General features: G+C 50.4%; 3 protein-coding genes across 3 annotated transcripts in view; 2 read left to right on the top strand and 1 right to left on the bottom strand.

The window, feature by feature from the left end:
* Window positions 1–188, top strand: part of GNG8 (G protein subunit gamma 8) — a 930-nt gene extending 742 nt beyond the window's left edge. The window contains exon 2 of the mRNA XM_058530997.1: window positions 1–188. This exon is cut by the window's left edge and continues 15 nt beyond it. Within this exon, the coding sequence (XP_058386980.1) occupies window positions 1–114 (114 nt within the window). The 3' untranslated portion in view covers window positions 115–188.
* A 6,693-nt stretch (window positions 189–6,881) lies between these two features.
* PTGIR (prostaglandin I2 receptor) lies at window positions 6,882–9,036 on the top strand. Its single transcript, XM_058530996.1, has 2 exons — window positions 6,882–7,649; window positions 8,647–9,036. The coding sequence occupies exons 1-2, from the start codon at window positions 6,882–6,884 to the stop codon at window positions 9,031–9,033; spliced, it is 1,155 nt and encodes a 384-aa protein (XP_058386979.1). The 3' UTR covers window positions 9,034–9,036.
* Window positions 9,037–15,638: 6,602 nt separating this feature from the next.
* CALM3 (calmodulin 3) lies at window positions 15,639–24,959 on the bottom strand. The gene is made up of 6 exons (XM_058529672.1): window positions 24,835–24,959; window positions 20,472–20,502; window positions 17,988–18,131; window positions 17,746–17,852; window positions 17,393–17,528; window positions 15,639–17,272 (listed from the first exon to the last, which is right to left on the bottom strand). The coding sequence occupies exons 1-6, from the start codon at window positions 24,835–24,837 to the stop codon at window positions 17,244–17,246; spliced, it is 450 nt and encodes a 149-aa protein (XP_058385655.1). The 5' UTR covers window positions 24,838–24,959; the 3' UTR covers window positions 15,639–17,243.
* Between the last annotated feature and the right edge of the window lie 45,347 nt (window positions 24,960–70,306).

The following is a 70,306-nucleotide window of genomic DNA, read 5'->3' as shown; positions in this document are numbered from 1 at the left end:
GCCGAGCTCCTCTCGTTCTGCGAGACGCACGCCAAAGATGACCCGCTGGTGACGCCGGTGCCCGCCGCAGAGAACCCCTTCCGTGACAAGCGCCTCTTCTGCGTCCTGCTCTGAGCCTTCCCGACAGCTTACCTTCCCCTGCCACAGTATGAAACCAATAAACGTGGTGACTCTGGTGGTACCCGTGCTTTCGGGGGAAACTGAGGCATGCGCAGATTTGTGTTCCTTCTCATTCCTTCTGAGTGCGTGTGGGATGTGGAGGGGTGGGGGTGAGGATATGCTGGGTGTGTTGGCACCCAGGAGGTAATGGGGTGAAGACTGTGGACTCCAGCGCTGTCGGAACCCTCAGCTGGCCTCGCTCCTCTGCTCAGTCCTGGGCTGGAGACTCCTGGGAGCCCGGGTGCCGGTCCCACTTTTCTCATCCCCTGAATGACAGGACCCCCTTTTTTCCCATCTGGCTGCCGCCTGCTGCAGGGCTACCTCTGTCTTTAAGCACTGAACTCTGTTCATTTATTCCTTCTTCCAAGTACTCCCTGAGTACCTACTCTGTGACCCACCCTGTGCTGGGTGAAGCTAGGGATATGGCTGTGATGGGGACAGCCCTGCTGCTGTCCTCCTGGGGCTCAGAATCCAGTGGGAGAGACAGATCTGTCCCCAGATAGTGACACCCCGAGTGGGCAGGGCTGGGGTGGGGGAGCTCAGAGGGAGTGCCTGACTCAGCATAGAGGGCTTCCTGGAGGAGGGGACATCTAAGCTGGAACATGGTGGTAATAAAACTTGGGGACCCGGAGAAGAGAGAAGCTTGGCTAGAGGTAGAGACAAATTAATGGGTACATTTCTTCCTTCAACAATAATTTTCTTTGTCCTGGGGACACCGGGGTGACTGTGACAGCTCCGGTTACTGGCCCTATGTTTTCCACTTCACATATTGGTGGCCTACGGAACATAGATAGCCTGCAGTTATATTTTTTTGGTTCTCTTCTTTTGGCCTACATAATGTTTAAAAATGTTCTTGACTTGGTTGCCAGATTGAAAAATAGGAGTACATCATATAAAAGTCCCTATTTCTAGCTTCTCCCGAATTGGAAAGTCTGGTGACCTCAGACCTGCACAGCCCCACAGGGTGACCATAGGCTATGAGATGGGACCTGGACTTTCCAGCTCACCCAAGGCCCCACCGTACCGTATTGTCTCCCGGTTCAGGAGGCTGAGGGCCAGTTGTTATTTATCATGGAGCCCGTGTTGGGGGCTTCTTAGGGTGGAATGAGGAGAAAAGTGTCACGTCTGTTGAAAATGAGGAAATGCAGACTGGGTGAGCTGTGGGTTTGGTTAATTATTTTACCTGGTTGGCCTGAGGGCCTCTGAGTTCGCGACCCTGTCCCCTCTCCTCACCCCCACCTCCTCTTCTCTCAAGACTAACACCTCTGCTCCCCAGCTTGGGGCTGACTGAGGCTGGACCCCTGGGTTTGGATGGAGCCGGCTCACCAGGCCTCCCCTCCCCAGAGGGGGCTGTGCATGCGTCTGGCAAGTGCTCCATTATTCACATCGGATTAGGGTCCCCTGGGTCCCCACTCTGAGCTTCCTGTTGCATTGATCAGGAGCAGCTGTAATTACATCTCTCTCCTGCCTCCCACCTCTCAGCTGGCTCCGACCTAGTTGCATCATGTCTGGGGGAGCCCCGGGGGAGAGAGGGGGACAGAGAGAGCCAAGGATGAGCTGGGGGGCAGGGAGGCTGGGAGGGAAGTTGCCGGAAGGATTCTGGAATTTCTCAGGCCCAGCACCCTAGAACCTGAAATGCAAAGGAATCTAGAATTCCAGGACCTTGGAGGGCTGGAATTCTGGAGTCCTTCAATCCTGTGGGGCCAGGATTCTGGGGTCCTGCGGCCTTGTCCAGCTAGGACCCGGAGCTCGGCACTTAAATCCCGGACTGTGGGAGTGGGACCCTGTCAGCCCTGGGGTCTTGGGGCGGGGTAGCATAGATTCCTCCTCCTGCGCCTTCCTGGTCTTGAGGAATGGAATCCAAGGAGGAGCAAGCAGAGCTGGCTGACCTGATGTGGGGAAGGAAGGGCGGCCAGAGGACATGTCTGCCTGGAGGAGGAGGGAGAGGGAGGAGGGGGGCTGAGCGAGCCTGGACCTGGTCACGACTGAGGCTGGGAGGGAGGAGAGGCCAGAGGGACAGGGCAGGTCCCGAGTGACCAGCCTCCACGCATGCAAACCCAGATAACCTTGTTAGTGGGTATGACTCTGCAGCACAAGCTTCTGGTCGCCCGCTGCTCTTTCCTGCCACCCCCAGCCATGAGGTCTCTGGGGTCAGAGCCAGGCCAAGAGGCAGAGAGGTGAGCGCCCTCAGTGGTCCCCTCCCACTTTACCCCAAACCCTGAGGGCGTTGGCCGCCCCTCCAAGGCTGTCTCCCATCTGCACCCCACACGCTCAGAGCAGTGCTTGGCACGGCTGGGGGGCTGGGGGTCTGGGGGAGGGGTAGGCCAGAGCTAGAATGAGGATTCATCATGGTCCTCTCTTATCAAGAGTCTCATTTCACATTTCACTTAATTCTCCGATAGCCAAAGGGACTCTGCTTATCCCCATTTTGCAGACATGAGACACAGGCACGAGAGGTGACGCCTCCTGGCCAGTTGGGGCTTGAGTTTGCAGTGGGAGCCAGTGCATGAGTGGGCAGGAGGGCTGGATGTGTTCGGGGGGCTTGAAGGATGGACGTGAGGGTGTCCAAGGTGAGGGCCCCCGCCAGACAGAGGAAGGGCAGGGACGACCCAGTAGAGCCCCCTGGAGCAGGGGCGAGAAGCAGAGGCCGGCAGGTAGACCGGGCCCGTGGGGGTGGAGAGAAGGGTGTGGCAGAGAAAAACGGCCTTTAGCTGTAGGTGCTGGGACCTGCCGAGTAGGGGCAGGTCGGGGTGGCACATGGCAGCTTCCCGAAGCAGGGAGAGGGCACAGGCGGGCGGCGGGCTTGGCAGGCGTGAGCAGCTGGTGGCGCGCGTGTGGGGGACGAGATGGGGCCAGCTTCTTCCCAGGGCACGGCCGGGAGGATGGAAGCCAGACCGTCAGCAGAGGGTCGGGCCCAGGGCAGGCCGGGATCTTAGGTCAGCGGTCCAGATGCAGGCCTGGGCAGGTGGCTGGAGGCGCTGGCCGGCAGGCGTGGGTGAGGCCCATTAGGGCCCCATTTCCTGGCCGGCTTTGGCGTTTGCCCTCTTGAGGACACCGACCCAGATGGGAATCTGGGCTGGTGTGGAATGACTCAGCTGAGGGCCTGCCTGCCCAGGCTCCGGCTACCTTCCTCCCCCATCACTCGTCGAATGTCATTTGGGAGCAAGCCCCCTCTGGCCCTTCAGCATCCCCGGCCTTTGGAGCACAGTAAGTGGGTTAGGGTTTGTTGAATGAATAATAGGAAGAGCAGCAGCTCTTTGAGGGCTTGCTGGAGGCAGGCAGGGTGAACTGCGTCTCTCGTCTCCACACACGCTCCAAGGGTGAGGCAGCCGTTCGATGAAGAACATCACGGCTGAGATAGGGGAAGTCATTTTCCAGTGTCACACAGCATGTGGCTGTGAGTGGTGGAGGGGACGTTCCAACCCCACTGTCTTTCCCCTGCACCAGGCGGCCCCTCCACATGCAAACACACCTGAGTGGACACAGCCACAAAGCAACACGTGAGCCCACAGTAAACACACGTGCACAGACACACAAAAAGACACACAAATAGACCTTAGAGAAAATGATGCTCACCCACTGTCACCACACACATACACACTCATCTTGCTGATAAAGTGCTCACTTTCGACCCCCTGGTGTAGTGGTTAAGTTTGTGTGCTCCGCTTTGGCGGCCTAGGTTCATGGGTTTGGATCCCTGGCGCGGATATACACCACTTGTCAGCCATGCTGTGGTGGCATCCCACATACAAAAATAGAGGAAGATTGGCACAGATGTTAGCTCAGGGCCAATCTTCCTCAGCAAAAAAAAAAAAAAAAAGCTCACTTATGTCACACAGCCCCAGTCATCCCACACAGACCCATACATGAAGTTTGCACATCCACAGTCCCTAGCACACCCCCTCCCGGGTACCCATCCCCCTCCCCTCCCGGGTGCTGTGTGTCCATTTCCAGTTGTCTCTGGGCTGTCCTCCCTCTTCTGCCCACTGCTCCGGGGTCCCTCTGGGGAGGCCCGAGTCCTGTTCCTAGCAGTGGGGGAGGGACGAGAGCTGCTGACTTACCCATCCAGAGCAGTTCCTTCCCACAGCTCCCCCTACCCCTGGAGGCCACCCCCACGGGAGCCCAGCCGGGGTGACTTCTCACCCCAAGGCACCTGGACCGAAGAGGAACGCTTCGTGGGCTTTGCTGTGGGCTTGGCCTATGGGCCTGGCTGGGGCCACCGTTGGGCAGGTGGCTGGGGCCACTGTTGGGCCCCTGCAAGGTGAGTGGAGGTGTGTCTGGCACTGGCATGGACCCCAGGAGCCCTTAGTCCTCTCGATAGGAATGAGGGACTGTCACTGCCAGCCCTGCCTGCTCTGGAGCACAGAACTGATGCCAGGGTTGCAAAGGCTCTTGGCACCCACTGGGACAGGTGGGGAAACTGAGGCCTGGAGGGGGCAGGGGCTTGTCTGAGGTCTCACTGGTCATGGGAGCAGAGTGGACTTCCTGAATGCTCAAGGGTCCCTGGTGGGGACAGGAAGCCAGTGGGAGGGAGGCTCCGGGAACCAGAGCTCCCCCTACACCCTGCAACTCCCCGATGCTGAGACAGGATGCGAGCCTGCCAGGCATCATCCCTCATTAATATGATATAACTTCCTGAGTTCCCCCTGGTCCGCCTGGGGACTGGAGAGCATGGGGGTGGGGGGACCACGTGGCCAGGAGGCCCGAGACCCGCACACACAGGCACCCACACAGGCTGGAGCTGGGACATCCATCCTGCCGGAAGCTGGGGGTGCCAGCTGGGCATGGGTGATAGGGACACGGAGGGAAGGGGCAAGGGGTTGTGGTCACCAGGACCACACGGGGACGGAGAGGGGACGTCCGTGGCTGCTCACTCATCCAGCCCTTGGAGTCGGGAGTGTCCCTCTGGCCTAGGATGTGACACGACATCCCCACAGGCTCTCTTCTTGTTACAAGGAGGGCTCTGGGATGGGCCACTGGCCACGGTCGGCCACGAGGCCTGTGAAGCTGGTGTCACCCCATTATACAGAAGAGGAAACTGAGATAACCCATCCTCACCTGGGACCATCACACAGCAGCGAGGTGGTTGAATTGGGACAGGAACCCAAGTCAGATGGAGCGAGACCCTGAGTTTACTGTAATCTCTACATTTAAACCGCCTCCCTGAAAAATCAGGGGTGTCTGAGAGGGTCTCCGCGGTCTCTTCTGGCCCTTATGGCCAGTGAGGCTGCATGGGAAGCCGTGGGCTGAGTGGCAATGGGGACTGGTGACCACCGTGCTGGCGGCTGGGACACGCAGGCTGACCACGCTGGCCCGAGGGCAGCGGTGGCGGTGGGGGTGTGTTTGGGGCGGGGTGGGAGAGATCAATGTGATGGAGATGTTGGAGCCCTGGACAGCTGTCTGTAGCCAAAATATTATTCCTGGAGCTCAAGGTCACCAGAGCTTGGCCTAGGGCCTGAGAGGGCTGGGGTGAGAGGCAAGAGGGCCGGAGGGCACTTCCCTTTGATTCCCTGGAAGTTCTCGGGGCCTGTCCCCTGTCACCGAAGTCCCTCCTCCCCTGCGCCCCCTTCCCAGGCCCCGGCCAGTGAGCGTGGGAGCTGGGAGCCTGAGGACAGGCTCCAGGGACTGGCATGTTCCCTCTGGCCCGGTCACCTCCTTCCCCAGCCTTCTGGAAGGAGTGAATTGTGTTTAGGGAACAAAAATCTCGGTAGTGCCTGGAAAACACTACATCAGGGAGGAATTTCCTGGTCATTTCTCAATCCCTGGGTAATGTCCTAACCCTGGGGCTTGGAGCCCAGAATAGCTAGATCCCAGAGGCCACCCCCGCCAGCCTCGCAGACCGCTCAGCTGTGCCCCTCAGGTCCTATCCGGGCCCATACTGGTGAGCTCCAGACTCCAAGTGTAATGACTCAGTGATCCCGACCCAGGGCCACTGGGAGACTCTGGGGAAGGCAGAAGGGCAGAGACTGGTGTGAGGAGGAGACAGGTGGCTCCACGATGGGGACCGTGAGAGGACGCGGGGAGGGGAGGCAGAGGCCTGAGATGGATGTCCTGGGCAGGGGGAACGGAGTGAGCGCGCCAGGGAAGCCGGGAGGGAGCCCAGGGGGCCTCTGGAGAAGGCAGGGAGAGGGAAGGCGGGGCAGAGAGAGGAAATGAAAAAGCTGGGGCGAGCAGGCAAGATGAGTAGAGAGGGAGGAGGGGGAGAGTAGGGAGAAGCTGACACACGGAGACGGACACGGACGGGAGACCTGGGCGCGAGGGGACACAGGAGGGGTTGAGAGAGACTGCAGAGGTGCGGTGAGGAGGGCTGGGGAAGCAGAAAGCAGAGACGGGGCTAGAGGGCTGTGGGGGGAGAGAGAGGGAGGGAGAGGCAGGGGGGTGGACAAGGGAGGGGACAGAGACAGAGAGAGCGAGAGACAGAGACAGAGAAGGAAGGAACCAGGGAGGCGGAGAGAGAAGGACGAGACAGAGAGAGACAGATAGCGAGAGAGAAACAAACGGGAGAGAGAGAGAAGACAGAGGGGAGAGAAATACCATCAGACAGACAGACAGACGCACAGCAAGAACTGTGTGTCCGCGGGGAGACCCCCAGCTGCCGGGAGGACATGGGGACGCCGGTGGCGGGCATCTGAGCCGGCCGCAGGGGCAGACCAGGCTCGCCCTCACCCCCCACCTCCCACCCTTGGGACCCCTGCAGTCCAGGCCGGCAGACGGAGGCGAGGATGGCGGACTCGTGCCGGAACCTCACCTACGTGCGGGACTCGGTGGGCCCGGCCACCAGCACCCTGATGTTCGTGGCGGGCGTGGTGGGCAACGGGCTGGCACTGGGCATCCTGGGGACGCGGCGGCGGTCGCGGCCCTCGGCCTTCGCGGTGCTGGTCACCGGGCTGGCGGTCACCGATCTGCTGGGCACGTGCTTCCTGAGCCCGGCCGTGTTCGTGGCCTACGCGCGCAACAGCTCGCTGCTGGGCCTGGCCCGGGGCCGCCCTGCGCTCTGCGACGCCTTCGCCTTCGCCATGACCTTCTTCGGCCTGGCCTCCACGCTCATCCTCTGCGCCATGGCCGTGGAGCGCTGCCTGGCGCTCAGCCACCCCTACCTCTACGCCCAGCTGGACGCGCCGCGCTGCGCCCGCCTGGCGCTGCCCGCCGTCTACGCCTTCTGCGCCCTCTTCTGCTCGCTGCCCCTGCTGGGCCTCGGCCAGCACCAGCAGTACTGCCCCGGGAGCTGGTGCTTCATCCGCATGCGCTCCGCCGAGCCGGGCGGCTGCGCCTTCTCGCTGGCCTACGCCAGCCTCGTGGCCCTGCTGGTGGCCGCCATCGTCCTCTGCAACGGCTCCGTCACCCTCAGCCTCTGCCGCATGTACCGCCAGCAGAGGCGCCACCAGGGCTCGCTGGTCCCCGGGCCCCGCGGGGGCGAGGACGAGGTTGACCACCTGATTCTGCTGGCCCTCATGACGGGCATCATGGCCGTGTGCTCCCTGCCTCTCACGGTGAGTCCGCTCTGCAGCTGGGGTGGGTGGTGGGAAGGGGGGTGGCGCTCGGCTCTGCGCGCCATTGGTGGTGCCCATTTCACGGATGGGGAAACTGAGTCTCAAAGGGGTCAGAGGCTTTGTCCACGGTCAAGCAGCTCCTGACTTTCTGGAAAGTCTCTCTCCATTTGCTTCTACCTCGTTTGACTCGTCTTGACCCCTTGTCTCCCCCTTCCACATCTTTAGTCCCCCCAAGATCAAACACGCCCCCAACCTTCCCCTACCCCTGTAATGATAATACGATCCACCATCTGTTAAGCACTTCCTCTGTGTCCCCCCCATGCTCAGATAATCTTCACAATTACTTTACGCATTCATTCCATGAACGTGTAGCAAGAAAGAGACAAATCCCGGTCCTGTCACCAGACAAGCGGTGATGTCTCTTGCCCACGACCACACAGAGCCAGGTCTGGCCCCTGGGCTCCTGATTCTAGAGTCTCATTTCCTGGCAATGGAGTTCCCCACTTCCCCAAACAGCCCCATCCACCATCTGCCCTTGGAATCTCCGGGCCTCGCCCCTTTCCCGCAGGAGCTCCTGCCCAGCCTCTCCAGAATTGCAGCAGGGCAGACCCTGCTACTGTGGCACCGGGTCACCCCACCTACTCTCTGGGCCTCAGTTTCCCTTTCTGTAAAATGCAAGGGCTGGGCTAGATTTGAGGGTTGTCAAACCTTTTGGGGGTTGTGGATGACTCAGAGGCTAGAAGCCGTGGACAGACACAGGCACAGCCCCAGGGCCCACTCACATGGCCCCGTCTCTCCCTTTGCACCTCTGCTGGCTGTTTCCTGGGGCTTTCTCTCCCTCTGGTCCCCAGATGCATTTGTTACTTCGTTTCCATCTTATGTCCTTCCCATTCTGACAGCCCCCCCCAATTCCTGCAGGCAAGCGAGTGGGAGGAGGGGAACCAGGGTGATGTGTGTAGGGGGTGGGTGCTTCCTGACACCCTCGTCCTGCCCCCAGATCCGCGGCTTCACCCAGGCCATCGCCCCGGACAGCAGTGAGATGGGCGACCTCCTTGCCTTCCGTTTCAACGCCTTCAACCCCATCCTGGACCCCTGGGTCTTCATCCTTTTCCGCAAGGCCATCTTCCAGCGCCTCAAGCTCTGGTTCTGCTGTCTGTGCCCCAGGCCTGCCCACGGTGACTCGCAGATACCCCTCTCCCCGGTCTCAGGGAGGAAGGACCGAAGGGCCCCCACTGCTCTCGGGGAGAAGGAGGGGAGCTGGGTGCCTTTGTCAGCCTGGGGTGAGGGTCATGGGGCGCCCTTGCCTCCCGCACGGCGGTCCGGCGCCAGCACCGTGGGAACGCCGACCAAACTGGGGACCGCGGCCGCCTGCTCACTCTGCTGACATCTGCCCTGTGATCTCCCGCCTTGTCTTCCGGGAGCGGGAGCCAGATCATCAGGGGCATGGCCGGGGGTGGACAAGCAGAGAGATGACTCTTCTGCCCTCGCCTGCCGGAACCTTGACCCCCTGAGTTCAGGGGGCGACCTGCTGCTATTTCTTCTCCTTCTGGGTGGCCATCACAGGCTCCGGGAGGAGAGGGAGGGAGACAGGGAAGGTTGATCCTGGAGCACGAAAAGAACAGTTCTCTCAAAATAACCAGTGGCCTGGCCGGCCTGGTCTGGCCCTGGCTTGCCGCTCCATCTCACTGTCTAAATATTTAGAAGGCGGAACAGTTCCCAGCGGCTCCTGTGCACTGGGGTCTGCTCTGGTTAAGGTTCCCGCTCTGATCCTCATCCGTTCAGGGGACCCCAGCTGCCCATCCCAAATCCCCAGGGGCCCTGCCCTCTCCTAGGTCGCTCCAAGAGCCACCCTCTCTTGCTTCCTGCCTCCCCTCACTTCTGACTCTTCATCAGACCTGGGAGCCCCCAGGGGAGGCGGAGGAAGGGGAGACTCTGGCACTGTGGGCGACACTGCTGGACACGTCTTGGGGAAACTGCGACCGAGGCGTGGGAGATGTGGATCCCAGGGACCACTAAGAACGCAGAGCTAAGTCCTGTGTCTATCCCTGAATAAATAGCTGCCTCCTTCTAGAGCCTGAGCTCATCTCATAGGTCCTTGGAGCCCTCACAAAAATTTCATTCATTCATGCAACAAATAGTGGGGCTGACTCTGCCAGGTGTTGGGGACACAGACCAGTCTCTGCCCCACCCTGGACTCGGGGGTGGGGGTGCGATTTGCAGCCTTCCTCCTCTCCCCACTTCTCGTTGCCATCCCCTGCCTCAGAAAGGCCCAGAATCACTGGTGCTCGGGAATAAGCCGAGTGGCGTGAAAAGAAGTGGTGTGAAAAGTACCCCCCCCGCCCCCTCCCCCCCGCCAGCCCCAGTTCCCCAGAATCAAGGGTGTGGGGGAATGAGCCTAGTGGTGTGAAGGGAAGTGGTGCTTAGAGTGGTGGCAGGGTGAACAGGAAAGGTCCTACCAATCTCCCCCTGCTGGCCCCAGTTCCCCTTTCTCACTTGCTCCTGGGTTAAAACAATAAATCCCCACCTGGGGAGGGGTGGGGTAGGCGAGGCACGAGCCTCCTGTGAAAACAGTCGTCACTAACTTCAGTGAGTCCTCCTCCACGTGAGGTGCACCCTCTCCATCCAGCCTGCTATTATTAGAGCCTTTCCACAGAGGCTGGCATCCAGGCCCAGAGGGGGCAATCGCCAGCCCCCAGGCCACACAGCGGGGAGAAAGCACAGTCTGAGTGTGGAGCTGATCCATCTTTCTATCCCTGGAGGCCAGCTCGCTTGTCTGGCTGGTGACGGTCTCTCTGGACCTCGGCTTCCTTTTACGTAGAATGGCGATCATAATCTAGTATTTAGCTTACGGGGCTGGGCTGAGGAGTATAGGATTCGCTCTGAAAAGCAATTTGGCACAGGGCTTGGAATAAAGCCCACAATATCTGTTACTGTTATTGCCGTTGTTATTGTTGCTGTTGTTTCTGGCTCTCTGTGCAAACGTGGTTTGAAAAAAAGCAATGCTTTGCTCTGTGGTTTTGACTTTTGTTTTCAGTCTCTATGATTCAAATCACAGTAAAGAAGAAGAAGGGGCGTCTGGAAGAGTTAAAATAGGTCAAGATGACGGCTTCATGTGTAGGGGGTTTCCTTCTGGGGTGATGAAAATGTTCTGGAACTAAATAGTGTTGATGGTTGCTTAACATCTTGAAGGTACTAAATGTCTCTGAACTGAACACTTTCAAATGGTTAAAATGGTAAATTTTATGTTATGGGTATTTTACCACAATAATAAAAAAAAGCATGTAATACTGAAAAAAATTGAGTGTGTGTAGAAACTTTTATAGCAGTCTTGACCGAGTAATATATTGGTTGAATTTAATAATAAAAAAGTTGACTTGGGGCCGGCCCGGTGGCGTAGTGGTTAAGTTCACGCGTTCCGCTTGGGCAGCCCAGGGTCCACCGGTTCGGATCCTGGGCGCGGACTGCACTCACCGCTCATCAAGCCATGCGGAGGCGGCGTCCCACACAGAAGAACTAGAAGGACCTACAACTAGGATATACAACTATGTACTGCGGCTTTGGGGAGAAAAAAGAAAAAGAGGAAGACTGGCAACAGATGTTAGCTCAGGGCCAATCTTCCTAAAAAAAAAAAAAAAGTTGAGTTGTACAGAAACAGGTCAAGAAACTACAGGTGGGGTCTGGACTTTGTCACCAAACCTGGTCTGGCCTGGGTGGGAACCCAGCCCTGGAGGGCGGTGGGGAAGGGATGGGGTGGAGGGGCTGCAGAGGGGCATTTAGGGCTGGTGCCAAGGGAGAGGGGCCTGCCTGTCCAGGCAAGACCCCCAGGGGGCGCTCGCCTCCTCTCTCTGTGCCGTCCCCGCAGGTGGGTCAGTTCGGTCCATCTGGCCTCCTAGGGCTCACTAAATGCCAGGCAGGGCTGGGCGTTTGAACCCATAGCATCCTCACCCGAGGTGGGTGCTATTATCATCCCACTTTTCAGATGCAGGTTAAGGGGAGGAGAGATTAAGTGCTGAAGCTGGTTTTCTGCTGGCTCTTACCTACCAGGCCTAACATCTCAAGAACCCGCCCCCTCCTCTGCCTCCCACTGTTTATCTCAGACCCCCACCACCTCTGGCCTGGATGTCTACACTGGATGTCTACACTGCCTGCCAGGTCAGGGGTTTTCAGATAACTCCTGCCCCGTCCACCCGCAGCCCCTCTGGGATGATTTCGAGACTCCTCTCCTGGCTGGTGTCCTGACTCCTGATTCTCTGCGTATCTCTCTTCGAGCTGCCTTGATCCTGTTCGGAAGGTCCTGTCTGGACAGTCACCCCCCGCCTGAAAAGCTGCAGGGGCTCCCGCTGCCTGGAGCCCTGGGGCCGACTCCTACTCTCCGCTCAGCCCCAGCAGACAACCGGGGTTTCCCCAAACAGCCTGTGACCTCTGGACCTCCACCTCTTGGCTTCTTGAGCTGGCCCTTCCTAGAACAGCGTTTCCTCCTCTCCATTCGTCAAACAGCCGCGCCCTTTAAGGTCCTGCTTAGACTACCTGTCCTCCTTGGAGACTTCATCGCTCGTCTCTCAGGCCCCAGGATGGCACTCTGCAGCCCACCTCGCAGACATTTGTCTCTTCATTCAGCAGGCTCTTCCTGGGGGTTTTCTGTACGTATGTCAGGGCTTATCCTTGTGACGCTGGGGACACGCCAGTGACAGGGACAGCCCTGGCCCTGCTCTTCTGGGGGTCAGGGAGGGTGGAGTCTAGGGGGACATCTGGGAGGGCTTCTTGGAGGAGGGGATGGCTAAGCCTGGGGATTGGAGGAAAGTGAGCCAAGTAAAGCGGAACGTTTCTGTCGTGGTCGTGGTTTTGACTCAGGTCTCTAATACCTCCTTTCTTTGGCCTCTTGTTCATTCACGAATTCAACATAGAATCCCTTGAACCTCCTCCTTGGGCCCAAGGCTGCTCTGTGTCTGCTGGGGATACAGCAGCAACGGACACCCCCTTGGCCCTACCTTGCTCACGATCCATTGGGTGACAATTTAATAACCACAGAAATATGTATTACGATAAGCAGCAAAAATACAAAATTACAAACTGTAATACGTCCCAAGAGAGCACAGTGCAAGGATCTGAGAACATATATGAGGCCTGCCCTCATCTGGGTCGGGGGTCAAGAAGGGACATGCTAGGGACGGGTGTGACTTCCTCAAGGAGACTTCATTCATTTTTCACTTAATTTCTTTACTCATTGCTGTATTCCTAGCACCGAACCTGGCCCAGCGCTGGGATTCAGCACACACATTCACACCACGGCTGGTCCCGAGTTGCAGGGCTCTGGGAACGTTTGTAGTCATTGCCCCACCTGCTGGTCACACTGGGAGTGACACTTAGCGTGGCGGCCACTGTTGGGGAAGTGAGGGGAACCTGCGTTTCCCTTGTGTGGGCCCTGGTTGGCCCCCCCCCCGCCCCGGTGTGTCCCCTTCTCAGGACAGTTTTGACCTGGTCCAGCGGATCTGAGAGCCTGAACTGGGACTGATTCCCACTCGAAGCATCTCTGCTTTGCGCGGAGTCGGCTCCCCTCAGCGCCCGCCCCGCGTCCATTAGGAGCTCAGAGAGCCATCTCTGTCTTCGATTAATAAAGAATGGGAAAGGGAAGTCATGATTATTTAATACTGCAGCCTGTCTGAGAGTAAAAGTCTTTTAACACATACAGCTCAAGGGGGAACATAATGATAGGCAGCGGAGAAGTGCGGGCAGCCTGACGCGGTGGTTAAAAGCGTGGCTGTTTGGGATCCGAATGATCTGGGGTTTTGAGACCCAGCTTGGCCACTTCCGAGAAGTGTGGCGCGAGAGGCTGTACCTGCCCGGGCCTCCAATCCTTCACTGTCACATCTCGATGATAACGTATCTCATGCCCATATGCTCGCCGCAGAGTGCACACCATACTTGGGAGCTGAATTTCGTTATGGCTCCTCCGGCCTGGACAAGAATTAAATGAGATTTCTAGAAAGTGTTTGGAGCAACCCTCTGAGGTGGCTATTTTTATGACTCTCCTTCTACAGATCATTATTATCCTCCATTTTGCAGACTGGTAAACTGAGGCCCGGAAAATGAGGTCACTCAGGTGGACCCTGAGGCTTAGCGAGTGCACAGACTCCCCGCAGCGAGTGGTCACACTGGGCTGGGAGCCCAATCCTGTGGGTCACCAATGCCCGTCTTCCTCTCCACTATGAGGCCAGAATTTTCCACGGGTCTCCTGGCTGCTAAGAGGGTGGCTCCCATCTCAGATCCCATGACAGTGACCCCAGCCTTCACCTAGCCTTCCCACTGCTCTATCTCTGGCCTGCCTCAAGTCAGGTTTTTAAAAAGATGACTACTTAGAGGCCAGCCTGGTGGCATAGTGGTTAAGTTCACAGGCTCTACATCGGTGGTCTGGTGTTTGCGGGTTTGGATCCTGGGTGTGGACCTACACACCGCTCATCAAGCCATGCTGTGGCGGCATCCCACATACAAAATAGAGGAAGATGGGCATGGATGTTAGCTCAGGGCCAATCTTCCTCAGCAAAAAAAAAAAAAAAAACCAAACCCATTTACTCCAAAGTCGGGCAGCTGAGAGCATGGACTCCTTGGGGTCAGATCTGGCTTAAATTCCAGCTCTGCCACTTTCTACTTGATAACCTTGGAGTGGTATCTTCACTTCTCTGGGCCTCAGTTTCCTAGTCGGCAAAATGGGGATGAAGAGCATCCAGCCCAAATGGTTGAAGGATTCAATGAGCTCACGGAGGCAGGGCTTAGAAGAGAGCCTGGGGAGCAGGAGGCACCGGATGAAGAACGGCTCATGCTCGCTGGGCCCTCCCTGTTCTGCAGGCCTGGTTCCTGCGCACTCACCTGATCCTCGGCGAGCCTCGGGGGGCAGGTGCTGGAGCCGTGGTCTACCCAGACCTCGAGCTCTTATCCGTTATGCTCAACCATTTTCATCAAATGCCAAACCACAACCAGATGGAGGAAAAAGGGGGTCACGGAAGCTCGGCTCTGGAAAAACGGCCTGCTGCTCCCATCTTCCCCTCCCACAGTGCTGGGCCCCGGCCACGGGCTCGCACCAGGAAGATCCAGCCCAGGCCTATCTCCTGTCTGCCACAGGAAGGCCCCGAGGGTGGGCCCTGCCAGGCTTCTCCATCCTTCCAGGGCCAGGCCAAGACGAGCGGAAGGCAGGCTCGTTATTCCACTCAATTCTCGCTGCTCGACTCCTGCCCAGGCCCGTGGCTGTGTGAGCAGCTCGGAAGTTAGCCACCGTCTGTTGCCCCTCCCCTGCAGCACCACTGGACCGCAGGCCTTCGGTCTTGACACGCCCACTTCCATCGGGGAAGGTAAGGAGCCTAAGGTAGTTTGCAATTGTTTGGGCTTTTGGCTTCAAATCTCCCTAGGTCCTGTGCCCTGTCCTGGAGTTGACTGAGCTCCGAGCTCAGGACTGCACGGTACACTTAGGCTGCCTGCCTGACAGTGACCCATTCGGTGAATGCCACCCCTTCCCCGGACCACCCTGTGGAGCATCCCCAACCTGGCCTAGGCCCCCAGGTCTGACCCTGCCTTCTCGCTGTTCCCTCGGATGACACCCTTCCTTCCCCTGGGGCAGCAAGGTGACGGCTCATCTTTCAGGTCTCAGCTCAATTCTGCCTCCCCCCGCGCTGGGATGTTCTCGTGGCATCATGGACCTGCCTTGGGCCTTCTCAGTTCTCTTCTTACCGTCACCTGTGTGACCGATACAAGCCCTCCAAGGGTGGGGGTGGTCTCTCTCGCCCCTGTGTGCATCCTCCGAGCTGCTGCCAAGACCCATCCCGCCTTCATCAACCACGAAATCTGGGTGGGATGGGAACTCTGGCCCAGAGCCCCCACCTGGCTGCAGCGACGAGGACAAGTCTCTCGAGCAAGCACAGACAGGCTCTTCCAGGGCAGGGCTGCGGGACCCACGCAGGGAGCAGGCCCAGAAACCGAGACGAGAGGGGAAGCCCCCAGTCAGGTAGTCACTGTATTTTATTGGAAAACATTGATATATATTTTTCTTCACAGCTTGAACTGAACACAATATTGCCCGGTTTAAAAAACAAAACAAAACCAAAACCGAAACACTCCGAAAACGTCCACAGCCTCACGCCTACCTGCCCTTACCCTCAGCTCTTGGCGGGGTCTCCCACTACGCCCCTCCCTCAGAGGCTGGGTGCCAGAGGGTGATGAGGAGAGACTCTCAAAGCTGGCCAGGTCCCAGGAGAAGCCACTCGATCAACTTGGGTTGGCGGGGGGTGGGGCAGATGAAATGAACAGAAAAAGGAAAAAAATCCAGACGACCGAACTGCCCACGTTGACTTACTTGTCCCAGAGGCGAAAGTCAGAAGCAAGGCCGCGGATCATGCTCTCCGCGCGGGGGTGTGGGGGCAGGCAGGTGGGCGAGGGGAGAGGCAGGGAGAGGCGGGCAGAGACAGCACAGATGGTGGAAGCCAGCCAAGTCGCCACAGAGAAGCGGGAGAGGCCGGCTGCCGGCCCTCAGGGCAGCTAGCCGACAGGGTTGTTTTATTGCAGGTGTGTCCTCTCGAGAGCGTGGTGGGGCGCATCTTCCCTCTCCCCACCCTTCAACTAGCCCGGCGTGGTTTTGGACAAAATGCAAGTTTGAAGGGGCATAAAGGAAAAACAAAAGGACAACCAAGACATGACAAAGCAACCGTCCCCACATCCGTCCCCCCGAGGGGATCTCAATGTGGGTGGGCAGGTGCGTCGTGAGGGGGTGGCACGGGATGTTAGCACCAGGTATTCACAGACCAGCTCGCAAAGATGCTTCAGGAACGTGGGCACAGACAATTTGCAGAGTGGCCACTGGGCAGCCCCGCCCCTGCCAGCCCACCCTCAGGAAGCCAATCCGATGGTTTCAGAAGAGCAGCCACGGGATCCAGGGGGGTCCACTCTGGCCGTCCCTTAGCGTTGGCCTCCTCAAGCGGTACAAGAATGCCAGCTTCCAAGACTCCCGTGCCCCTCGATCCCGTCCTGGGCCACATCCAGTCAACACCACGACTCCTCAATCCCCCTCGGTGCTTCTGGAATGCCTCTCTTGGCACCCCTGCCCCCCAAGACTGCTGGGATTTGCACACGGGGTCACAGGGTTGGTTGCATGCAACACGAAAGGCATGCTCTTCTGGCCGGGTGAGGGCCTCGGCCCCTCCCTAGCAAGTCCCGGGCCGGGGCTGGCAGCCACCCCAGCACCCAGCATAAGATGGCAGACGAAAGGAAACAAACCGAGACGGAGGAGAGCCACCCGGGCTGGGGGAGGAGGGCAGAGGCTCCCGGGCAGGGGACGGGGGCTCGTCTTATGAATGCATCAGGCCTTGGAAGATGCGGATGGGAGGGGGGAGGGCGGAAGGAGGAGATGAGGGGCGCGGGAGGGGACTCGGGGAGGAAGGAGAAAGAGCAGTCATGCAGCTTAGGACACATCTTTTGTTGCTTTATCAGATTCTCAGTCAATCCGGTGGTAATTGCTAGAACCGGGGGACGCAGGGGAGTCAGAAGAGAGACAGTGCGCGCGCGAGAAGAGAGAGATGGAGAGAACGGGCATCGCCAGCTGCCCGGGGGCCTTCACTTCGCGGTCATCATCTGGACAAATTCTGTGAAGCGAAACAGAGAGGCAGGAGGTCAGCGGGTGGGCAGGGCCGAGCGGCGAGCGGCCCTCCCCGGCACGAGGGACCCGGGGGCTGGCTCCGGCGACGAGCCCGGCATCGCCTCACCTTCATAATTGACCTGGCCGTCGCCATCGATGTCAGCCTCTCTGATCATCTCGTCCACTTCCTCGTCGGTCAGCTTCTCCCCTAGGTTCGTCATCACGTGACGCAGCTCTGCGGCGCTGATGTAGCCGTTGCCGTCCTGGGTGCCGGGGGACAAAGGCTCTGAGCTGGAGGCGTTCACCCGGGGACAGCGGGCCAAGGGTGGCAAGGCTGGGGCTGTTGGTCACCCCCGCTCAGCAGGGGAAGGGGGCTTCCTCAGGTTGCGGAGCAGGCTGGCACTGGGACCCAGGCCCCCCCACCCCCCGCCGTCTCTGTCTCTGCCAGAGTCCGCGAGCCCCCGGGAAAGGACTGCTTACTTTGTCAAAGACACGGAAGGCCTCTCGGATCTCCTCCTCACTGTCCGTGTCCTTCATCTTCCGGGCCATCATGGTCAAGAACTCCGGGAAGTCAATGGTCCCGTTCCCTGGAGAGCGGGGAGGGAGTTGGGAGTGCTCCCGGCCTGGGCCCCGGGAGACCACCCCAGAGCCCTGGGGGAGGAGAGCCTGGTCCATCATTGCCCCGAGGAGGGCTCCCCGGGGTGAGCGGGGGTGGGGCTCACCATCTGCGTCCACCTCATTGATCATGTCCTGCAGCTCCGCTTCTGTAGGGTTTTGTCCTAGGGATCTCATCACTGTCCCCAACTCCTTCGTGGTGATGGTGCCATCTCCATCCTTGTCGAAGAGGGAGAAGGCCTCCTTGAACTCTGGGGGAAGAAAGCAAGGGAGGCAGAGGTCAAGGACCGCAAGGAAGTCCTGACCCGGGATGCGGGCCTCAGTGCACCTAGAGAAACCAGAGCAAGACTTCACCTCCAGTCCAAGCCCCCGCCTCCGTGCTCAGGGCAGACCTCCTTCCTCCTCAGTCAACACTCATGAGCCCCTGCTCTGTGCCAGGTAAAGCCACCCGTGCAGCCAGCCTACCCCCAGTGAGCACAGAGGGCAAAAATGGGCTGAGAGCTGTCAGATAATTCTACACTTCTTTTTGATCCCTGGCTTCGGCTTCTCTCTCAAAGCACGAGGACCAATGTCATGGAGTGGAAGAGGGCCAAGAGAACTTTCCATCTGAAGGATGCCGGCCAAGGTCAAGTGGCCGGGAAGTGTAGGGAACGGGAGGCTGCAGAACGCCTTCGGTTGCCACTGAGTGCCTTCCGACTGGCACAGCCAGCCCAGTTCCCCGAGCTCGTGCTACCGGCTTCCAGAAGAGCCGAGCGAGCGGCTGTGCGTGGAGCGTGGGGGTGGTCGGCAGCAGAGCGCGGCTGACGGACGGTGCGTGGGGCGGCCGGGGGGATGGAAGGAGAGGGGACGGCTGCCAAGCCAGGAGGATGAGGAGCTAGTGGTGCTGAGTGGGCAGGCCACAGCTGGGGCCGCGTCAGGAGTGGGGAGAAAGCACGTGGCTCCTGCCCTCCCACTGGGCCCATTTTTGCACCTGGTGCTCCCTACCCCCAAACCCTCCGAGAACAGATGCCTGGCAGCCTATTCCCAGGGGGTGTGGGCTGGGGCGAGGTAGTGGACAGTTTGCTAATGGGGACGGGGGGAGAGTGGAGTGTGTGTTTGTGTCACCCAAGGGCAGGGAGTTGGGGTGTGGGTGGCAGGTGCAGTGGGAGCCACACACAGCTGACAAGCTGTGCCCCGAGCCTCTGGGCCCTGGGGAGTTAGTAAGAGTCCCCTTGGGGATGCTGGCACCTCCCTGTGCTGAGGCCTTGTTGTTTGGGGGGGGAAGGGAGCAGGGCATGTGGGCACCCCGAGCTCATGACCACTGAACAACAGGGTGTTCTCTGGCTTGCCCCGGCGGGTCTCCAGAGCCACCTGGGACCAAAGTTAAGAAGCTGCAAGTGTGACTGTGTGTTGGGGGGGGAGGGGAGGAAAGGAGAGAAGGCAAAGCCTTCTCTGCAAAACTCCTGCCTCCTCCCACTTCAGCAGCCAGGCATTTAGTCCTTGTCACACAGCCCAGCGGACCTGACAGCAGAGCTGGGGATGGGTAGCTGCTGGGGCCCAGGGGCCCATTCTCCGCATCCTTCGTCCTGTCTACTGTGTGCTTGCCTGTGGCTTTGCAGATACAGTGGGAGCTGCTCTCTGTCCTCAGGCAGCCCACAGCCTGGGGAGATGGGGACACGGGCGCCCAATCAGTCACACAATAGGTCCTACAGCTGTGACCTTTCTGGGCTTTGGGGGGCTATAAAAATGAATCTGATGGGACCCAGGATTTCTTGTAGCTTACGGGGAGATATGTGATGGTTCCTATGTGCATTTAGTTAGCCAACACAAATTTAGGAAGCATCTACCATGTTCTAAGCACTGAAGACAAAGTGGGGACCACCAAAACCCAAGCCCCAACTCCAGGAACTCACATCTAGGGACAGGAGACACAGCGGGTAAAGATAGCACAAAATAATTTCAGATAGTGGGAGAGGCTACAGAGGAAATGAACAGGGTGACCTGATGGAGAGCAGAGCAAGGGTGTCTGTTTGGGAGGGAGTCAGAGAAGGCCTCTCCCAGGTGACACGTGAGCTGAGACCCGAAAGATGAGGGGAGCTGCTCTGCAAAGAGCTGGGGGAGCCGCTCGTCTGGCAGAGGAGAAAGCCAGGGCAGGCGCGCGCAGACGGAGCACAGAGCACAGGGGACGCAGAGGCGGGAGTGACGAGCCATCTCCTGGGCAGCTCTAAAGTGGGGCAGGAGCTCTGCAGCCCCACGGGGAGGCAGGGAGCTCACCTTCTGAGCCTAACTGGCAGCAGCTGAGACAGACAGCCGGCTTCACCCTGCAGCCACGGATTAAAAGGGCCTCGGAGGACCCAGGGCCAGGAGGGGAACACAGCCCTTGCCAGCTGGTGACAGTCCGCCTCAGGACCTGGGGTTTGGGGGTCCTGGGGCACTGGTGTGCTCTTATACACAGTTACCAACGTTCTGAGCACAGGCATGGTGTTGGGCGATGTAGGGGACACACAAGTTTATCTGTCAGATGTCACTCCCGGCCAGAGGGAGTAAGACTTCGCTGGGGACGCAGAGGCCCTCCCGAGGCAGGAGGAGGGGGGTGGGGTAGGCAGGCTCACCTGCGATCTGCTCCTCTGTGAGCTGGTCAGCCTGGAAAAGCAGAAGGAGAAAGTTAGTCACTGGGCTAGCCGGCCACCATGGAGCCCTCCTCCTTGCTCGGCCCAGCCCCCTCTGGTGAGGCTGGTTCCACATGGCACTCCATGCACCTGGGCAAGGGCGGTGCGTGCCAGAGGCAGCGTGTGAGGCAGAGCCAGGGCCTGGGATCAAGTCTGGTGCTTTGGGAAGCTGGAGACTTAGGTGGGCTGGAAACCCAGGCCTGCCTGATGCAGGGCCCGAGGAGGCTGCCCAGACCCCAGGGTCTCCAGTCTCATTCTGGTGCCTGGAGCCACAGTGGGCAGGGAGAAACGGCGCTCCGGCCCGAACCAGCTGCTCTGGCACAGCACGGTTCCGTCTCGGTGTCAGCCCTGCTGCTGGGAGCCCGGGAGGCTGAGTGAAGGGAGCAGTTGCCCTAGAGGCCTAATCAAGCAGCTCTAGAAGGCTCCATACTGTAACAGGCCAGTCCTCGGGCAGGGCAGAGGGAAGATGTCCAGGGCTCTTTGCTGGTTTCTGTGTCACCTCTTTGGAGGCGCTGGGTCCAAGCACGGTGGACCCAACTGGCCAAAATTTGAACTGGTGGCTCTGCGTTGCTCTGAGTGCCGGACAGAACCCTGGTCGGGTCACTCTGTCCTGTTTCTTTTGGGCAGGAGGGAACTAGAGCGGGCAGCAGCAGTGATGGCCCAGGTTGGAGGACTGAAGCCAGCCTCCCCAGCGGCACTGCGGTTTTTAACCCTTTCCAGCCCTAGCCACTCTGCGGACTGGCCAGTCGTGGCTGGCAGCCCTTGCTGCATGCGGGGTTTGGGGGTGGGGTGGAGGAGAGGCAACACCAGCTTCTCCTGCACGGGCGCGCTGGGAATCTGCCAGGTTTAGGGATCTGCTGGAGGAGGACCTGGGGGGGTGGGTATTGAATCCGAACATTTAGCTTTAGGCAACAAAAAGACGAATTTCCCCTGGTTTTCGGGAATGCCAGCAGGAAGGCACCACCGTCCCAGACATTGCGGGTCCAGAGGCCTGCTGCCCCTCCTTTACTTCCTTTCACAATTAGGGGACAGGGGCCCCAAGTCCACAGCAGGGTTCTAGCTAGTCGGAGAGCCCCCCCAAAGTGATGCAAACTCTTGGGTGTATTTGCATTATTCTGCCTAGCGGTTGAACAGCTTCCACTGGAAGCTGGCAACAGGCCCCCACCCCCACCCCGTCCCAAATATTAAGAACTGCTCGCATTAGAACTGGACTAAAATGTCCTTTTTTCTTTTTCTTTTTTTTAAATCTAAGGGAAGGAGAACTTGAGGTAAAGGCCCAAATAGGCAGAATGGGAGGGGAATTCAAGTGATGGTGACACAGGGGAGATGGCTAACAGAGGGGGAAGAAGGAAAAACACTACACGTGCACGTTCTGGAAAAGTCCAAAGTCTGAAGGGAAGGTGAGGAGGCCAAATGGAAACACATCTGCACTGCCTTCAAAACAGACTGCTGGGCCCCTAAATGACAACCTGGTGGCCCCGGGCCCAGGAGCCCCTCACTCCCCTGCCGCCCTTGGCTCCTGTGGCCAAAGAAGCCTGGGTGGATCCCCCAGGTCCTGATACCCGAGGAGGCTGCTCAGGGAAAGCGAGAAGAGGGGACGGGCTTCTGGTTACCAAAGCCAGGCAACGTGGGGGGGAGGGGGCAGAGGAGGACCGGAGGAGAGGCAAGCAGCCTGGGAGGAGGGCTGTTGTTGCACCTGCTTTCATCCTCTCCCCTGGCCTAGATGGAAAGGGCTAGACCAGTCAGGGACCTGCCACCCGGACGGCACCACTCTGCAGAAGCCCAACAGTCCCCACCGTCAGGCAGCCCCATCAGAGACTGAGGCTGGGCCAGGTTGCAGAATGCCCAGCAGGGGCTCTGCTACGCGCCACCAACAAGCTGGAGGGCGCAGACAAGGCTCCGCCACACTCTGTTCCGGGGCTGCTGCAAATAGGCGTGGCTCTGCCTGCAGGGCCTGTCAGACTCTCTCTCCCTGTTAGGAGACCCCCCTCCCCTGCTCGGTGAAGGCAAGGTCCCAGCTCCCAGCTATCCATCTCACAGCACGGCTGCCGCCCAGAAACCTGACCACCTGAGACGCAACCATCGCTGGGGACCCCTTCTTGGGACTTCTTCCCTTTCCAGATCTGAAGATTTTAAGCTTTCACCAAAAACTGTCTCCAAAATAACCCAGTTGGTCTCCTGCTTCCTTTTGCCTCGTCTAGGGCTCCAGCAAAGGGCTGGATAAGAAAAAAACAAATCTTGGGGTGGGGGAGGGAAGAGGGTATAATTTCTCGGCCTTGCCCCAACCCCCAGCTGATGCCAGACAGCAGTGTCAGATGAGATCAGAAACCAAGCCCAGGGCCCCTCACCAGGGCCGAGGAGGAGCCACAGAGCTCAGGCCAAAGTCCAAGGCCACTTACCAGTGACTTGTCCCACCCGTAGCTTGCAGCTTACATATGGAAAGATCAACTAAGGCCTATTTGGGAGGCGGGCGGCCTCCGGGCCCCTGCCAGTGCTCCGGGGCCCCTGCAGCAAGGTTCTGCTGGGGGAAAATGGGGTGGCCGCAAGCAGAGCCATCAGGTCTGTGTCAGCAAGTATGAGATCTGATACACGGCAGCGGCTGCCTGTTCTCCCCAGCCTTGCCAGGGAGGACGGCTGCGCACGGTTCCGAGGCTGAGCCTGGCGGGGCTGTGGGTGTTGTGGGTGGCAGGGAGGAGGAAAGAACGAGTCTGCTGGTTTTCTGTCAAAGGCCCGGCTGTGGGAATTAACAGAAGCGCTCAGTGAGGGCCCTGAATGGAACAAGTGGCCCTCGGGCCAATGAAGGGGTCCCTCCGGAGGTCCTCTCTGGTCAAACTCTGCAGCCCCCACCCTGAGGCCACAGGGACAGGCGTCCGATTGTCACCGACGCCACACTGTACTGCACTGTCATCTGGCACAAGTGAGGGGATGCAGAACAGTGAGCGAAGCTGGAGATGAGGAAACCAGCACTCCCGTTTGGAAAAAGCAGCTCTCCTGGTCTGAAAGGGGCAGCGAGGGGTGAGGGTCTGGGCTCCAAAAGCTGGCTCATTTGATGCACGCCAAACTTTGATCCCCCACCCCCATTTCATGCGGCTTCAGTGCGCAATAGGGGCCTGAACAACTCCGCCCACCTGCTCCCACTGCCCGGTGCCTGCAGCCCAGCCCCATTCTTCCCGGGGAAGGGGGACCGTATAGCCACTCCCTCTGGCCTCTGCAGCCCACTCCCCATCCAGCCTGAACAGTCTTTGTCCCGGCTTTTCCCTGGAGACTTCCAGAAAGCCACCCACATCCACTCCAACCCTAGGCCCACCTCGCCTGTCTCCTTCCACCTCACCTCCCCCCACCCAAGCCAAAGTCCTCTCCCACCCCTCACCTTCTCATGGACCCAAACACAACACTCCTCCTGACCCCCCAAAATAATCCAACCTCCCTTCCTAGTTCAACAGCCTTAACCCACCAGTAACCTCAGAACCTTTCCCGGCTGCCCCCCAAACCCACCCTGAGGCCCCCTGTTCCCCCACCACTGGCAAGCACCAGTCTCGCCACCCCCTTTGAACCACCTGCCTGACCCCAATCCTTTTCAGTCCCCACAGGCTTCAAGAGCATCTTCTACTCTCCGCTGCCACCCACCCCAGGCTGGTCCTCCCTGAAGCTTCCACCTCACCCTCCTCCTTCCTCTGCAATGCTGGTCGTTCGAGAAGACCCTCTCCACCCTCAAGGGTCTGATCTGCGGAAGTGACCCCCATCCCTGCTCTTCTCCTCTGGCCCCCAGGAGCACCCGTCCCCACGCAGGCCCAGCTACCCACGGCCCCCTCTCGGGGAGCTCCCCAGCCCCCGGCCGCCCTCCGATCCCCCTTCCCTGCATCCTCTCAGGACCCCAAGGCTCCATCAGGGTCCGAATCACCCCCTTCCTCAGCCCAGGTTTCTCGTCCCGCGCCCCTGGGGTGCAAACAGCCCACCCCAGAGACCAAATGCCCCATCCTGGGTCCGAAAGCCCTTTTGGGGTCCAAACGCCCCCTTTGCAAGTCCAGATGCTCCATCCCGGGTTCAAACTCATGCTTTGAGGGCTCAGGTGCCCATTTTGGGGTCTAAACACCCTATCTGGTGCTAAAAGTCGCTTCCGGAAGCCCCCAAACCCCCTTGTGGGATCCAAACGTCCCGCTCTGGGTTCGGATGCCCCCGACAGGGGGGCAGCGAGGGGTCCAGAGGCGCTGGCCGGGGCCCGATCGCCCCCACCCCGGGTCCACTCGCCGTCTCAGGGGTCCCGCCCCGGAGCCCCCAGGCTCGGCCGCCCCCCAGCCTCACTCACCATGGCGAGGCCCGGGGTGTCCGGAGCGCGGGGATGAGGTTCCTCCGGCGGCGGCAGCAGCTGCAGCAGCTCAAGCTCCGCCGCGCGTCCGCGCCTCCACACTCACTGCCCGCAGCGCGCGCCGCCGCCGCCGCCGCCGCCGCCGCCGCCGCCCGCCCCAACGGTCCCCCAACGGCCGCCGCGCGCGCCCCGCCTCGCCCGGCCCCGCCCCGCCCGGCCCGCGCGCCGCCGCACTGCGGCTCCCCCGGATCCCTCCGCGCCCCTCGCCGCGCCGCCGCGCCCGCGATCTCTCGCTCCCACCCCGCGCAGGTCCCGCGTTCGCCGCCGGCCGCGCGCGCGCGCGCGCCCCCGCCGCGGGACTACATTCCGTCGCCGCGTCCCGCCCCCTGCTCCCGCCGCACTTTCCTCCCCGGCGGAGGGGCACCGCTCGGCGGCGCGTGACGCGTCCTTGTGTGAGCCGCGCCGCTATTGGGCCCGGGCCCGGGCGGAAATGAGAGCGTGGCGTTGATTGGTCCGGCCTGCCCTGCAATGCGTCAAACTGGGGCGAGCCACTGCGTTGTGGCGGGGGGGCAGCCTGCAATGTGTGGCTGCGCGGAGCTGCGGGGTGTAACGAGGCGAAGGGGGAAGCCGAGAGGCAAAAGCATCGTCTTTGTGGCCAGAGAGTGGTAAAAGGGATGGCAGGAGAGGCAGAAAGACTTGCTCGGCTCTCCCCTCTAACAGATGGAAGATGGTGCAATCCAAAATGCTGGGGCCTGCAAGCCCCGCCCCAACTGGGCCTACGAGGGGGCGGGGTCTTCAAGGTTCTGCTGGTCCGGGCAGGTGTCTGCGCCGTGAGACATTCCAGAGGTGTACGGGACTCCCTATCTCTGCTTTGCTCCTGATCGGCTCTGGGTCCATGAAATTGGGGCCGTCCCAGGACAGCCTCTGGGAACAGGACATTCATTCAGTCATTCATTTAATAAGCATGAATTGGGTGCCTGCTGTATGCAGGGGACCTGTGCTTGGCTGGGCTGGGAAGACCTTACTTCCCAACCATTATCCTGTCATCTCCTAGACCACCTGACTCTTGCTCTCCTTGTTCCAAGGTTTCAGCCATAGGAGGAAAAGGAATTAACGCGAAGGTTAGCCGAGACAATTTGTTTACTGGAGCTCAGAAAAGCTCCTGTTTAGAATAAGAGCTGCATTTGCTTAAGTGTCCCTCCCCCCTCCCTGTGATTGGCTGAGGGATGAGCAGGTGAGTCAAGCTGGGCCAATCATTATGGTCCACCTGGAGCAGAATGTAGCCTGAGCCAATGAGAGTCCTTCCCTGGGTTTTTGGATCTGGAGCTTGAGGGGCAAGAAGTCTTTTCCTTTTGGGTGGTGAGGCTGTGAAGGAATAGTTCCAGAACTGTCCATGGCCATTTTGCCATCCCCTCACCCCCTCCACCTCGGGAAAGAAAGTGTCTAGAGGAGGGCGAGAATAAAACTGACATGAGGGAGAAGCAAAGAAGAGATGGAGTGAGAGAGTCCTGTTGGACCTCACTTCCCTGCTTCCAGTACCCTAGGGGCCAGCTGCATCCCATTAGGCCAGAATTTTGATTACATGAGCCATTAAAATTTCCCTTTTACCCCAAGCTGGTTTGAGTTGAATTTCTGTCACTTGCAACCAAAGAATTCCTGATGGATATGAGCTGGGCTAAACTCGGTCTTGGTCATCAGCACTGGCCCTGGAACAGAGAAGGCCAAGGACCCTGTCAACATTTGCCAAACAAATAAGGAAAATGAAGGCAGGCTCGTGCTCTCTGCCCCTTCTCTTTGTTTGATTCGCAATTTCTACCAGGCAGATCTTAACTTCTGAATTACTTAGGGCTATGAAATAATAAATATACTACTGCTAATGCTTTTGAGCACTTACTCTGTTCCAGGTACTGTTCCAAGCACTTTGCATGCATTAGCTGATTTAATTCTCACAACCTCCCTGTAGGTTTGTACTTCCATTTTCCGCCTGATGAAACTGTTTTATTGCCTAAGGAATTGGATGAGACCATGGAGTAGGAAGGCTTGACCAAGAACGGAGAAGTGAAGTAGCTTGCCCGTGGTCACACAGTACGAGGTAGAGTCAGGATTTGAACCCAAGCAATTTGACTGAAAACCCCACACTCCTCAGCACCATTACACTACCAATGGCAGAGACTGTATTTGTTTTCCATGATCCATTCTCCCTATCTTCCAGAGTAATAGAATTTTAGCTGGGCACATTACCACTCTGAATAAAAACTACATTTCCCAACCTTCCTTGCAGTTGGGGGTGGTTATTTGATTTAATTCTTGCCAAAAAGGATGTGAGCAGAAATGACATATGCAACTTAGGGGTATGTTTGTAAAGGGAGGAGACAAGCCCTCCGTCTCCTCTTTCTTGCTGGCGGAACAGCCATCACGGGCATTAGATGAGAGACCGATGGTGAACGTGCTCACTTGGGACCTTTATGATTTCCTTGGGCAGAGCTCATTTTTCAGTCCACAGTGCCAAACTTTTATTTAAGAATAAACTTCTATGTTGCTTAAGCCCCTGTTATTTTGGATCACTTTGTTATAGCAGCCAAACGTATACTTGCCCTGCATCTCCATATACTTGCCCTCTTTTTGGTTACCGCCTTTGTTTTAGTGGAAACTGACTCTGGTGCCTAGTTTAGTGAGGGGATGTGTGGTTCAGGCATAAACCAATCGGCATGTCCTACTTCCACACCTCTGACTGGTTCAGAGCCAGCTGCGGGACCCATTTTTTTTTTTTTGCATGTGTGGCATAATTTACATTCGATAAAATGCCACAGATCTTAAGTATTCAGTTCCACGAGTCTGACAATTATATACACCCTTGTAAACACCACCCAAGACAAGCTATAGAACATTTGCGTGATCCCAGAAGTTAGCTCCCTGAGGCCCTTTCCAGTCAATTCCTGTCCACCTCAAGCAACCACTGTTCAGGCTTCTGTCATTAGAGATTAGTTTTGCCTGTTCTAGAGTTTTATAGAAATGGAATCTTATAGCATGCGTTTTTTTGTCTTCAGCTTTATTTTGCTCAACCATTCCAGTGGGAGTTTGATTCTCTCACTGGAATATAAGCTCCATGACCTCTCACCTTCCTATCTGTTTTGTTCGCTGTTGTATCTCTGGTGCCTAAAACAGAGCCAGGAACATAGAAGGTGCTCAATAAATATTTTTTGAATGAATAAATAAATACGAGGAGATGGAATTCTCCTACAATGCTGGTGGGAGTATGTGTTGATGCAATCATTTTAGTGAGTGTATCATTTAGGATAGACTAGGTTATAGTGTAGTCACAACTACAGAAATCTCAGTTTACACAATTCAAGTTTATTTGTCACTCACACAAAGTCCACTGTGTGTCTCGGTCCCTCTGTAGGACAGTGTCCTCCATATCGTGACTTAGTGACCCAGGCTCTCTCATCTCTCTGAAGCTCTCTATGTTGCCACAGCGGGGGAAGAGAGAGATTGGAGAATCTCCCAGGAAATTTTCGTTGCCCTACTCTGGAAGTGACACATGTCACTTCTTACTTTTCATTGACCAGACCAGCCACGTGGTCCCACCTCACTGCTAGGGGATGGAGAAGAGTATTTCTCCACCTGACCCGGAAGAAGAAACAGGTAACAGAATTTGGTGGCCATACCATGGTCATGATCACAGAGAGCCATTTGACAATCTCTATAGGCAACTTGACCATGTACATTTGCTAAGACCTAGCAATTCTACTCTTAAATATATCCTTGATCGGTCGTTTTCAAACTCTGGAATGATGTTCACAATAAGAACTACGTTTTACATCATAACCCAGCCACATATGTGTATTCTTACAAAAATTTCAGAAGCAGAACTTAGTCTTACTGGGTGCAAGGCACTCGATTTTCTTTCTATTTCATTTCATGTTTCATAAATGATGCTCGCTCTGATCTCCTGATTCCACCAACCTCTAATGGGTTGCAACTCACAGTTTGAAAAATACTGCCCTAGACAGAACTCTTGTGAACGTATATGCACAGGAGCCACGCCCTTTTATCTTCTTGATTTGCAGAAATAATTTTTATCTTTCTTGATATTTACTTAACAAACCCATAAAGCATTTCCAACGTGCCCAGGACTGTTCTAGCACTTTAGAGCTCTGTTGGTAGCCACTAGCCGCACATAGCCATTGATCCCCTGAAATGGGGCTAGTGCTGCATATTGGAAATATGGTATTTTGGACATATTGGGTTAGATAAAATATATTATTAAAGTGACTTTCATGTGTTTTGTTTCACTTTTTTTTTACTGAGGTCATAATAGTTTACAACATTGTGAAATTTCAGTTGTACATTATTATTTGTCAGTCACCATATAAATGCGCCCCTTCACCACTTGTGCCCACTCTGCAACCCCTTCCCCCTGGTAACCACTAAACTGTTCTCTCTGCCTGTGTGTTAATTTATCTTCCACATATGAGTGAAATCGTATGTGTTTGTCTTTCTCTGTCTGGCTTATTTTGCTTAACATAATACCCTCAAGGTCCATCCATGTTGTTGCAAATGGGACAATTTTGTCTTTTTTTATGGCTGAGTAGTATTCCATTGTATATATATGCCACATCTTCTTTATCCACTCATCAGTCGATGGGCACTTGGGTTGCTTCCACTTCTTGGCTATAGTGAATAACGCTGCAATGAACATAGGGGTGCGTAAGTCTCTCTGAATTGTTGATTTCAAGCTTTTTGGATAAGTACCCAGTAGTGTGATAGCTGGGTCAAATGGTATTTCTATTTTTAATTTTTTGAGAAATTTCTGTAGTGTTTTCCATAGTGGCTGCATCAGTTTGCATTCCCACCAGCAGCGTATGAGAGTTCCCTTTTCTCCACATCCTCTCCAACATCTGTTATTTTTTATCTTGATGATTATAGCCATTCTCACGGGTGTAAGGTGATATCTTAGTGTAGTTTTGATTTGCATTTCCCTGATGATTAGTAATGCTGAACATCTTTTAATGTGCCTGTTGGCCATCTGTATATCTTCTTTGGAAAAATGTCTGTTTGTTTCACCTTTTTAAAGTGGCTACTAGAAGACAATATTACACATGTGGCTTGTATTATATTCCTGTTGTCAGCACTGTTCTAAATATATAAATTCACTTAATTCTCATATTCACCCTATGAGGCAGGTACTGTTATCATCTCCACTCCAAAGATGAAGAAACTGAGGCACAGAGAAGTTAAGTTCTTGCCTAAGGTCATACAGCTAGGAAGTGTTAGAGCATGCACCAGACAGATTGGTTTTAGATTTCATACTCGTAACTACTACATTGTACTTCCAATCAATGGTAGGTTTTTGTCTAAGATAAGCATTTAAAGCTATACATTTCCCTCTAAGCATTGCTTTAGCTGCATCCCTTAAATTTTGCTATGTTGCATTTTTTTCTATTGCGTTCAAAATATTTTCTAATATCTCTTGTGATTTTTTCTTTGATCTCTAGATTATTTATAAGTGTGCTTAATTTCCAAATATTTGGAGTTTTCCCATCTATCCTGCTATTGATTTCTAATTTAATTCCATTATGATCAGAGAACATATTCTTCAGTCCTTTGAAATTTATTGAGACTTGTTTTATGAGCCACTGTATGGTATATATTGATGACTATTCTGCGGACACTTGGAAAGAATATGGTTGTCGTGTGGAGTATTTTTTCCTTTTTTTTTTTTGAATTATCTTTTTTTTTAAACAGCATTTATTTATTTATTTATTTTTGTGAGGAAGATCAGCCCTGAGCTAACATCCATGCTAATCCTCCTCTTTTTGCTGAGGAAGACTGGCTCTGAGCCAACATCTATTGCCAATCCTCCTCCTTTTTTTCCCCCAAAGCCCCAGTAGATAGTTGTATGTCATAGTTGCACATCCTTCTAGTCGCCGTATGTGGGACGCAAGGCCGGAGAAGCGGTGCGTGGGTGCGCACCCAGGACCCGAACCTGGGCCGCCAGTAGCGGAGCACGCGCACTTAACCGCTAAGCCACGGGCCGGCCCTCCAGACTCTTTCGTCTTCTGCGCTGATATCCTGGATATTTGCTGTCTTCAGGCTCACTGCTTTACAGTTGCAAGGTGCCTGCCACAGCTCCAAGTATCACTTCCCAAGACAATAACCCAAGTCAGGATGGAAAGGAGTAGGGCTCTTCCATTTTTTTTTATCAGAGAGAATAAACGTTTCCCCAAAACCTCTTCAACTTTTATTGGCCCCAAATGGGTCACATGATCACCCTTACACCAATCCCTAGCAAACAGGAACAAGGTTTAGACCAATCAGGGTTCACCTTTTGGGGCAAGGCCCACCTTCCTTGAGGACATTGTTACCTGGTATCTGGACAAAACTGGGGTTGGGTTAGCAAGAGAGAAGGGTATTTGTTAGGGAAAAGGTCTGCCACGTGGAAAAGTCTAGATTTTTCTTAGAAAATTCCTGAGAAAAAAGAGGAGAGTTAGGTTGTCCACCATGTGAGAAAACATTCTTAATTCCCTTCTTTACTCGTTTCTATTCTTCCCTCAAAGTTTTTTTTTTTCCCAAAGTGGCTTCATAAAACCTCACTTTTCTCCCCCAAAATTCATCTCCTGCTGCTGATCCAACTCCAGCATTGCTGCGTGAGGTCCTCCAGGGCTGGGGGGCCCTGCCATCCTCCACATGTGGCTTCCATGTCTTCAGCCAAGTGGCTGCTACAGCTGTTGTCACTTCCCAGTGAGCAGGAAGGTGAAAATAGGGAAAGAAGGGCATTTACTGTTGTCGCTAAGAAGATACAGTAGTTAGGGTAAGTGACAGGAGCTGCTGTAACAAATAAGTTCCCAAGTCTCAGCGGCTTAACACAATGAAAGTATACATACTTCACTCACACAATGTCTAATTGTGGCATTTCCTTTTGGGGAGACGCCTCCAGGGACCCAGGATCCTTTTCTTTTATGGCTCTGCTATCCCTTGCACACTCAGCATTCTCTTCTGGATCCTCTGTCCAGCCAGAATTTGGAGGACGAGAGAACATGAAGGATCATGAGGGTGACTTGCCCTGCATGTAGCTCGCGTAATTTTTATTGCATTTCATTGGCCAGAACCCAGCCCCATGGGCAGACCCAACTGCAAGAGAGGCTGGGAAACGCATCTAGCTGTTTGCCCACGAAGAACAGGAAACAAGATTTAATGAACACCAGATATTCTCCGCCACAGGCGATGGCCCAGACATCACAAGTATCACTTCTGCTCACATCCCATTGACCTAAATACTGTTCATGGCCACTCCTAGCTGCAAGGGAGGCCGATATTGCCAACCTGATATTTTATAGATATTTTTATTATGATGGTCCTAACTTTAAGGATTAATTTGGGAAGAATTGGCACTCCTCATTCTAAATTTCCTCATATGACTCATTAATTTTGGGTGGGTTTCTTCCTAGATATTTTAAAGTTTTTGTTGACAATGTGAATGGGATCCAATTTTCCACAACATTTTCTAGGGGCCTGGTGTGTATTAAAGTTATGACTTTTTATAAGTGATCTTGAATCCAGCCTCCTATTGAAGTTTGTTCTCATAGTATATCTGTTTGTTCTCTAGGACTATTTTTTTTGACATTTTTTTTCTGTGAAATTTTTGTTGTACATTATTGTTTGTCAGTCACCATATAAGTGCATCCCTCCAACCCTTGTGCCCACCCCCCGTCCCCCTTGCCCCTGGTAACCACCAAACAGTTCTATCTGTCCGTGTGTTGGTTTATCTTCCACATGTGAGTGAAATCATATGGTGTTTGTCTTTCTTTTTCTGGCTTATTTCGCTTAACATCATACCTTCTGGGTCCATCCATGTTGTTGCAAATGGGACGATTTTGTCTTTTTTATGGCTGAGTAGTATTCCATTGTGTATATATACCACATCTTCTTTATCCAGTCATCAGCCGAGGGACACTTGGGTTGCTTCCATGTCTTGGCTATAGTGAATAATGCTGCGATGAACATAGGGTTGCATAAGCCTCTTTGGATTGTTGGTTTCAGGTTCGTTGGGTAGATACCCAGTAGTGGTGTAGCTGGATCATAGGGTATTTCTATTTTTAATTTTTTGAGGAATCTCCATACTGTTTTCCATAGAGGCTGCACCAGTTTGCATTCCCACCAGCAGTGGCTTAGGGTTCCCGTTTCTCTACAGCCTCCCCAGTATTTGTTATTTTTTGTCTTGGTGATTATAGCCATCCTAACGGGTATGAGATGATATGTTAGTGTGGTTTTGATTTGCATTTCCCTGATGATTAGTGATGTTGAGCATCTTTTCATGTGCCTATTGGCCATCTGTATATCTTCTTTGGAGAAGTGTCTGTTCATTTTCTAGGGTTATTTCTAAGCAGATACAGATATACTTTTTGCTCAGGGCTGTTGCTATTCAATTTGTTGTTCTTTGTGCCATCAAAGTGTTAGTGACACAGCATTTCTTAAAGACTGTTCTGTTTTTGTCTCCGGGATTTTCTTCCAAGCCATTGTCACCCATTGCTCAAATTTTCATATGCCTGGACAGCCGATGACACCTACATGCTGACTGCTGCCTGGCTGACAGTAGTTGAGGATGAAGCCTGCACTCAGATATGTTAAAATGAGCAGTTGAGAATTGATTAGACATGGCATTATTATTTCTATATATGTTTATATATAATTTTCCTGAATTATCTGAGAATAAGTTGCAGCCCTCAGGCCCACTCCACCTCTAAATACTTAAATGTGAATTTCCTAAGAACGAAAATATTCACCTAAGAAATCACAGTATATTATCAAAATTAGGAAATTTAGCATTGATACAATTATCTAATCTAAGGAATTTATTCAAAGTTCGCCAATTGTTCCCATCATGTCCTTTGAAGCAAAAAAAAAAAAAAAAAAGGTTTTTTCCTTTTTTTATCCAGTCAGGATCAGAGATTCCATTTAGCTGTCATATTTCTTTAGTTTGGAACAGTTCCTCAGTCTTTCTTTGTGTTTTATGACATTGAGATTTTTGAAAATTTCATGTCAGTTATTTGGTAGGATGTCCGTCAATTTGGGTTTGGCTGACATTTTCTCATGACTAGATTCAGGTTATACTTTTTTTTTCTTTTAAAGGAATATCATAGAAGTCACTCTGTGTCCTCAATGCATCTTATCAGGAGGCAGAAGATGTCAGTTTGTCCCATTACTGGCGATGGTGAGGTTTCTCATTGTAAAGTTACTCTTTCTCCTTTTGTGATTAATAAGTAATCTGTGGCGAGATACTCCAACACTGTGTGAATATCAGTTCTCACCAAACCTCACCCACTAGCTTTAGATTACTTCCTTTTTCACAGATTGCCACTCCAGAACTATCCAGTCTGAACAATGGGGTCCTCAAATTACAGACCTCTTCAAAGGCAGGGTTGTCATTAATGCCTTTCTGTCTTTAGGTAAGTTAGTTGTAACCCTCATCATATCTCTTCACCCCAGAAATGGGGGACAGCTTAATCTCCGTCCCTCACTGGCCCTCTCCCAGCACAGAAATGGCAGGGACCATATTCAGCAAAGATGCTTCCGGGGCCCCCATTCATGTCTGTAACCAGTAGATTGCAGTGCCTGGGACCACTTGCACAGATTTCTGCCACCTTCTTTTCCTTCCTGGAAAGGGCGTCACAGACACTAGCTCTCTGGAGGGGTGGCTTTGTACTCTCTGAGCTCATGGCTTGTTCCAACTTGGGCTAGGGGTCGTTCTGGGTTACAGTGATGTAGTTTATTCCATTCACATTGTGCCAGCCCCAGCTTGTGGGCAGTTCTGATAGGGACAGGGACTGTGAGCCTGGATGACCCAGTTGTAGCAGCTCGTGCCCCCACAGGGGCAGGCAGCAGCTCTGGCACCAATGGAAATAGATGCTAGCCGCTGAGGGCTTTAGGCACCTGCCAGCAACACCAATACTGGTTCTTGCTTCGGATCCTGCTGTGGTCCACACACCTGGCACCTAAGGCTTCACCTGACCCCCACTGGGTATTCTTTTGATGCCCATTTTACAGATGAAGAAACTGAGGTTGCAATGGACCAAGGATATACAGATAGTGGCAAAGCCGGGATTTGGACACTGGCCTGCGGGGCTCTTGGGGGCTGGAATCTTGACCTTGGTGCTCTTCTGTCTCCAGAATTACCCACCGAGTTAGCTGGAGGTCTTTGCTAAGTCATTCAATAAAAGGCAGGTGCAGTCCATGGATCCTTAAATATCCCCCAAAGAGATACCCTCTCCCCAAATGACACTTTTTGTCCTCAAAACAATTCTTGGATTCTTGGATTCTTAGAGCTGCAAGGTCAGGGCTGTGCAGGGTCTTCAGCCTCCCATCTTCCCCCAGTAAGACATCCCCTCCTCCCAGAGAGTCGGCAAGGAGAGACCGAGTGGGGGATTTCACTCTACGTTTTGGGGCTGCCTTTAAGAGCATGGCAGATTTTATTTCCCAAAGGAGGCCACAGCAATATCTTCCATCCCACATGCCCTTCTAGAGCCTTGCCACTCCTGTTTCGAGAGGTGGAGTCTGGTCCCCTTTCCTGGAAGCTGAGTGGACTGTGGTGACTGCCTGATAAAGTGGAAGTGATGCTAATGAGACAGGAACCAGCCTAACGAGACAGGGCCATGTGCAAGGCCCCTGGCCTAACAAGATAAGGCCCCTAGCCAATCAGCAAGCTAGGAGAATCAGATGGAGACCAAGATCCACATTCTGCAGTTTGGGGACTCTCCCGGGCTTACACATGCGCCCTAGCACCCAGGAGTTGTCTGAAGGTGACCCTAGCCCCATTAGCATAGTAAAAATCACACCGACGGGTGGAGAGCTAGCACGCTAATGATACACGCAACGCATGTGTGGCATGTTGAACAACAGCGCAGGCGCAAGAAAAACCCCACCTCTACCTGCCATGACAAGGCACCCCTCCCCAGCCTTTGCCCAATATAATCCCCACGATCCCGCTCCCGAACGAGCAGATCACCTGTCCGCACCGGCTCCTTTGTGCCTCTCCTGTGTACAAGCTAATAAACTTTTACTTTTTTACTCCCGTTTGTTGTCTCTCTTGATTTCTGTCCTGGGAGACGACAAGGGCCCAGTGCACCAGTAACACTATGTGATTCCAAAGCTAGCTCATAAAAATGCCACGTACCTCTGCATTGTTCTTGTGGGACGCTGGCTCTGGGAATCCAGCCACCATGCTATAAGGAAGTTCAAACAGCCAGAGGAAAGGGCCACGTGGAGAGGAAATGAGGCTTTAAGCCTTCTGTTCCAGCCATGCTCCCAGCAGACAGCTCACACGAGGGCACCATCTTGAAAGCAGATTCTGCTGCTATCCAGCTGACAGCATGTGGAGCCGGGCTCTGTCACTGCATTCTCCAAATTGCAGAATTGTGAGAAAAATAAATAATTGTTGGGGGCTGGCTTCGTGGCCTAGTGGTTAAGTTTGGTGTGCTCCTCCTTGGCAGCCCAGGTTCAGTTCCCGGGCATGGACCTACACCACTCATCAGCAGCCGTGCTGTTCTGGTGACCCACATACAAAATAGAGGAAAATGGGCACAGATGTTAGCTCAGGGCCAATCTTCCTCAGCAAAAAAAAAAAAAAAAATTGCTGTTTTAAACCAGCAGATTTGGGGGGTGATTTGTTATGCAGCAGCAGATAACTGAAACAACAAAAAACCCAAGCAGCTAATCAGAAAATGACACAGCTGTTGTCCGGGCCCAGAAAGCACTTTCTGCACTGAGTCAGGCCCATGCTCCTATCCTGTCTCTCTTCCTACATAGTGTAGTGCAGAAGAGTGGAAGCTCTGGAGCCAGGCAGACATGAATTTATAACCCTGGTTCTAATACTTCCCAGTTGTGTGACGTTGAGCAATTTAATGGGCCTCTCTGAACCTCAGGCTCTTCTTCTGTGAAACAGGCACAACAATAATTTTTCTCCCTAAATTTGTCAGGAGGATTTAGCGAGGCTATGTATCTACAGTGCTTAGCCTAGAACATAGCACATAACAAGAGCTCAGTAACTATTAGCCACGATTTACCATGACTGTCATATAGCTGGATGTTGAAATCCTCTTGCTGACAAATCCAATCGATAGTGGATATCCTCTCTTGAGGGTAGATTAGGAGCCCTCTGGGCCCCACCACACTTCATCTGTGCCGAATTTCTCTGCCTAGATTTAGAGAGACCTGGCTTTAAAGAACTCATGGGTCCTCCTTGTATGACCTTGGGCAAGAGACTTAACCTCTCTGTTCTTGCAGTTCTCATCTGCAGAATGGGGGGAGGTGATAATTCCATGCTTAGGAGGTTGCAGCCAGGATGGAGAGCGTAGAGGGCATAGCACAAGGCCTGGCACACAGTAGGTGTCGATAGTGTGTACTGAGAGAGGGAGGGGATATTCCCCCACCCTCTGCAGAATCTCCGTGGATCTCTGTCCTCGTTCTGCCCTGCACTGCAAGCCTGGCCAGGTGGGTGGTGGGGAGCGGTCCGCGGAGGACAGGAGGGGAGGGGGGTCTCCTAGCGGGGCCAGCCCTGTTGTTCTGTCATCTCCCAGCAGCGGGCGCTCTGCTGAAGTTAACCTTACAGCTCACGGCTCTCGCGGTGACCACAGCCACCACCGTTTGCGCAGATCTGCCTGCGCACGGGGCTGAGCGCTTTGGTTCATTTAAATAAGACAGGACTCTCAATGTCTTTGTTAAAAATAAGAAATCTAGCAGAGTCACAGGCTTTTATTGCCAATCTGCTTGTGGGAGAAAAGTGCAACCATCCTCTCCTGATTGAGAGAGAAAACCTACAAGCATATATTCCTTTTAATAATAGAGAGATGATGTTATCACCATGGCAACAGATGATCAAGGATGACAGCCAATCAGAATCGCAGGCTTCTCTGGGAGGTTATTTTTCTCAAGATATGGCAACAATTTCTAGGAGAATCTCACAAAACTCTTTTGTTCAAATCACCCTTCCAAGGACGGTTTTAAATGAACAGACCAGGTTGGTGACAGGAACTCAAGCCTCCAGATTGCACCGGAAAACAAGACGGGTGTTCTTGAGAATGTTCTGTTTGTTATCTTATTGGGACAGATTCTTTAGATGGGCTTTATTATGCAAAACAGTATCTCTCTGTGTGTAGCTGCAAGGAAGCAAGGAAGAGAGAACATCTTCATCTCTTTTTTACATTAAAAATTTATTTTTATTAAAATTTTTTTTTATCACTTTCTGACACTCCCTTTGTTAATAGCTGGGGCCTTGTATTTTAAAGAGCTGGCTCTGAATTTCCTTGATTGGCTTCACCGGCCAAAAGGCAGGCCTGGGGAGCTCGATTTTATTGGCGGAGTGTTGAGCATTTTCTTTCATCAGTTTATAGACACCCAGGCAGCCATTCCTTACTGTCCTCACAGTTCTTCTGAGCAGCTGCGCTTAGCGTGGCCACAGGCAGAGATGCCCGATAAAGTGAGATGCCATAGAGTGTGGGCTCTGGAGCCAGACTGCTTGGGTGTGAATCCCAGGCTGTGTGATGTTGGGCAAGTTACTTAACTTTTCTGCGCCTAGTTTGTTTATCTGTAAAATGGACATGAAATAGTATCTACTTGTGAGGATTTTAAAACGTGTTCATAGATTCTTTACAGTCTTCCCCTTGGAAGGTGTATTCTAATATTCCCATCCCTTTGAATGTGGGCCGGCCCCTATTGTCTTGCTTCCCATGAATAAAATGCAGTGGACGTGGTGCTGAGTGGCTTCTGAGGCTAGATTAGAAAAGGTGGCACAGCCACTGCCTGGATCTCTCTCTCTTGGGATTTGTGCCTTGGGAGCCTTGAACCACCATGCTGGAGAGACCTCATGGGGACAGGAGAGAGGCCAAGGAATCTCTGGCATGAGACATGTGGATTAAGAAAGCTTTGGGGCCAGCCCCGTGGCCTAGTGGTTAAGTTTGGCACACTCCACTTTGGCGGCCCAGGTTCAGTTCCTGGGCGCGGACCTACACCACTCGTCTATCAATGGCCATGCTGTGGCAGCGACCCATATACAAAAACAAGAGGAAGATTGGCGCAGATGTTAGCTCAGGGCCAATCTTCCTCAGCAAAAAACAAACAAACAAACCAAAAAACAAAAAACCCCCACAGAAACACACACACACACAAAAACACAAGAAAGCTTCAAGATGATCCCAGACCCAGCCACCATCTGCCTGCAACCTCACAGGAGACCCTGAGCCAGAACTGCCTGGATGAGCTTCTCCTGAATTCCTGCCCCACAGACCCTGCGAAGGGTGATAAATGCTTGTTGTCTTCAGCCTCTAAGTCTTGGGCTGGTTTGTTATGCAGCAAGAGATAACTTATACACCACCTCAGGATTGTGGTCAATGAAATCACGTATATTAACTGTCTGGCACATAGAACATGGACTGAAAAAATGAATTACTATTATCCCCACTTTCTGCTTGCTTGAGTGTTATGGACTGAAGGTTTGTGTCCCCCTCAAATTCATATGTAGAAGCCTTAACCCCAACGTGATGGTATTTGGAGGTGGGGGCCTTTGGGAGGTAATTAGGTTTAGGTCTTGAGAGTGGGGCCCCCGTGATGGGACTAGTGTCCTTATAAGAAGAGGAAGAGAGACCAGAGCTTTCTCTCTCTCTCTTTGCCATGTGAGGACACAGTGAGAAGGTGGCTGCCTGCAAGCCAGGAAGAGGGCCCTCACCCAGAACCGAATCTGCCAGCACCTTGATCTTGGACTTCCCAGCCTCCAGAGCTGTGAGAAATAAGTCTGTTCTTTAAGCACCCAGTCTACGGTGTTCTGTCTTTGAAGCCTGAGCAGACTAAGACATTGAGCTCCCTTCTTCTGCCCATAGGCTCAGCGGCCCACAGAATAATACACACTTCTCCTCCGCCCCACCCCCCACACACTCTGCAACAAGGGTCTTTTTGTCCCAGATCAGCCTAAGTGAGCAGGGATTGAAACTAAGTCCTGTCTTTCTAGAATTCTTCTTTGGTTTTGGCATTGGCATAACAACCACCCTTCATCTTGGTCCCTCTCCAGCCGTGCTCTGCCTGGAAGAGAGATGCGAGTTGAACTCTGCAGAGCCGAGGCTTCTCGAGAGGAGCTACCCTAGGTGTTTCAAACGGAGGGAGTTTAACGCAGGGGATTTGTTACAAAGGAGTTGGAGGGGCTGGGAGAGCAGGAGTGAGAAGAGGACGGAGGGGGAAAAAAGAGGCAGGGATTCCCAGGGGCCGGGAGCTGCTGAAACAATTGTGCTACTGGTGAAACCATGTTTTACAGCCGCAGCCACAACTCTGCTCCAGCTGGGTGCCTCCCACTGGGAGAACAGCCCTTGTAGTTGCCAGATCCTCCTGTTTTAGTGACATCCCCTAATTTTAAAATTAAAAAAAAAAATTAAAAACACTGTATGGGCAAAGGAAACTCATCTGTGGGCCATCTCTGGGCCACGATGCTGAAGTGCGTGGCGCCTTCGTCAGAAGGGGAAGCCTCCGGAAGGGGCTGCCCTGGGGCTTCCTCTAACCGGAAACCGGAAGGTCACTGGAAAACCCTGGATCTGACTGGATTTGAGGAGGAAACTCCCAGGCTGTGAAGTATTCCTCTCCCCTACAGCATTGTGGTTGCTGAAGCTCCCTGAAGGGGTATAGTTGGTTAGAGTTCAAATAATAATAACAACAAGAACGGCAGCCCCTGCTGATATAGAACTTGCTAGGTGCCAGGCTCTACACTGAGATTAAAAATGAAGCTGCTGTTAAGACAGAAAGTAGATCAGTGGTTGCCTAGGACTTCGGGAGAATATTGGGAGTGAGTGGAGAGCCACTGCTAATTTCACAGTGTTTCTTTTTTTTTTTATCGTGAGAAGGTATCTATAACACAACACATATAATATAACCCGAGTAACGTAAAAGAACATAAAATTTATCATTTTAACCATTTTAAAGTATACAGTTAATTGTCATTAAGTACATTCACAATATTGGGCAACCATCACTACTATCTAATTCTAGAACATGCTCATCACCCCAAACGAAAACCCCAAACCCACTAAGCAGTCACATCCCCTCTCCACTTCCCCCAGCCCTTGGCAACTGCCAATCTACTTTCTGTCTCTATGGATTTGCCTATCCAGGACATTTCATGTAAGTGGAATCATATTTTATGGGCCTTTTGTGTCTGGATTCTTTCACTCAGCATAATGTTTTCAAGGTTCATCCATTTGTAGCACGTGCCAGAACTTCATTCCTTTTCATGGCTGAGTAATATTCCATGGTATAGATATGCCACGCTTTGTTTATCCACTTATTTGTTGATGGATATTTGGGTTGTTTCTACCTTTTGGCTATTGTGAATAATGCTGCTATGAGCACTGATGTACATGTTTTTGTTTAAACATCTCAATATTTCTGTTTTGGGGGTGATGAAAATGTTCTAACATTTATTGTGGGGGTCAGCCCGGTGGTGTAGTGGTTAAGTTTGTGCACTCCACTTTGGTGGCCTGGGGTTTGTGGGTTCGGATCCTCGGGGTCTATGCACCACTCATGGAGCCATGCTGTGGCGGTGGCCCGTAGACAAAAAAAGTAGAGGAAGATGGGCACAGATGTTAGCTCAGGGCCAATCTTCCTCAGCAAAAAAATAAATAAAAAAACCTGTGGCAATGGTTACTCAACTCCGGGAACATACTCAAAGCCATTGAATAGTACACTTTAAAAGGGTGGATTTTATGGTATGTGAAGTAACTATCAATAAAACTGTTACAAAAAAACCGCAGATTGCTTTAATTTAATTTTCCTTTTACTTATATATAAACTTATGCTAGGAGGGAAGGCACACGGATTCTTTTCATAACTCTAGGAGTTTCTCCCCTATTTCTGTACCAGGCGAGTTAATTATAACTGGACTAGTGATGATATCATCAGGGATCAAATATTACAAGCTTGAGGAATAAATTCTATTTCCTGTCAAAAACACACAATAATTAAACACACCTCCCAGCAGCAGACATGTAAGGCAAATTTTGTGGTCACCTTGGCCTTAAGGTTAAAGATGAAATTCCAGCAGAGTTGAACACAGACTATTTTGGTGAAAGGTATCTCTTATTGGCAAACTGTTGGCTAAGACAGTAGCCAGGAAACACTATTGTGTCGCAAAAATGAAATCACTTGTATAGACCCAACTTTCATTCGTTCATTCCTTCCAGAAATACTTTTGCAACTCCTGTGTGCCAGGCATAGTGCTAGGCCAGACTTTCTCAACCCCAGCTCTACTGACAGTTGGGGCCTGTGTTAGTTTCCTATGGTTGCTGTGACAGAAGACCACAAATTTACTGGCTTGAAACAACAACACTTTTTATTCCCTTACAGTTCTAAAGGTCCAAAGGCCAAAATGGGTCTTCATGACCTAAAATCAAGATGTCAGCAGGGCTGTGTTCCTTTATTGGGGGGGGGGGCTCTAGTGGAGAATCTGTTGCCTTTTTCAGTTTCTAGAAGCCACAGGCTTTCCTTGGCTCGTGGCCCCTTCCTCCATCTTCAAAGCCAGCAACATCAGCATCCTTCTCACGCTGCCATCTCTGTGGGTCTCTTTTCCTATTCTGTCTTCCACTTTTAAAGATCTGTGTTATCATATTGGGTCCACCCAGATAATCCAGGATAAACTCCCGATTTTAAGGTCAGTTGATAAGGCAGCCGTAATTTCTTCTGCAGCCTTAATTCTCCTTCGCTGTATAATCTAACACATCCATAGGTTCTGGGGATTAGGACGCGGACATCTTTGGGGGCCATTATTCTGTCTACCACAGGTGGGATCATTCTTTGTTGTGTGTGCGCGTGTGTCGAGGGGGTTGTGCTGTGCACTGTAGGATTTTTAGCATCATCCCTGGCCTCTACCCGCTAGATGACAGTAGTTGTGACAACCTGTCTGGACCCTAGTTGTGACAGCCAAAACCATCTCATTGTCAAATGTCTCTTGGGGCGCATAACCCCCCCCCCCATTGAGAGCTGCTGTCTAGGCCCCAGGAATCCAGAGATGAGCAAAACAGACAAGTTCTTGCTCTTGTGGATTTTCTGTTTTTACCATTGAACCAGCACCTTTATCGGATCTCAGTGGGAAACACAGTGTCCCCAATCTCTTCATTCAAGTTTACCTTTTATACATCCGGAACTTGCAACCTATGGTTTCCACATAATTGCTACTAAGATGGAAAGAGACCTGGGGCTCCAGGGACAGGGCTGGGTGGGAAAGCTGCATGGGGAAGCCATCAGCACAGAGGTGACCTTGGGACCTTCCCTGAGAAGTGGGAGCTTCCCGCTGACTACTTGAGTGACAGGCGTCAGACCTGGGGCTTTGTCCTTGTGCTTCTGTCATCTCTCTGATTGCTTCTTACCAGCCTCCTTTGGGACCTCCTCCTCCGTGGTCTGTGCGTGGTGCTCAGGCCCTCTGGCGTCTCCACCCTTTCGCCCTGACCTCGTTCATTCCCACGCCTCTATCTCTAATTACTTTCCCTCCCCGCCTACTTGTTTGCCCTCAGCCCAGCTGTGTTAGTTTCCTGTGGCTGCTGTAACAAATGACCACAAACTTAGTGGCTTAAAACAACACATATTATCTTGCAGTTCTGGAGCATAGGACTCTGAAAAGGGTCACACGGGGCTAAAATAAGGCGTCGGCAGGGCCAGGCTCGTTCTGGAAGCTCTAGGGGAGAAGGCACTTCCTAACCTTTTCCAGCTTCTAGAGGCTGCCTGCCTTCCTTGGCTCGTGGTCTCTTCTCCATCTGCAAAGCCAACAGCGTAGCATCTTCAAATCTCTCGCTCTCTGACCTCTACTTCCATTGTCACATCTCCTCTCTCTCTCTGCCATCCCTCTTTTCCTTATTGTAGTAGTTTTCCAGGGCTGCTGAAACAAAGTCCCGCAAACAGGGTGGCTTGAAATAACAGAAATTTATAGTCTTATGGTTCTAGAGGCTAGAAGTATAAAATTAAGGTGTTGGCAGGGCCGTGTTCCCTCTGACCCTGTAGGGGAATCCTTCCTGGCCTCTTCCAGCTTCTGGTGGTGGCCTCGGCTTTCCTTGGCTTCTGGCTGCGTCACTGCGCTCTCTGCCTCTATGCTAACATGGTGTTTTCCCTCATATCTTCACCTCGTCTTCTTATCCAGACATCATCATATTGAATTAAGAACCCACCCAACTGCAGTAGGACCTCATTACATTTTAAATTATAATTTAACTAATTACATCTACAACAACCCTATTTCCAAATAAAGTCACATTCTGAGGTCCCAGGGGATAGGACTTTCACATATCTTTTTGGGAAACCCAATTCAAACCATCACACTTGTAAAGACCATTGTGATTATAACAGGCCCACCCAGATAATCCAGAATAATCTCTCAATCTCTACAGCCTTGATTTAATCACGGGTGCACATTCTCTTTTGCATGGAGCATAAGATATTCACAGGTTCCGGGGATCAGGATGTGGATGTATTTGGGGGGGCATTATTCTGCAGACCACACCCCTTCTCTCTGAGCGCCAGGCTTGGATAACCACAGGCCCCCTGGAGGCCCCTCCTTGGATGTTCAAGGAGTTCTTTTTAGTATAAGTATGTCCCAAATGTTGCATGGGACATACTTATACTAAAAAAAGTATTTACTGTTTTTCTGAAATTCAAATTTAACTGGGCGTCCTGGGTTTCCTGTGGCAACACAACCATGGAGTCAAAACTATTAAGAGTAAAACTTCCCAGGGGCTGGCCCGGTGGTGTAGTGGTTAAGTTTATGTGCTCTGCTTCAGTGACCCGGGGTTTGCAGGTTCGAATCCTGGGTGCGGACATACGCACCACTCATGAAGCCATGCTGTGGCAGGTGTCCCACATACAAAATAGACAAAGATGGGCACAGATGTTAGCTCAGGGCCAATCTTCCTCACCAAAAAAAAAAAAAAACTTTCCACTTTGTCACATACTCTGTTATTTGCCATCCTTTCCCACCAGATGGAGCCACGGTCACATTTATAACCACCCTAACTTGACTACTTGTGATAGGCAACTGCTAAGATGGCCTCCAACTATCCCTCATGTTCCAATGTATTCATGCCCTTCTGGGATCTACTCCCCTTTGCCTGTAGGTTGCACTGGCTTCTAGCAAATAAAATATGGCAAAAGGGATGGAATGTTGCTTCCGGGATTAGGTTGCCCACTGCCCACTGCCATGTCAGTGAGTTTGGAAGTGGGGATCGTCCACCTTGAGGTGGCTGCAGCCCGAGCAGCCCCTTGCCCGCAGCCTTGGGAGGGACCCAGAGCCACAGGCACCAGCTGGGACCCCCAGTTCTTGCCCACTGGAAATGGAGAGGTAACACGTGTTGGTTGTTCTCAGCCGCTAAGCTATGAGGTGATTCGTTATGTGGCAGTAGATAACCCATACACTTGTTTAGGGTCCTCCTCCCCTACACTGGGCTGTGTTGTCTGTGGGGCAGGGAGGGTCATAATGTCATCTCCCTGTCCTCGGACACAGCCCAGCAAGGGCCCGCTTGTGCTGGGGGTTCAAAAGTTTGTGGAATAAATGCAGGATTGAATGAACACGAGTTATTAGTTCACGGTGCCCACTTTTAAAGACACAGACACTCAAGAGCACATGGGAAAATAATTTATCGGCAAAATAAAATCTCTTCTCTGGTTCTGCATATATAGAGCTTTCCCTCTTCCTGGCAAAAGTTGTCATCACAACACTCTGTTTCCTAGGAGACCACTGAGCTGATTTCAGTCTAGTTGAGCAGAGGATAGGGATATGTCCTGTTTCCCTTCAGTCAGGGAAACAGGACATAAGAGTGAGACCCATATATCATCAGGGGTCCTCCAGGGACACCGAGCCGGGAGGATATATACACACACATATGTGCATAGGTACACAAACATGTATGTGTGTATGTGTGCCTACGTGTGCGTGTGTGTTTACTTATTTATTTATTGCAAAGAATTGGCTTATGCCCTTTGGATGGCTGGCCAGATAAGTCCAAAAACCCAGAGGGTCAGCTGGAAACCCTCAGGCAGGAGCAGATGTTGGACTTCAAAGACAAAATTTCTTCTTCCTCAGGGAAACTTCAGTTCTGCTTCTCTTTTGTTGTTAGTGCCATGGAATCTATTCCGATTCCTAGCGTCCCTGAGGACAGCAGAGCAGACGCCTGCCCGGTCTTTTAGTGCCATCCTCTTACTTCCCTGCCCTCTATCAGACAATGCTCCACTGCTATTCAGAGGGTTTTCATGGCAAATTTTTTTTCAGAGGTGTGTGGCCAGGTCCTTCTTCCTAGTCTATCTTAGTCTGGAAGCTCCACTGAAACCTGTCCACCATGGCTGACCCTGCTGGTATTTGACCTACCAGTGGCATAGCTTTCAGCATCACAGCAACATGCAGCTGCCACAGTATAACAACCAACCGATGAGTGGAGTGGTGCCTTGACCAGGAAATGAACCCAGGCCACCGTGGTGAGAGCCCTGAATCTTAATCGCAAGACCACTGCTGCTTCTCTTAGGGCCTGTCCAATGATGGAATCAGGTCTCCCCAGATTATCTAGGAAAATCTCCTTTACTTAGAGTCAATAGATTTTATCAGTAATTACCTTAGAGATAACATGATCTCAGGGGCTCTGTGCAGGGAAAATAATCAAGACTTAAAAAATAAGGTTAAAAGATGATTTCCAATGTGATGCTAGGGAATTTGTAATGTGTACCTTTGAGGGTCTCTCTGGAAATGGAACTTTTTAAAAATTTACTCTTCACAATTGATACAGGCCCAGGTGTTTTATAATTGTGTAATGTTAGGTTAAGCTGCAGAAAAATAAGATTTGAAAATTTTTTCTTGTCAAATAGGAAGAACCCCATAGTTAGAGTTGAATTGCCCTGTAGGACATTAACCACTTCTGTATCTTCCTCAGCAATCTTATTTCACCATCATTTCCCACTGGCTCTATAATCTCAGTCTCTCATATCCCCTCTGAACAGCTTGTCGTCCTTCTGGGTCCTTCATGAACAAGTTCAATAAAATTTGAAATGCACTCATGACCTATTTGAATGAGAAATACACTTTTTAAAAATTTGAGGATTATGCTTACAAAAGCCGTGGAGGCAGATGAGTTCATCCGGGGAGAGGGTAGAAAACAGTATCAGGGGTCAAGGACCGAACCTGGAGAACAGCTCCATCAGGTGAGGAAAGGGGGAGATGGAGCTCAAGAAGGTGAGAAAAGAGGATCATCAGGAGGACCGGGGGTAGTACAGGGAGAGATACTAGAGGCTGAAAGGAAGGTAGTCATGGAGAAGGAGGGTTTTCATACATTAAACAATCCAACAGACATTGATCAAGTGCCTAGAAACTAGGGAAACAGCGAAAAAAGAGTAAAATCCCTTCCCCCATGGAGTTACAGTCAATGGATTATGACAATCCCTCACTCAGTGCCCACTGCCCAGGGATCTCCACTCAACTCATTGCCATCCGTCACCCGTCACCCCCTGAAAACCACCAGTACCTTACCTGACTCCTCCTGGCTCCTGGAGGAGACTGAATTTGCTCAGAGAATGGGGAAAACAGGAGGCAGAAGCCTATTAGAGGAGAGAAAGAAGTGGGAACCTGAAGTCGAGGCAGGGTGAGGATGAAGGAAGGGACAGAGAGGGTTAAGTTAAGGACAGATAGGGTCTGAGAATAGGGTTGGTGATGGTGATGAACTGGGGATGGAGGAGAAAGAGAGGGATAGGATGCTCAGATGGGGTAGGGGTCGGAAATGCAGTTGGGTTGGCAAGGGGTTTAGGCTTGGGGTTGAGGATGGAGTCGGGAGAGTGGGTGAAGCTGGGTTGGGGGTGTTTGAATGGGACCGGAGGTGGAGATGAGGTTGAGGTAGAGATGAGTTTAGCTGGGGGTAGGGGCTGGGCCTGGGATGGGAAAAGTTGGAGCTTGGACCACCATGCCAAGGAGGAGCAGGACTATGGCCACGGGGCTGGAAGCAGGGATCGTGTAGGGCCAGGACTTCTTGGGAGTCCGCCTGAGGTGGACTCAGACCACCATGCCTTTATATGGGAAAAGGGACTGTGACATATTTAGCCAAACCCTAAAACTCAATGACTGGTGTCTTCATGAGGGAAAAGAGAAGATTTGGACACACATGTATTCAGGACTCCTTTATACTCTTAAAATTATTGAGGGCCTCAAAAAGCTTTTGTTTATATGCATTATATTTACATTATATTTATTTATATTTGTATTTATGCAAATATTTTTAAATATACTTATTCATCTTATATTTACCATAATAAAAATTAAAGCGAGAAATTTGAGAAATATGTTTATTAATTCTCCTAAACATAACAATGATAAATCTATTACATATTAACATAAATAATATACTTGTATGAAAACATAACTGTATCTTCTGAGAAGAAAATATCTGTGAGAGAGAAGTGGTGCTGTTTTACATTTTTTCAAAATGTCTGGCTTCATAGAAGAAAGCTAGATTCTCATTTCTGCTTCTGCATTCAGTCTGTTATGTAGAAGGAGAGTAGAAAGGACAAGTAACATCTTAGTATTATTAGGAAATTGTTTTCATGTCACAGACTACTCACTGGAAAGAGCCTTGAGATCCCCCCAGGGTTCCCCAGAGCACACTTTGTGAATCACTCTCCTCCATGGCAATCCTTGGACAGTAGTGACTTCTCACACTCAGTCACATCTGTTGGCTTTCTCCATGGGGTCATTCATTGGACAGGAATCCGGAACTCACACAGAATCAAATTCATCAGCATTTTGCCTTAGGGATTTTGTTTTTGAGATGTGGATTAAAAAGTCCTTCCCAGGAGAAGTTAAACTCTCGCTGTTTGCAGATGACATGATTCTACATATAGAAAACCCTAAAGAATCTGTCGGAAAACTGTTAGAAATAATCAACAACTACGGCAAAGTTGCAGGGTACAAAATCAACTTACAAAAATCAGATGCATTTCTATACTCTAATAATGAACTAAGAGAAAAGAGAGCTGAATAACTCAATCCCATTTACAATTGCAACATAAAGAATAAAATATTTAGGAATAAACTTAACCAAGGAGGCAAAAGACCTATACAATGAAAAGTATAAAATCTTATTGAAAGAAATCGATGATGACATAAAGAAATGGAAAGATATTCCATGCACATGGATTGGAATAATAAACATAGTTAAAATGTCCATACTACCTAAAGCAATCTACAGATTCAATGCAATCCTAATCAGAATCCCAAGGACGGTCTTCACAGAAATAGAACAAAGAATACTAGCATTCATATGGGGCAACAAAAGACCCCGAATAGCTAAAGCAATCCTGAGAGAAAAGAATAAAGCTGGAGGTATCACAATCCCTGACATCAAAATATGCTACAAAGCGATAGTAATCAAAACAGCATGGTACTGGCACAACAACAGACACACAGATCCGTGGAACAGAATTGAAAGCCCAGAAGTAAAACCACACATTTACAGATAGCTAATCTTTGACAAAGAAGCTAAGAGTATACAGTGGAGAAAGGAAAGTCTCTTCAGTAAATGTTGTTGGGAAAACTGGACAGTCACTTGCAAAAGAATGAAAGTAGACCATTATCTCACACCATACACAAAAATTAACTCAAAATGGATTAAAGACTAGGAGGTAAGACCTGAAACTATAAAACTCCTAGAAGAAAGTATAGGCAGTACACTCTTTGACATCAGTTTTAGAAAGATCTTTTCAAATACCATGTCTACTTGGGCAAGGGAAACGAAAGAAAAAATAACAAATGGGACTACGTCAGACTAAAGAGCTTCTGCAAGACAAAGGAAACCAGGATCAAAACGAAAAGACAACCCACTCACTGGGAGAAAATATTTGCAAATCATATATCCAACAAGAGGTTAATCTCCAAAATATACAAAGAACTCACACAACTCAACAAGGAAAAAACAAATAACCTGATCAAAAAATGGGCAGAGGACATAATATATAAAGAACTCACACAACTGAACAACAAAAAAACAAACAACCCGATCAAAAAATGGGCAGAGGAAATGAACAGACACTTCTCCAAGGAAGATATACAGATGGCCAATAGGCACATGAAAAGATGCTCAACATCACTAATCATCAGGGAAATGCAAATCAAAACAACACTAAGATACCACCTCACGCCCGTTAGAATGGCTATCATCACCAAGACAAAAAACAACAAATGTTGGAGAGGATGTGGAGAAACAGGAACCCTCATACACAGCTGGTGGGAATGCAAATTGGTGCAGCCTCTATGGAAAACGGTATGGAGATTCCTCAAAGAATTAAAAATAGAGATGCCCTATGATCCAGCCATCCCACTACTGGGAATCTATCCAACGCACCTGAAATCAACAATCCAAAGAGGCTTATGCACCCCTATGTTCATTGCAGCATTATTCACCATAGGCAAGAAGTGGAAGCAACCTAAGTGTCCCTCGACTGACGACTGGATTAAGAAAATGTGGTATATATATACAATGGAATACTACTCAGCCATAAAAAAAGACAAAATCGTCCCATTTGCAACAACATGGATGGGCCTGGAGCGTATTATGTTAAGTGAAATAAGCCAGAAAGAGAAAGACAAACACTGTATGATCTCACTCATATGTGGAATATAAACCAACACATGGACAGAGAAAACTGGACTGTGGTTACCAGGGCAGTGGGGGTGGGGGGTGGGCACAAGGGGTGAAGGGAGTCATATATGTGGTGATGGACAAACAAAAATGTACAACCCAAAATTTCACAATGTTAGAAACCATTAAAACATCAATAAAAAAAAATGGGCAGAGGATATGACCAGACATTTTTCTGAAGAAGATATACAGATGGCCAACAGGCACATGGAAAGATGTTCCACATGACTAATCATCAGGGAAATGCAAATCAAAACTACGCTAAGATACCACCTTACACCCGTGAGAATGGCTATAATCACCAAGACAAAAAATAACAAATGTTGGAGAGGATGTGGAGAAAAGGGAACCCTCATACACTGCTGGTGGGAGTGCAAACTGGTGCAGCCTCTACAGAAAACAGTATGGAGAGTACTTGAAAAATTAAAAACAGAAACACCATACGACCCAGCTATCCCACTACGGGGTATTTATCCAAAGAACTTGAAATCAACAATCCAAAGAGACTTATGCTCCCCTATGTTCATTGCAGCATTATTCACAATAGCCAAGACGTGGAAGCAACCCAAGTGCCCATTGACAGAGAATTGGATCAAGAAGATGTGGTATATATATATACAGTGGAATACTACTCAGCCAGAAAAAAAGACAAGATCGTCCCATTTGCAACAACGTGGATGGACCTTGAGGGTATTATGTTAAGTGAAATAAGCCAGACGGAGAAAGACAAACACCGGATGATTTCACTCCTAGATAAACACACGGACAAAGAGAACAGATTAGTGGTTATCAGAGGGGAGGGGGTGGGGGGAAGGTGAAAGGGGTAAAGGGGCACATATATATGGTGACTGACAAATAATAAGGTACAACTGAAATTTCACAATGTTATAAACTATTGTGACTTCAATAAAAAAAATTAAAAAAAAAAGTCCTTCCCATTTCAAAGGCAAAAAGATTTTCTGATACTTTCCTTCTATTCCCTTCATAGTTTTGCCTATCACATCTTGGTCTTTAATCCATTAGGAGTCCCCTCTGACGGTGTCAAAGAGGGAGCCACCACGTCTCTTGTCCCTTACAAGAGGCCAGTGTCCCAGTCTAGATGGGGACGCCCCTTCCACGGTGTATACCACCCCCACATACACAGGAATCTGTCTCTGAGTGTGTTTTTCTGCATCAACTGAAATAAAAACAGGATTTTTCTCCTTGACTCTACTAATGTAGGGAATCATCTTGACAGATTTTCTGATGTGGGGCCATCCTGACATTCCCTGTCATAAACCCAGCTTGATCATAATATGGTTTTTCTGGTTGATAAACCATTAGTTTCCATTGCCTAATGCTTTCTTTTGGATATTTGCATCTCTGGTGTGATGGCTAATTTGATGTTCCACCGTGGCTAAGTGGTGGCCCAGTTGTTTGATCAAGCACCAGTCTAGATGTTGCAGGGAAGATGTTTTGTAGACGTGATTAACATTGAAATCGGTTGCCCTTGAGTAAAGCAGAGAACCCTCATAATGTGGGTGGGCCTCATTCAATCCATTGAGGGCCTTAAGAGCAAAGACTGAGGTTTCTAGAAGGTGAAGAAATTTTCCTTCTTTATTCTGTATTATTTGAATTTTTACAATGAGCCGGTATGGCTTTAGTAATATTTAATAAAGAAATAATGATGAAGCAAGAAAATAAGTGAGAATATCATAGGTGGTTGTTAGCATGACTTCTATCAGAAGGGAAGAATGCATATTAGCCAATAGGGGAGGAGGTGGAATGAAGAGGCTACATTTCCAGCTTTCTTAGCTCTGAGCAACAGGGGTGGGTGCTCACAGCCCAGGCTGCCGAAGCTGATGTGCAGATTGAGAGTGGGTAGTTCAGTAATGCGGGGACACCGTGGAGTGAAGGCTGGGGCCCTGAGGACATGCCAGGAGCCCTCGCAAGAGATCACGATGACCTCTCTGAGGCCCACCAGAGAGATCCTTGGGGACATCTGAGGGCACAGGTCAGAGGACAGGAATCTCAATTTGTTCTAAAACCAGGACCCATGACTACTTCTAACAATAAAATATGGCAAAAGGACTAGGATGCTGCTTCCGGGATTAGGTTACAGAAACACTCTGGCTTCTGTCTCGCCGGCCCTCTCTCCCTCCCTCGCTCGCTCTGTGGAGGCCAGCTGCCATGTTGTGAGCTGCCCCGTGGAGAGGCCACAAGGCCTGGACTGATGCCTCCCACCCCCAGCCGGCTAGCGCCTGATCCTGCCCACTGCCCGCGAGTGAGTTTGGAAGCGGATCTTCCACCTTGAGGTGACTGCAGCCCCAGCAGCCCCTTGACTGCAGCCTTGGGAGGGGCCCAGAGCCACAGGCACCAGCTGGGACCCCCGATTCCCGACCGTTGGAAATGGAGAGGTAACACATGCTGGTTGTCCTCAGCCGCTGAGCTGTGGGGTGATTTGTTATGTGGCAGTAGATAACCCACACACTTGCTTAGGGTCCTCCTCCCCCACACTGGACTGTGTCGTCTGTGAGGCAGGGAGAGGTCATAATGTCATCTCCATGTCCTCGGACACAGCACAGCAAGGGCCCGCTTATTCTGGGGGTTCAAAAATTCTGTGGAATAAATGAGGGATTGAGTGAACACAAGTTCTTAGTTCTCAGTGTCCACTTTTTACAGACAGAGACACTCAAGAGCACGTGGGAAAATAATTTAAAGGCAAAATAAAATCTCTCCTCTCGTTCTGCATATATAGAGCTCCCCTCTTCCTAGAAAAAGTTGTCATCACAACACTCTGTTTCTTAGGAGACAACTGAGCTGATTTCAATCTAGTTGAGCAGAGTGTAGGTGAGGCTTCAGTCAGGGAAACCGGACACCAGAGTGAGACCCAGATATCATAGGGGTCCTCCAAGGACACAGAGCTGGGAGGATATACACACACACACACACGCATATGTACACAAACACGTATGTATATATGTGTGTGTGCGTATATATGTATGTATTTATTTATTGCAAAGAATTGGAGTATGCTCCTTGAGGGGGCTCGCCAGACAAGTCCAAACTCCATAGGACAGACTGGAAACTCTCAGGCAGGATCAGATGTTACACTTCCGAGTCAAAATTTCTTCTTCCTTACGGAAACCTCAGTTGTGCATCTCTTTTGTTGTTAGTGCCGTCAAGTCGATTTTGACTGCTAGTGACCTTGTGGACAGCAGAGCAGAACCCTACAGGGTCTTTCTGCGCCATCTTCTCACCTTCTGGCGCTCCATCAGACAACGCTCCTCTAGTATTCAGAGGGTTTTCATGACCAATTTTTTTCAGAAGTGGGTGACCAGGTCCTTCTTCCTAGTCTGTCTTAGTCTGGAAACTGCGCTGAAACCTGTCCACCATGGGTGACCCTGCTGGTATTAGAAATCCTGGTGGCATAGCTTTCAGCATCACAATAACACGTGGCCACCACAGTATGACAACAGACGAGTGGTGTGGTTCCCCAACTGGGGAACAAACCCAGACCACGGTGGTGACCAAGCCAAATCTTAACCACTAGACCACCACTGCATCTCTTAGGGCCTTACAAATGATGGAGTCAGGTTTCCCCAGATTATCTAGGAAAATCTCCTTTACTTAGAGTCAGTAGATTTTATCAGTAATTACCTTTAGAGATAACATGATCTCAGGGGCTCTGTGCAGGGAAATTAACCAAGACTTAAAAAACAAGATTAACAGATGATTTCAATGTCATGCTAGAGAATTTATAATGTGCCTTTTTGAGGATCTCTCTGGAAATGGAACTTATTTTTTAACTGACTCTTCACAATTAATATAGGTCTGCAGGTGTTTTCTAACTCTGTAAAGTTGAGTTAAGCTGTAGAACAATAAGAAGATTTTCTTTAAATTTCCTGTCTAATAGAGAAGGTAATCCCATCAGTTAGAGTTGAATTGCCCTGTAGGACCTTAACTACTTCTGTATCTTCCTCAGCAATCTTTTTTCACCATCATTTCCTATTGGCTCTATAATCTCAGTCTCTCATATCCCTTCTGAATCAGCTTGTCATCCTTCTGGGTCCTTCAGGAACAAGTTCAATAAAGTTTGAAATGCACTCGTGACCTACTTGCATGAAAACTATGTCTTTTACCAATTTGAGGAGTATGCTTACAAAAGCCATGGAGGCAGATGAGTTTGTCTAGGGAAGAAGGTAGAAAATAATATCAGGAGGTCAAGGGCCGAACATGGAGAAGAGCTCCATCAGGTGAGGAAAGTAGGAGATGGAGCTCAGAAGCTGAGAAAAGAGGATCATCAGGAGGACCAGGGGCAGCTGTGATGCAGAAGTGCAGGGGGAGATACCAGAGGCCAAAAGAAGGTGGCCGTAGAGAAGGAGGGCTTTATACACTAAACAATCCAACAGACTTTTATCAAGCACCAGAAACTAGAGAAACAGTGAATAAGGAACAAAATCCCTTCCCCCATGGAGTTACAGTCAATGGATTATGACAATCCCTCAGTCAGAGCCCACTGCCCCAGGATCTCCACTCGACTCATTGCCATCCATCACCCGTCACCCCCTGAAAACCGCCAGTACCTTACCTGACTCCTCCTGGCTCCTGGAGTTGACCTGAATTTGCTCAGAGAATGGGGGAAACAGGAGGCAGAAGCCTATTAGAGGAGAGAAAGGAGTGAGGACCTGAAGTCTGGGGCAGGGTGACGAGGAAGGAAGGGCAAGTTAAGGACAGATAGGATCTGAGAATTGGATTAGTGATGGTGATGAACTTGGGATGGAGGAGAAAGAGAGGGATAGGATGCTCATACGGGGTAGGGGTTGGAGATGGGTTGGTTTAGCAGTGGGGTTAGGTGTGGAGTTGGATATGGAGTTGGGAGAATGGATGGAGCCGAGTTGGTCAGGTGAGATGAGATTGGAGTTGAGACAGGTTAGAGATGGGTTTAGGCTGGGGGTAGGGGCTGGGCCTGCGACAGGGGAGATTGGAGCTTGGACCACCATACCAAGGAGGAGCAGGACACTGGCCATGGAGCTGGAAGCAGGGATCGTGCGGGGCCAGGACGTCTTGGGAGTCTGGCTGAGGTAGGCTCATATCAGCACCCTTTTATACTGAATGAAAGACTGATATATTTAGCTACACACTAAAACCACAAACCCGGTGAGTCATTCCAGTTAAACCCAGGAGCTCAAATTCCTCCTCATTTGACAGAGTTTTGCACAAACCAAGCAGCCCCGGGGGATTGGAAAGAGTGAGGGCAGCAATCGTGGTTAGAGTGTCTTTAACCTTGGGGTATAGAGGGTTGAGTAGTGTTCCCCCAACATTCACGTCCACCTGGAACCTCCGAATGTGACCTTGTTTGGATAGAAGATGTTTGAAGATATAATTAGTTAAGGATCCCAAGATGAAATCATTCCAGATTTAGGGTAGGACAGGACCCAATTACTGGTGTCTTTACGAGAGAAAGGAAAAGGAGATTTGGACACACATGTATTCTGGGTCCCTTTATACTCTTAAAAATTACTGAAGACAACAAAGAGCTTTTGTTTATATGCATTATATTTATGTTGTATTTATTTATATGGATAGAAATATTTTATTCACATATTAATTCATCTCATATTTACCATAATAAAAATTAAACTGGGAAATTTGAGAAATATGTTTATTAATTCTCCTATATGTAACAATGGTAAATCCATTACATATTAAAATAAATAATATACTTGCATGAAAACATAACTACATCTTCTGAGAAAAAAAACCTGTGAGAGAGGAGTGGTATTGCTTACATTTTTGCAAAATGTCTAGCTTCATACATGATAGCTAGATTCTCATATCAGCTTCTGCATTCAGTCTGTTATGTAGAAGGAGAGTGGAAAAGACAAGAAACATCTTAGTATTATTAGGAAATTGTTTTCACATCACAGACCACTGGAAAGAGTCTTGAGAACCTCCCAGGGTTCCCCGGAGCACACTTTGGGAACCACTCTCCTCCATGACAATCCTTGGGCAGCAGTGACCTCTCACACTCAGTCATGTCGGTTGACTTTCTCCATGAGGTCATTCATTGGACAGAAATCCCGAGCTCACACAGAATCAAATTCAACAGCATTTTGCCTTATGGGTTACGTCTTTGAGCTGTGGATTGAAAAGCCCATCCCATCTCAAAGGCAAAAAGGTTTTCTCATACTTTTTCTTCTGTTCCCTTCACAGTTTTGTCTATCACACTTGGGTCCTCAGTCCATTAGGAGTCACCTCTGATGGTGTCAAGGAGGGAGCCACCATGTTTCTTGTCCCTTACAAGAGGCCTGTGTCCCAGTCTAGATTGGGACGCCCCCTCCATGGTGTATATGTTCTCCACACACACATGGATCTATCCCTGAGTGTGTTTTTCTGCATCAACTGAACTAACACCATGATTTTTCTCCTTGACGCTACTAACGTGGAGAATCACGTTGACAGATTTTTCTGACGTGCGGCCATTCTGGCATTCCCTGTCATAAACCCAACTTGATCATAGTATGGTTTTTCTGGATGATAAACCCTTAGCTTCCATTGCCTGGTGCTTTCTTTTGGATGCTTGCATCTCTGGTGTGATGGCTAATTTGATGTGTCATCATGGCTAAATGATGATGTCCAATGGTTTGGTCAAACACCAGTCAAGATGTTGCTGGGAAGATATTTTCTAGATGTGATTAACACTGAAATCAGTTAACTTTGAGTAACACAGAGAACCCTCCATAATATGAGTGGGTCTCATTCAATCTGGTGAGGGCCTAAGAGCAAAGACTGAGGTCTCCAGAAGATGAAGAAATTCTCCTTCTCTATTCCATATTATTTGAATTTTTACAATAAGCATGTATGCCTTTAGTAATACTTAGTAAAGAAATAAAAAGATAGGTCCCGAATACAGTTTTGTTAATCTCAAAGAGAGTCAGGACAGGTATTAGGGATGGAGTTGAGGAGGACACAGGAGCTAGTTAGGGGGGTTCCTGGGAGACCACTGTCCATCTGAGAACAGTGTTACAGGGAAGAGATGAAATCCGTAGAAGTAGAATTGGAAGGTTTCTTCCAGCTTTGCAGCTCCAAATCTTCTCTGGAGAGTAGCCCTCACCTGCTTCTGGGGATTTCTGAGTCTACAGAGGTGAGCCCCATGATCTGACATTTTCCCTGCATTCATTCATGCGCTCGGTGGTGCATTTGGCAAGCATTTATGGTAGGAATCACAGGTCCCTTTCTGGGTGATAGAGACATTGTGATGACCAGAAGTGATGAAGCAAGACAATAATTTGGGAAGATCATAGGCGGTTGTTATCATGACTTCCATCAGAAGGGAAGAATGTCTGTTAGCCAACGGAGGAGGAGGTGGAAGGAAGAAGCTACATTTCCAGCTTTCTCAGCTTCAGAGCAACAGGGGTGGGTGCTCATAGCCCGGGCTGCCAAAGCTGACGTGCAGATTGACAGTGGGTAGTTCAGTAATGCGGGGACACCGTGGAATGAAGGATGGGGTCCTGAGGACACCCAGGCACCCTCCCAGTGGCCCACCAGAGAGTTTCTTGGGTTCACTCAGTGCACAGCCAGACAATATGCATCCTAGTTTATTTACAACACCAAGGCCTCTGCAAACTCAGAAAACCCAGGGAAGAAACTCCAGAATGCTCAGGAGTGAGGGCTCCGAAAACCTGCAGAAGACACATAAGCATTCAGTTATTTATCTGCCACGATCTCTTCCTCTTGTTTAGATCCAAGAGCCCCCAGGGAGGACGACTACAGCAGGCAGGGACTGCCATCATGGCCTGGCACTGCTTCTCCTATTGATGGCCCTGGGGGTGCTGGACCCATACGATTGGTCCCAGACTCTGAGGACATTGACACTGTCACTGATGGGACAGAGGGCCTGGGGGGTGCACACACTTGTACAAGCCGAGGAGAACCCCTTTATGATTTCACCAGTATTCATGGAGTGCCCCCTCTGGCTACTCTCCCACAGGCCCTGGGGGCCCGTCCTTCACCACGCAGAGTCCGGGCTCAACCAGGAGCTTCCGTTCCACAGGGATAAGTGGACACAAAATCAGTAACTGGAAACACAATTATTCCATGGACCAGAGAAGTGCTGCAAAGAGAGCCCAATGAGCTAATGTGGTGGGAAGCACCCACAGGGAGAGGCTTCTCCTCCAGGGAGCAGGGTCCTGGAGGTCTCCTGGGTTGGTGATGCCAACTGAGAGGAGGATGCAAAGGAAGTGGCCATCTGAGGGGAGAGTGGTGACGAGAGGAGAGGTCAAGGCTGGGAGAAGAGAAGATGCAGAGGGCCTCAGAGGGGAAGGTCTTCAGAGGAGAAGAACTTGGGGGACCAGAGGATCAGAAAGAAGCTAGAGGAGGGGTGCCCTCAGTAAGCACGACTGCAGGGAGGCCTGAGATGGAGCCAACACAAGACCAAGGTATTGAGATTTCTCTGTATTCCATGCAGAATGGGGAGCCATTGGAGGGTTTTCACCAGGGTGACCAGATTTGTGTTTTCTTTAGGAAGATCACTTTGGCTGAAGGTGGGGAGTGGGTTCCAGGAGAGCAAGCGTGGAAATGGGGCTCCAGGTCAGAAGGTTGTTTTCTCAAGCAGGACAGACAACATGGTGGCTTGGATGAGGGTGGGAGCAAAGGGAGATAAGTTCAGATTTGGGATTGAGTTTCGAGGTAGGATCAACCTGACTGTGTCCTCATGCAAACATATTTGTCCCCAGAGCCGTTACAAGACTATACGACATCAGAGTTCACAAGACAAGAGAACCCTCAAAAGAAGAATAAGGCCCAATAAGAGAAAGGGTGTAGATGGAACAGTCACTAGAAGAAGGTAGTGGGCCCTAAAATCTAGAAGTTCTTGTGTCACAGGTCAACATGGTCTCACCCACTTTGTCAACCAGCACTTACACCCTTTGGGTTTGGTGTCGGTTCTTTATGTGGTGGCTCTCTGCTCCATTCCCACCCATCAGCATCCTCCTCTGTACCACCAGGGCTAGAAGCTTGGCAACTTCATTCCTAGACCTCCTTGTGCAATGACCTCCTGAGAGCTTCTGCCTGTGAGAGGCACAACCTCCAGTTGGTTTTTGCTCTGGTGGGGCCTCTGACCACAGCAAAAGGGGAGTCCGGGGTCCTGGTCCCACCAGTGGCAGATTTGCAATGTGTCAACGTAGTTACGCTGAAGTATGCGTCCCAGAATCCCTTCCCTGAGTAGCTCCACGTTAGTGTGGGCCCAGGAGACATTGTGCAGGAGATTTGGGACAGAAGGGAGCAGAAGCCACAATCCTTTACAGCCGGCACCAGCCGCCATGCATTCTTGCAGCACCTGGGCTGTTGCTTGTCTGGCTTCCCTGCGGATGTGGGGCAGCAGCTAGACCCTCAGCTCTCCTGGCTCCCACCGGCTCCTGCCACAGCTTTGCCAACTCCTGAGCCAGAAGAACGTTCACCTCCATCACAAGAGGCTGGAGATGCCCCGGCAGGACACTCGCTTCAAAGGAGTCCCGGAGGCCGTGAGTGACTGAGCGGGTCCCGTCTTTCCTCACGTGTTCCAGCAGATCCTCATGGACTCCGGTCTGCCCTGCCTTGCCTCCGTCGTCCCTTCCTGACAACCCGCCCTGCTGACGTCGGGATCCACCAGCAGATGCATAGAGAGCTTCATATGGACGGTTTAACCAGCTCCTGCAATTGCATAAGGTCGAATTCCTAGAACAAACCCTTATGAATGTGATGGTCAGCTTATGTGGCAACTCGGCTCGACTCCTGTCCCCAGTTCTTCAACCAAACTCTGACCTCGGTGTCTCTGTGAAAAGATGTTTTGTAGATGTGATTAACATCTACAATCAATTCACTCTAAGTAAAGGAGATCTTCCTAAATAATATGGATATACCGATGCAATTATTTGAAAGGCTTTAAGAGAAGCAGAACTGAGGTTTCCCTGAGGAAGAAGAAATTTTGTCTTTGCAGCATAACCTCAGCTCCTGCCTGAGAGTTTCCAGCCAGCCCTGTGGATTGTGGACTTATCCAGCCATTCCCCAAAGGGCATAAGCCAATTTTGGTGATGAATAAATAAGTACACACATACATACACACACGCCCACATACACACATACACATACATACATGTTTGTGTACATCTGCACATGTGTGCGTGTGTATCCTCCTGGCTCCGTGTCCCTGGAGGACCCCTGACTGATACCTGGGTCTCACTCTGGTGTCTGGTTTCCCTGACTGAAGCCTCATCTACACTCTGCTCAACTAAACTGAAATCAGCCCAATGGTCTCCTAGGAAACAGAATGTTGTGATGACAACATTTTCCAGGAAAAGGGGAAGCTCTCTATATGCAGAACCAGAGCAGAGATTTTATTTTGCTGATAGATTATTTTCCCACATGCCCTTGAGTGTCTGTGTCTTTAAAAAGTGGACACTGAGAACTAGTAACTCGTGTTCACTCAATCCATCATTTATTCCACAACGTTTTTGAACCCCCAGCACAAGCAGGCTCTTGCTGGGCTGTGTCCGAGGACATGGAGATGACATTATGACCTGTCCCTGCCCCACAGACATCACAGTCCGGTGTGGGGGAGGAGGGCACTACACCAGTGTATTGGTTATCTACTGCCACATAATGAATCACCCCATAGCTTAGCGGCTTAGAACAACCAGCAGTAACCATTTGTTACCTCTCTTTTTCCAGTGATCATGAAGCCGGGTGCCCCAGTGGGTGCCGGTGGCTCTGGGTCCCTCCCAAGGCTGCAGTCAAGGGCTCCTGGGACAGCCAAGGTGGAAGACCTGCTTCTAAACTCACTCAGGGGCCGTGGGCACGATCAGGCGCCGGCTGGCTGGGGGTGGGAGGCGTCAGGTCTGGCCTTGTGGCCTCTCCGTGGGGCAGCTCACAACATGGCAGCTGGCCTCCACAGAACGAGCGAGGGAGGGAGAGAGGGCGGGCGAGACAGAAGCCAGTGTTTTTGTAACCTAATCCTGGAAGGGGCATCCCATTCCTTTTGCCATATTTTATTGTTAGAAGTAGTCATGGGTCCTGCTTTTGCAACAAATTGTGATTCCTGTCCTCTGACTTGTGCCCCCAGATGTCCCCAAGGATCTCTCTGGTGGGCCTCAGAGAGGTCATCATGGTCTCTGGGGAGGGTGCCTGGCATGTCCTCAGGGCCCCAGCCTTCACTCCATGGTGTCCCCGCATTACTGAACTACCCACTCTCAATCTGCACGTCAGCTTTGGCAGCCTGGGCTATGAGCACCCACCCCTGTGGCTCTGAAGCTAAGAAAACTGGAAATGTAGCTTCTTCATTCCACCTCCTCCTCTATTGGCTAATATGCATTCTTCCCTTCTGATGGAAGTCATGATAACAAGCGCCTATGATCTTCTCAAATTATTGTCTTGCTTCGTCTCTCCTGGTCGTCACGATGTCTCTATTGCCCAGCAAGGGACCTGTGATTCCTACGTGCCCCAGAAATGTTTGTCCACCACCCAGCACGTGAATGAATGCAGGGACAACATCAGATCATGGGACTCACCTCCGTAGACTCAGAAATCCCCAAAAGCAGGTGAGGGCTACTCTCCAGAGAAGATTCGGAGCTGCAAAGATAGAAGAAACCTTCCAATTCTGCTTCTATGGATTTCATCTCTTCCCTGTAACTCTGTTCTCAGATGGACAGTGGTCTCCCAGGAACCCCCCCTAACTAACTCCTGTGTCCTCCTCAACTCCATCCCTAACACCAGTCCTGACTCTCTTTGAGGTTAACAAAACTGTATTAAGGACATATCTTTCTATTTCTTTATTAGATATTACTAAAGCCATACAGAATCATGTAAAAATTCAAGTAATATGGAATAGAGAAGGAGAATTTCTTCGTCTTCTGGAAACCTCAGTCTTTGCTCTTAAGTCCCTCACCAGATTGAATGAGGCCCACCCACATTATGGAGAGTTCTCTGCTTTACTCAAGGGCAACTGATTTCAATGCTAATCACGTCTACAAAATATCTCTCCAGCAACATCTAGACTGGTGTTTGACCAAACAACTGGACACCGTCACTTAGCCACGGTGGCACATCAAATTAGCCATCACACCAGAGATGCAAATATCCAAAAGAAAGCATTAGACGATAGAAGCTAATGGTTTATCATCCACAAAAACCATATTATGATCAAGTTGGGTTTATGACAGGGAATGCCAGAACGAACCCACGTCAGAAAATCTGTTAAGGTAGTTCCCCACATTAGTAGAGTCAAGGAGAAAAACCATGTTGTTGGTTCAGTTGATGCAGAAAAACACACTCAGGGACAGATTTCTGTGTATGTGGGGGTGGTATACACCGTGGAGGGGGCGTCCCCATCTAGACTGGGACACTGGCCTCTTGTAAGGGATAAGGGACGTGGTGGCTCCCCCCCCCCGACACCATCAGAGATGATTCCAAATAGATTAAAGACCCAAATGTGATAGGCAAAACTATGAAGAGAATAGAAGGGAAAATATGAGAAAATCTTTTTGTCTTTGAGATGGGAAGGACTTTATATTTTATTTTATTTTTTTTGTTGCAGTTGTAATAGTTTATAACATTGTGAAATTTCTGTTGCACATTATTATTGGTCAGTCACCATCTATATGTGCCCCTTTACCCCTTTCACCCTCCCCCTCCCCTCTACCCTCTGGTAACCACTAATCTGTTCTCTTTGTCCGTGTGTTTGTTTATCTTCCACATACGAGTGAAATCATACGGTGTTTGTCTTTCTCTGTGTGGCTTATGTTGCTTAACCTAATACCGTCGAGGTCCACCCATGTTGTTGCAAAGGGGACGATTTTCTCTTTTTTTATGGCTGAGTAGTATTCCATCGTATATGTATACCACATCTTCTTTATCTATTCATCAGTTGATGGGCACTTGCGTTGTTTCCACATCTTGGCTATTGTGAGTAATGCTGCAATGAACATAGGGGAGCATAAGTCTCTTTGGATTGTTGATTTCAAGTTCTTTGGATAAATACCCAATAATGGGGTAGCTGGGTCATATGGTATTTCTATTTTTAATTTTTTGAGAAATCTCCATATTGTTTTCCATAGTTTGCATTCCCACCAGCAGTGTGTGAGGGTCTCCTTTCCTCCACAACCTCTCCAACACTTGTTATTTTTTGTCTTGGTGATTATAACCATTCTAACGGGTAGAAGATAATATCTTAGCGTAGTTTTTTTTTTTTTGTGAGGAAGATCAGCCCTGAGCTAACATCCATGCTAATCCTCTTCTTTTTTTTTTTGCTGAGGAAGACTGGCTCTGAGCTAACATCTATTGCCAATCCTCCTCTTTTTTTTCCCCAAAGCCCCAGTAGATAGTTGTACATCATAGTTGCACATCCTTCTAGTTGCTGTATGTGGGACGCGGCCTCAGCATGGCCGGAGAAGCGGTGCGTCAGTGTGCGCCCGGAATCCGAACCCCGGGCCACCAGTAGCGGAGCGCATGCACTTAACCGCTAAGCCACGGGGCCGGCCCCCTTAGCGTAGTTTTGATTTGCATTTCTCTGATGGTTAGTGATGTTGAACATCTTTTGATGTGCCTGTTGGCCATCTGTATATCTTCTTTGGAAAAATGTCTGGTCATATCCTCTGCCTGTTTTTTGCTCAGATTGTTTGGTTTTTCGTTGTTGAGTTGTGTGAGTTCTTTATATATTTGGGAGATTAACCTCTTGTCAGACATATGATTTGCAAATATTTTCTCCCATTTGGTGGGTTGTCCTTTCGTTTTCTTCCTGGTTTTCTTTGCCTTGCAGAAGCTCTTTAGTCTGATGAAGTCCCATTTGTTTATTTTTTCTTTTGTTTCCCTGGCCCAAGTAGACACGGTATTCGAAAAGATCCTTCTAAAACCGATGTCAAAGAGTATACTGTTTACATTTTCTTCCACAAGTTTTATAGTTTCAGGTCTTACCTCCAAGTCTTTAATCCATTTTGAGTTAACTTTTGTGTATGGTGTAAGATGATGGTCTACTTTCAGTCTTTTGCACATGACTGTCCACTTTTCCCAACACCATTTATTGAAGAGACTTTCCTTTCTCCATTGCATGTTCTTAGCTCTTTTGTCGAAGATTAGCTGTCTGTAGATGTGTGGTTTTACTTCTGGGCTTTCAATTCTATTCCATGGATCTGTGTGTCTGTTTTTGTGCCAGTACCATGCTGTTTTGATTACTATCGCTTTGTAGCATATTTTGAAGTCAGGGATTGTGATGCCTCCAGCTTTGTTTTTTTTCCTCAGGATTGTGTTAGCTGTTCAGGGTCTTTTGTTACCCCGTACGAATTTTAGGATTCTTTGCTCTATGTGGATAAAGAATGTTATTGGGATTACGATTGGGATTACATTGAATCTGTAGATTACTGCAGGTAGTGTGGACATTTTAACTATGTTTATTCTTCCAATCCATGTGCATGGAATATCTTCCCATTTCTTTACGTCATCATCGATTTCTTTCAATAATGTCTTATAGTTTTCATTTATAGGTCTTTCACCTCCTTGGTTGAGTTTATTCCTAAATATTTTATTCTTTATGTTGCAATTGTAAATGCGATTGTGTTCTTCAGCTCTCTTTTCTCTTAGTTCATTATTAGAGTATAGAAATGCAACTGACTTTTGTAAGTTGATTTTGTACCCTGCAGCTTTACAGTAGTTGTTAATTATTTCTACAATTTTCCAACAGATTCTCTAGGGTTTTCTATATATAGAATCATTCTATATATAGAATGTCATCTGCAAACAGCCAGAGTTTCACTTCTTCTGGGAAGGACTTTTTAGTCCATATCTCAAAAACATAACTTCTGAGGCAAAATGCTGATGAATTTGATTCTGAGTTGAAGATTTCTGTCCAATGAATGACCCCATGGAGAAAGCCAACACATGTGAGAAGTCACTACTGCCCAAGGATTGTCATGGAGGATAGTGGTCCCCAAAGCTCTGGGGAACCCTGGGGGATTCTCAAGATTCTTGCCAGTGAGCAGTCTGTGACGTGAAAATGATTTCCTAATAATACTAAGATATTACTTGTCCTTTCCACTCTCCTACATAGCAGACTAGGTGCAGAAGCTGATATGAGAATCTAGCTTGCTTCTATGAACCCAGACATTTTGAAAAAATGTAAAACAATGCCACTTCTCTCTCACAGATTTTTTCTTCTCAGAAGACATAGTTATGTTTTCATACAAGTATATTATTTATGTTAATATGTAATGGATTTATCATTGTTATGTTTAAGAGAATTAATAAACATATTTTTCAAATTTCTCAAGTTTTTATTATGATAAATATAATATGAATAAATATATTTACAAGTATATGTATTAATACAAATATAAATAAATAAATAAATATAAATATAATGGATATAAACAAAATCTTTTTAATGTCCTCGATAATTTTTTTTTTGAGGAAGATTGGCCCTGCACTAACCTCTGATGCCAATCTTCCTCTTTGTCTTTTTTCTCCCCAAAGCCCCAGTACATAGTTGTGTATCATAGTTGTAGAGTTGTAGCTCTTCTGTGTGGGATGCTGCCTCAGCACGGCTTGACGAGCGGTGAGTAGGTCTGCGCCCAGAATCCGAACTGTCGAACCCCAGGCCGCCAAAGTGGAATGCGCGAACTTAACCAACACACCACCAGGCTGGCCCCTGTCCTCAATAATTTTAAGAGTATAAAGGAGTCCTGAATATATATGTGTCCAAATCTCCTTCTCCTTTTCTCATAAAGACACCAATAATTGAGTTTTAGGATGTGGCTAAATATGTCACAGTCCCTCCTCTAGTATAAAGGGATGCTAGTGTGAGCCCACCTCAGCCAGACTCCCAAGAAGTCCTGGCCCTGCACAATCCCTGCTTCCAGCTCCATGGCCAAAGTCCTGCTCGTCGTTGGTATGGTGGTCCAAGCTCCAATCTCCCCCATCCCAGGCCCAGCCCCTACCCCCTGCCTAAACCCATCTCTACCTCAATCTCATCTCCAACTCCAATCCCATTCCAACACCACAACCCAGCTCCATCCATTCTCCCAACTCCATCCCCAACCCCAAACCTGACCCCATTGCCAACGCAACTGCATCTCCGACCCCTACCCCATATGAGCATCCTATCCCTCTCTTTCTCCTCCATCCCGTGTTCATCACCATCACCAACCCTATTCTCAGACCCTATCTGTCCTTAACTTGCCCTTCCTTCATCCTCATCCTGACCCAGACTTCAGGTCCTCACTCCTTTCTCTCCCCTAATAGGCTTCTGCCTCCTGTTTCCCCCATTCTCTGAGCCAGTTCAGGTCAATTCCGGGAGCCAGGAGGAGTCAGGTAAGGTACTGGCGGTTTTCAGGGGGTGACGGGTGACGGATGGCAAAGAGTTGAATGGATGTCCTGGTGCAGTGGGCGCTGACTGAGGGATTGTCATAATCCATTGACTGTAACTCCATGGGGGAAGCGATTTTGCTCTTTTTTCACTGTTTCTCTAGATTCTAGGCTCTTGATAAGTGTTGGATCGTTTAATGTATAAAACCCTCCTTCTCCACAGCAACCTTCCTTTCGGCCTCTGGTATCTCCCCCTGCACTTCTGCATCATGACTATCCCTGGTCCTCCTGATGATCCTCTTTTCTCACCTTCTTGAGCTCCGTCTCCCCCTTTCCTCGCCTGATGGAGCTGTGCTCCAGGTTCGGTCCTTGACCCTCTGACATTATTTTCTACCCTCTTCCCTAGACGAACTCATCTGCCTCCATGGCTTTTGTAAGCATAATCCTCAAATTGTTAAAAAGCATAGTTCTCATGCAAATAGGTCATGAGTGCATGTCATATTTTATTGAACTTCTTCCTGAAGCACCCAGAAGGATGACAAACTGATTCAGAAGGGATACGAGAGACTGAGATTATAGAGCCAATGGGAAATGATGGTGAAATAAGATTGTTCAGGAAGATAGAGAAGCAGTTAATGTCCTACAAGGCAATTCAACTCAAACTATGGGGTTACCTTCTCTATTAGACCGGAAATTTAAAGAAAATCTTCTTATTGTTCTACAGCTTAACCCAACTTTACAGAGTTATAAAACACCTGGGCCTGTATCAGTTGTGAAGAGTAAGTTAAAAAAAGTTACATTTCCAGAGAGATCCTCAAAAAGGCACATTATAAATTCCCTAGCGTGACATAGAAAATCATACTGTAATCTTTTTTTTTTTTTTTTTTTTTTTTTGTGAGGAGATCAGCCCTGAGCTAACATCCGCCAATCCTCCTCCTTTTTTGCTGAGGAAGACGGCCCTGGGCTAACATCGGTGCCTATCTTCCTCCACTTTATATGGGACGCCGCCACAGCATGGCTTACCAAGCAGTGCGTCGGTGCGCGCCCGGGATCCGAACCAGCGAACCCTGGGCCGCCGCAGCGGAGCACGCGCACTTAACTGCTCGCACCACCGGGCCGGCCCTTGTAATCTTATTTTTTAAGTCTTGGTTAATTTCCCTGCACAGAGCCGCTGAGATCATAAGTTTTCTCTAAAGGTAATTACTGATAAAATCTGATAAAATCTACTGACTCTAAGTAAAGGAGATTTTCCTAGATAATCTGGGGAGACCTGATTCCATCATTTGAAAGGCCTTAAGTGAAGCAGTGGCATTCTAGTGGTCAAGATTCAGCACGGTCACCACCACGGTCTGGGTTCGTTTCCCGGTCAGGGAACCACACACCTGTCTGTTGGTTGTCAGACTGTGGTGACTACGTGTTGCTGTGATGGTGAAAGCTATGCCACCAGGATTTCAAATACCAGCAGGGTCAGCCATGGTGGACAGGTTTCAGTGGAGCTTCCAGACTAGGAAGAAGGACCTGGCCACCCACTTCTGAAAAACTTGGCCATGAGAACCCTCTGAATAGCAGCAGGGCACTGTCTGATCGAGCGCCGGAAGGGGAGAGGATGGCACAGAAAGACTGGGCAGGGTTCTGCTCTGCTGTACACAGGGACACTAGGAGTCGGAATCCACTCCATGGCACTGACAACAAAAGAGGCAGAACTGAGGTTTCCCCCAGGAAGCAGCAATTTTATCTTTGAAGTGCAACATCAGCTCTTGCCTGAGAGTTTCCAACCTGCCCTCTGGGTTTTGGACTTGTCTGGCCAGCCCCCCAAATGGCATAAGCTAATTCTTTGCAATAAATAATTACACACATACACACGCACACATATGTACACATACATACATACATGTTTGTGTACATATGCACGTATGTGGGTGTGTATATGTCTTTCCAGCTCTGTGTCCGTGGAGGACCCCTGACTGACATCTGGGTCTCACTCTGGTGTCCGGTTTCCCCTAGAGAAGCCTCATCTATCCTCTGCTCAACTAAACTGAAATCGGCTCAATGGTCTCCTAGGGAACAGAGTGTTGTGATGACAACTTTTTCCAGGAAGAAGGGGAGCTCTATAAATGCAGAATCAGAAGAGAGATTTTATTTTGCCAAGAAATTATTTTCCCACGTGCTCTTGAGTGTCTGTGTCTTTAAAAAGTGGACATGGAGAACTAATAACTCGTGTTCATTCAATCCTGCATATATTCTGCAAACTTTTGAACCCCTAGCACAAGTGGGCCCTTGCTGGGCTGTGTCCGAGGACACGGAGACAACATAACTGACCTCTCCCTGCCCCACAGACATCACAGCCCAGTGCAGGTGGAGGAGGGCACTGCACCAGTGTGTGGGTTATCTACTGCCACATAATGAATCACCCCATAGCTTAGCGGCTGAGAACAACCGGCATGTGTCACCTCTCCATTTCCAGTGGTCGGGAATCGGGGGTCCCAGTGGGTGCCTGTGGCTCTGGGCCCCTCCCAAGGCTGCAGTCAAGGGGCTGCTGGGGCTGCAGTCATTTCAAGGTGGAAGATCCGCTTCCAAACTCACTCAGTGGCCGTGGGCAGGATCAGGCGCTGGCTGGCCGTGAGCGGGAAACGTCAGTCCCAGCCTTGTGGCCTCTCCATGGGGCAGCTCACAACATGGCTCCACAGAGCAAGCAAGGGAGGGAGAGACGGTAGGCGAGATAGAAGCCAGTGTTTTTGTAACCTAATCCCAGAAGTCACATCCCATCCCTTTTGCCATATTTTATTGTTAGAAGTAGTCATGGGTCCTGGTTTTACAACAAATTGGGATTCCTGTCCTCTGACCTGTGCCCTTAGAGGTCCCCAGAGATCTCTCTGGTGGGCCTCACAGAGGCCATCATGGTCTCTGGGGAAGGTGCCTGGCATGTCCTCAGGGCCCCAGCCTTCACTCCACGGTGTCCCCGCATTACTGAACCACCCACTCGCAGTCTTCACATCAGCTTCGGCAGCCTGGGCTGTGAGCACCCCAGCCCTGTGGCTCAGAGCTAAGAAAGCTGGAAATGTAGCCTCTTCAATGCTGCCTCCTCCTCCGTTGGCTAATATGCATTCTTCCCTTCCGATGAAAGTCATGACAACAACCGCCTGTGATCTTCTCAAATTATTGTCTTGTTTCGTCACTCCTGGTCGTCACGATGTCTCTATCGCCCAGCAAGGGACCTGTGATTCCTACGTGCCCCAGAAATGTTTGTCCACCACACAGCACGTGAATGAATGCAGGGAAATCGTCAGATCATGGGGCTCACCTCTGTAGACTCAGAAATCCCCTAAAGCAGGTGAGGACTACTCTCCAGAGACGATTCTGAGCTGCAAAGCTGGAAGAAACCTTCCAATTCTGCTTCTGTAGATTTCATCTCTTCCCTGTAACACTGTTGTCAGATGGCCAGGGGTCTCCCAGGAACCCCCCTAACTAACTCCTTGTCATCC

Source organism: Diceros bicornis, chromosome 34 (genome assembly GCF_020826845.1).
Source record: "Diceros bicornis minor isolate mBicDic1 chromosome 34, mDicBic1.mat.cur, whole genome shotgun sequence".
NCBI lineage: Eukaryota > Metazoa > Chordata > Mammalia > Perissodactyla > Rhinocerotidae > Diceros > Diceros bicornis.
The sequence above is the reverse complement of the archived record's forward strand: the minus strand, read 5'-3'. Positions and strand labels throughout refer to the sequence as shown.

What these genes read in the sequence shown, in the direction of transcription:
- PTGIR (XM_058530996.1), top strand. Translation starts at nt 6,882, where the DNA reads ATGGCGGACTCGTGCCGGAACCTCACCTACGTGCGGGACTCGGTGGGC. An exon ending in TGTGCTCCCTGCCTCTCACG is followed by an intron (nt 7,650 to 8,646) that starts GTGAGTCCGCTC and finishes TCCTGCCCCCAG; the next exon opens with ATCCGCGGCTTCACCCAGGC.
- CALM3 (XM_058529672.1), bottom strand. An exon ending in CAATGAGGTGGACGCAGATG is followed by an intron (nt 17,853 to 17,987) that starts GTGAGCCCCACC and finishes CCCGCTCTCCAG; the next exon opens with GGAACGGGACCATTGACTTC. An exon ending in CCTTCCGTGTCTTTGACAAA is followed by an intron (nt 17,529 to 17,745) that starts GTAAGCAGTCCT and finishes CCCGGCACCCAG; the next exon opens with GACGGCAACGGCTACATCAG.